General features: G+C 37.4%; 5 protein-coding genes and 1 pseudogene across 5 annotated transcripts; all 6 read left to right on the plus strand.

Annotated features, from left to right (window-relative positions):
• Nucleotides 1-19,381: 19,381 nt before the first annotated feature.
• LOC141813678 (protein DETOXIFICATION 10-like) lies at nt 19,382-21,809 on the plus strand. Its single transcript, XM_074701648.1, is given in 8 exon segments — nt 19,382-19,518; nt 20,178-20,722; nt 20,790-20,839; nt 20,842-20,875; nt 20,960-21,016; nt 21,086-21,324; nt 21,423-21,628; nt 21,729-21,809. Coding segments are annotated over 8 exon segments (1,329 nt in total). The 5' UTR covers nt 19,382-19,383; the 3' UTR covers nt 21,792-21,809.
• Nucleotides 21,810-25,967: 4,158 nt separating this feature from the next.
• On the plus strand, nt 25,968-26,851 carry LOC141812981 (uncharacterized). The gene is made up of 2 exons (XM_074700908.1): nt 25,968-26,727; nt 26,841-26,851. The coding sequence occupies exons 1-2, from the start codon at nt 25,968-25,970 to the stop codon at nt 26,849-26,851; spliced, it is 771 nt and encodes a 256-aa protein (XP_074557009.1).
• A 3,693-nt stretch (nt 26,852-30,544) lies between these two features.
• Nucleotides 30,545-31,781, plus strand: LOC141813915 (WAT1-related protein At5g64700-like). The gene is made up of 4 exons (XM_074701922.1): nt 30,545-30,796; nt 30,879-31,037; nt 31,138-31,286; nt 31,378-31,781. The coding sequence occupies exons 1-4, from the start codon at nt 30,545-30,547 to the stop codon at nt 31,535-31,537; spliced, it is 720 nt and encodes a 239-aa protein (XP_074558023.1). The 3' UTR covers nt 31,538-31,781.
• Nucleotides 31,782-42,027: 10,246 nt separating this feature from the next.
• On the plus strand, nt 42,028-50,932 carry LOC141813764 (uncharacterized). The gene is made up of 3 exons (XM_074701747.1): nt 42,028-42,391; nt 42,486-42,612; nt 50,212-50,932. Exons 1-3 carry the CDS (start codon nt 42,032-42,034, stop codon nt 50,601-50,603), a joined length of 879 nt encoding a protein of 292 aa, XP_074557848.1. The 5' UTR covers nt 42,028-42,031; the 3' UTR covers nt 50,604-50,932.
• Nucleotides 50,933-65,781: 14,849 nt separating this feature from the next.
• Nucleotides 65,782-66,858, plus strand: LOC141812982 (uncharacterized). The gene is made up of 5 exons (XM_074700909.1): nt 65,782-66,219; nt 66,295-66,408; nt 66,474-66,539; nt 66,610-66,675; nt 66,757-66,858. Exons 1-5 carry the CDS (start codon nt 65,782-65,784, stop codon nt 66,856-66,858), a joined length of 786 nt encoding a protein of 261 aa, XP_074557010.1.
• Nucleotides 66,859-67,107: 249 nt separating this feature from the next.
• Nucleotides 67,108-72,089, plus strand: part of LOC141812983 (beta-glucosidase 26-like) — a 16,663-nt pseudogene continuing 11,681 nt past the window's right edge.

The raw sequence follows: 72,089 nt of genomic DNA on the forward strand, positions 1-72,089 counted from the left end.
GGCATAAATGTACAACTAAAACCTTAAATTTCATTACTAATGATGTCAATTTAACCATCAATTATGTTAATCATCACTGGGTCAGGCGGCAAGGGCTTGCAGACGGGATGAATCTGCAGGAGGAAGGTGAAATGGAGATTAAGGAAGTGACGCGGCGACGGAGGAAGCGACGCGGCGGAGATGTGCAAGGAAGTCTGTGGAGTTGAGGGGGGAAGGCATAGGTGGCGGTGCCGTTGAAGACGCGGCGGTGGAGCAAAGCCCGTCTAGGGTTTACAAGGGCAAGCGTGCAGTGGTTAAGTTGGTCGGGTGTAAGGAATTGGAAGCACGGGTTTAGGGGTTTTAGAAGCGCGTAGTGGAAGAAATATTTAGAGGGAGAGAGGGAAAGAACAAACGAAAATATACAACGGTTTTAAATTGTTGTTATAGCTTCCAAAATCGTTGTTGAAAGCGCAAATAGACAACGATTTTAAATTGTTGTTATAGCTTCCAAAACCGTTGTTGAAAGCGCAAGCGCACATAGACAACGGTTTTCAAACCGTTGTCGTAGTCTTCAAAAATCGTTGTTGAAAGCGCACATAGACAACGGTTTTAAAACCGTTGTTGTATCCTCCAAAAACTGTTGTCGTAGTCTCCAATCAACCTCTCAAAGACATCGATTTTTGTTAAAACCGTTGTAAAAAAGTAAAAACCATCGGTTTTGCCATAAAACCGATGTCTTTTGAGTGTTGTTAAAGACCGATTTTCTTGTAGTGACTACTCTCAATAGGGGTTATCATTGTTGATTATGTGAAGTTAAAGAATGATATAATGGATCCATTAACCAAAGGATTAAACAGAGAATTAGTTGTAAGCTCATCGCGAGAGATGAGCTTGATTGCAATGAAAAATATTGATGCAAAGGAAACTCAACTTATCCTAATTGGCGATCCCAAGAACTAGTTCAATGAGATAACCTAACTATATCGACTAAGTAGGAGAACTACCTAATGAAAGGATGGATGCTAAGCATACAACTTTTAGGGTGCGTTTGGTTCAAGTTATTATATATAACCTTGATTATGTAATTACCTGGTAATCACATAACCAAGGTTATGGGGCATAAAACATAACCTAATGTTGTTTGGTTTACTTTATTTATTTGGAGGGAATAAAACATAACCAGTTTTATATTTACTATATTATCCTTCATTCAATTATATTTTAATATAATTCATTAAATTAATAAATATAATTTGATAATTTTATTTTAATAAAATAATTCATAAAAATAATTATTTTAATAAAAAAATATTAAAATAATAAATATAATTTGTTAATTTTATTTTTAAAATTTAAAATAAATTTATATATTTTAATAAAATAATTTATTAAAATAATTATTTTAATAAAATAATCCATTAAATTAATAAATATAATTCCTTAATTTTATATTTTTAAATTTAAAATAAATTTATATTTATTTTAATAAAATAATTTATTAAAATAATTATTTTAATAAAATAATTCGTTAAATTAATAAATATAATATGATAATTTTATTTTAATAAAATAATTTTTTAAATTAATAAATATAATTTGTTAATTTTATATTTTTAAATTTTAAAATATATATATATATATATTTAATAAAATAATTCATTAAAATAATATTTTAATAAAATAATTTATTAAATTAATAAATATAATTCATTAATTTTATTTTTTTAAAATTTTAAAATAAATTATTTTTTAATTTATAAATATTTAAATTAAAATTTATTGAATTAATTAATTCAATTTTAATTAGATTTCATAGTACATTTTAATTAATTTAATTTTAAAATCGGAGGGTAATCATGGAAAAAATTTTGTTAACCTCTGGAATCGTAGAATATCTTAGGCTGCCAAGGTAATCACATTACCGGGTATAACCAATTTGCTGATGTGGCGGTAATGTTATATTACTTGGGAATCGATTATAACTTGAACCAAACAAGGTTATCAACGATAACCTTGGACAGATAACCAAGGTAATCATAGATTACCCCCAACCAAACACCCCCTTAATGATTTAGTAGAGTAATGTGGACTACTCTTGCGAGATTATCTATGTGAAAAAGAAGTGGGGCCACTTCGAAGAAAATTACAGGTACAATTCTTAAAACTTCTCACAGAATCAGACTTATTCATGGACAAGAACAAATACACTCATGAGAATTGAATTGTGTCAAAGAGAGTTTTAGGTGAGATATGTCAATGCTTACACAGATGATAGAACAATTCAAGGACATCATGTCTACTGTCAATAGTAAACAAACATGTCTTCACAAGGGAAGGTTTAAAGGGTAAAACCTACCTATCTTATATAGAACTCAACTACTTTATCACATATTCTGTTTCCATTCATATGGGGGATTGTTAGAAATGTGAATGGATAAAGAGGTGGATTGGATAAAGGAGGCTTCATTGTGAATAAGACTTTAATCCCACATTGGAAGTTTCAAGGCTTTGATTTATATTATTACACAAGCATGTATATTGTGAACAATTATATGGCGGGAGACTCTCTCTCATGTGTGGGTGCTTAGGGGGAAGGGTGCAAATCTAGGACTTAAATTGTACTAAACCAAGTTAACTCGTGTGCGAGTATGACTTGCACATGTCGAATGTCGAGCCGATCAAGATAAAATTTGCCCAAGTGATTAATCAATATTTTATCAATTAAATTTTCTTTTTGTTACTTGCTCAAGAGGGTAACATAAGAATTAATCAGGTGATTAATTGTGAATTCGTAATTGCCTGGGTGAAACAGCCGACTATTGATGGTGGGGGTAACATTTCGATCCAGACAGTAAATGACATTTACTCGGTCATTTATGCAGCCAAAGGGTAGGCACTCCTATAAATGGAGGCGTGATGTTATGTGTTTTGGGGGTTTTATTTTATTTTTTTCTCTTATTTGGTTTATTTATTTTGTCACTCACACTCATCAAAATTAAATATATATTTATTTATTTACCAAACCTCTAACTATCACTTTAAGTAATATAGAGAGGTCCGGATTGTCTCTTATAGACTCAATGACAAGAATTTCTATCCTAGACTCATAGTGCGGGGGTTTATTTGTGTTTTATTCATTCCTAACTATCTACAACTCCATTTATTCATAATTGAATCTTACAATTAACAAAAGAATGTTAAATGCAATTAATTACACGATACAATTTTACCTACATCACAAACACACTTAATACACACAACATAGAGTACAACGTAACAACAACTTATTATATGAATTCTATTTATTAATACAAATTCACTATACATTATTCAACATATAATCTATATACACAATATGTAATCTCACATCCTGTATCATACAACATTCACATACATCATACTAAGATACACAAAGTATATACTACAAAATAATTTATTCTTGAACATGAATCAACTTTACAAAATTCATCTACATGTGATCATAAATATTCTACAAGTCATGTACCCGGTTTACAACTCACTTCCAAGTTCAAAACAATTGCCACATTAAATATGTTCCATTACATCATTTGCAACTAAATATTTAATTTCATGGTTCAGCATACAACACTATTTACAATCAATCCCTAACAGAAACAAACATTAGATTTAACACACTCCTATACAAACACCAACTTCATATCGTTTAACACAAACTTCAACACTTGATACAACTTAGCATTCACTTCAACCCTTCTTAACAACAGAACCAATACAGAGAATAGGGTTTCATTTATTCCATCTGCTAATAGCAAGTTAACATTAAAACAACCGAATAAGCACAACATTTTATCAACCGAACCAATTTCACCTTCAAAGAATCAAGTTCCACAACCGAATCAACTCAAAGGGGTTTTAGATTGAAGCAAACAGCTAACAACAAGAAACAATAAATCAATTAACATCAGAGCTAAGTTAGGAATTAATTAGGGGTTAAGAATCATAGTTAGGATTAAGACCAAAATTAGGAATTAGTGTTAACAGTTAGGGTTAGAATTAGGGTTAGGTATTTACAATCAGTGTTAAGGTTAGAACACAATTAGGGTTAGAATTTGAAACATATTTATAGTGTAATCACAGAGGGGGGTTTTGATTAACATAAACAAAAATAGCTAAAGACGAAGCTAACAACAAATGGAAACTAAATTGGAAATTCAAGCTAGGGTTAGGAGATTGATTCCTTGATTCATCACCAAGTGAAGCTAGCAACCGGAGGTGGATTTTCGCCTATGGAGATGGAACTCGCCGGGGTGGTTATCGGGAGAGGCAGTCGGAGAAGACGAGATCAAAATCCTCACCCGAAGATCTTTTCCATGCTACAACCGCAGACAAGGATCAGAAAACAACGAATGAAGGAAACCTTACTTGCCCCTTCCGGTGACGGCGAAGAATGAAGCGGTCGACCAAGGTGCTCTACTGCAAACCACAGACAGAGACCGGTGTGGAATCCCAGCTGCAAATAACAGACCAAGTCTGGTTACCTTCGGAGCTTCTGTGGACGCGGAGGAGAGGGATGTCGCCGTTGCCCGCAGACTAGAACAACCGCTACACAACAGCGGAGAACGAACGACAGGGAAGGGGCGGATGGTCGGCGACGAAGAAACCTTCAAACTCTCGGCTCTGATCAGGAAATCGGGGGAAGGGGCGGACGGAGTGGAGTGGAGGAGGCTTGGCGACAACGGAATAGAGGAAGAACAGGGGAAAAAATCGCGATGAGGAAGCTACAGGACCCTAGCTCGCGAGCCTCCATTTGCGTGTGAGCCGGCGTTTGCCTTTTAACGCGTTGTTGAACTGGCGCCGCTTGAACTGGGCTAATTAAGCTGAATCAATTGGAATTGAACCGGGCTGCTTGAACCGAATCGGGTTTATTGAATAGGCCAGCTGCAGTGGGCCGAAATCAAATGGAATTTGCTGGGCTGAACTTGGAATTGGGCTTGAATTTGAAAGTGAATTGGGTTGGAGCTGATTGAAATCAATTTTGACCCTGTTCAACCCTAATTTTAAACCTGTTAACTTGAAGCAGCCTGAATCAAACTCGAGTTGAACCTAGTTGAACCCCTGATTGAGCCAAATTAAATCCCTTTTGAATCGGACTCGACCCCAGAGTTGATTTTCCTCTGAATTGTGATTTTTCTGAATCATTTCTCTGACCCAATTTTAATTAATTGCAATTGGTTTCATCCTAATTTTCTGAAAAATTAAATACACAAATTAATATCCATAAATTCTCATAAATTAATGAAAAATTATAATAAAGACCATAAATTCATCCAAGATAAAGAATTAGCCCAAAAATTCACTTTATAATATGAAATATAATAAAAAAAATAGACCAATATGATCCTAATTAATCCGGTAAAAATGCTAGTTATCAAGGCGACTTCTTGAGCAGAAACAAATAAACAAAAATTATAGCAAAAGAAGAAGAGAATCTCCATCCACATGTATTTCCTCTTGCTCTCATCCTCTCTGTCGTGCATCTCATGCCCGACAAAATATCTATGATAATAATTGGGTACTTCTCAATTCGTCGTGACTATTAGTGTTTGGTGGTTGATACGGCAAGACGATTACACTTCATCAAGGTATCCCGATAACAACTTAGCACAATCCAGTCAGTGAGACTACGACTCCTTCGACTAGACTAATTAAGGATGTTTGTGATACAGTGGGGTGATGACACCTCATCGAGGATAAAGTCATAAAATCGATTCATCTTTAAGATTAGAAAATCCTAAAATCGTTTCACCCAAAGAATAAGGAAAATGTCTCAAAATATTTCTTAAACAAATATTTCAGAATCTTCCTAAAAAACTAAAACGGATATCTTAAAATATTTTCTAAATGGATGTTAATATTTCGATGATCAACTACTATAAAAAGGTAACTAATACCCATGGGTACAGATACGCATACATCTGTCATAATTTTTTCAAGTCATTAAACTCCTTCCTCACGCCGAACCCTAACTTGAGCGTTAGAGTGACTTATTGGGATCCACCCTAGCGCCATTCTAACTCTCTTTTTGAGTGTTTTTCAGATCCTCATCTCTCCGGTGCGATTTTCTTTGAGGAGCGTGTACGTCAGCAGTTCTGAACCGGTGTTTGAACTATCCATGGTGTATTAGCCGGAATAGTGGTGATCATAATTTATCGTTGTATCCTGAGAAACAAATGACCCACGACAATCTCGAAGCACCGCCGGAGGTTGGGAGAATCTGTTTTAAGAGAATTGCGTCAAATGCAGACCTCGTCTTCTGGTTCTCCGATTCGGCGCTCGAGTGGCGACCCACTGGAACTTGGGAATACTTCTCGAGTATTTGGTTGATTCATCCTTGACTCGGCTTCTCTATTCACGAGTACTCTAGCGATATTCGATAGTCGAGCGATTTCTATCCCGACTCAACTTTCAACGATCCACTCGGTAGTCAAGCAACACTTTGACTGGGCCAACTCGACACTCACTTCCACTCGAATTCGAGAAACAACGATGTAGCAGACCTCACGGTACTCAAGAGAACTCAAGTGCGACCAGAAAAGTCCCCACTCGTACACAGACAACCCAGCAACTCAACCTAACTTTCAAAGTCAACAACTTAAGATTATCAACTCAGGCTACTCAATTGATAAGTTGAAGTTGAATTTGTAATTTCAATTTAACAAATTCACTTCTATCTCTGGCGATAAGTTGTAACATGTTGATGCTTCCTTTGATAATGTAGACCTATTTGTTCCTCGTTAGACACTTGTATTGATGCTTCCTTGTGTTATAAAAGGTTAAGATGCTCATTACGGGTGCCTTGTCCTTTCAATGCCAATCCCATAATGATTTGAAAAGAATAAATCATGATGATCGAGCAGCAGCCTTTTCAGATGGAAGAAATTTTATTCCTCAAATAATTATTCCCCTAGGATTTGACCCTTGTTGTTCTCACGTGGCAACCTATCCCTTGTGATATCTCATCAGGGGTTGATGATTCCTTGGGTTGTACAAGGTGATTGTTTTCTGTGGTCTGCAGATGGGGGCATGCTAGTGATTGTCTCGGCCTGCCTAGACCATACTCTACTACAACACCTCCTTGCAAACGATCTATTCAATTATGGACTCTATCTTGATTCCACCTTGTTGCATTTATTCTGTGTGCTCTATTAGCACTCTAGACGGGTCAGGGGTCAGGATCAGGGGGCCAGTCGCGGTCTATCATTATCAGAACCATGCCAGATAGCCAGTGCATGTGGCCTGAGATGCTTAGAGGGACCTGTGGCTCTGGGATGGTCAAGGTCGTATATATGGAGCCCAAGATGATGAGAGGTGGTGCTTGAGTTATCGAGCACTTGAAAGATTGAGCGCGAGGTCTCGGGCTATCGAGCACGTTGAAGATTGAGGTGGGTGCTCGGGTTGCCGATCGAGTAATTTGAAGATTGGAGCGAGTGCTTGAGTCGCCGAACATGTCATAGACTAAGATAAGTGATCGGGCTGTCAAGCCTTCTAGAGATTACCATGTGCAACTGACATGAAGTTCAACCATGTGAATTGAATTTGCTGAACTGCATGGAGAAATCATTACCAAGCAACTCAACGTCTCAACCTCAAGTAAAAAGATATTAATTAAGCAAGCAAAGCAAGATGAACCACATATATCTATAGATGATTAACAGACCGAGCGAATTGACTGAACCAAGTATTATTTCTTACAAGGATTTTTTTTTTAATAATGTCATAGAATTCCTGAACATAATTGTGTGTTCTCTAGAAAATAAAAGAAAAAGAAAAAGACCAAGCAGGTACAGATGATGCAATCATCGAGTATTATCCTTGCAAACAACGCAAAATTTTCTAAAGTTTCTTGGTATCAAACCTCAAAATTGGTGAATATTAAAAATGCCGAGTTGGGACTGAATTCCTGAGACCGAGAACTAGAAGAATAAGAAGAAGAAGAAGAAGAAGTTAATGGATGATTTATTTCTCCTTCGTATACATACACATATACATGTTCTAATTAATACAGCAACTATTAATTAAACAACGCAGATCAGCTGGGCGCGAACCGATCCATGAGCATGCACACGGTAGCTTCGGAAATGGTCGTGCTCCTCCTCCTCTCCTTCACAACAACACCCTCTTCTTCTTCTTCCTTGTTCTTCTTCTTCATCTTCATCTTCATCATCAGCTCCTCCTCTCTGTCTCCTTCCTGGGAGAAGCCGCAGCTCAGCCTGCTCCTGCTCTGCTTCTTCCTTCCCAGCCGCCCGATCCCACCTATCCAAGCTTCCACCAAGCTCGCCATTGATAAGGCACTCACAAGCCACAGATCGCTGGAGGTTTGAATGAGATGGAGCAGCAGCGAGCAAGTTAATGAAGGTTATAAAGAGAGAAAACAGGGGAAGGCAACGAAAGAAACAGGGGCTTGCCGCCACGCGGTTTTCTTCGCGAGCCTAATAATTCGCCAGAAGAGTCGTCCCGTCCCTTCTTATCGCCTTTGTCGCTATTCGTGGAAATTCATGCTGCATTATAATTAAGAAAATAAATAATATAATTATTAACCCCCCTCTAGCTATTCAACCGATCCTAACACAAAGTGGTGGAATGGATAAAGGAGACTTCATTGTGAATAAGACTTCAATCCCACATTGAAAGTTTCAAGGCTTAATGGTTGATTTATATTGTTGCACAAGCATGTATATTGTGAACAAATATATGGGGAGAGACTGTCTCTCATGTGTGGATGCTTAGGGGGAAGGATGCAAATCCAGGGCCTAAATTGTACTGAACTAAGTTGACTCGTGTGCGAGCATAACTTACACACGTCGAATGTCGGACTGATCAGGATAAAATTTGCCGAAGTGATCAACCAATGTTTTGTCAATTAAATCTTCTTTTTGCTACTTGCTCAAGAGGATAACAAAAGAATTAATCAAGTGATTAATTGTGAATCCGTAATCGCCCGAGTGAAACAACCGACTATTGATGGTCGACAGCAACATTTCGATCTAGCTAGTAAATGACATTTACTCGGTCATTTACGCAACCAAAGGGGAGGCACTCTTATAACTGGAGGCGAGATCTTGAGCAGAAACAAATAAATGAAAGATATAGCTAAAGAAGAAGATAATCTCCATCCACATATTTCCCCTTGCTCTCATCCTCTTTGTCGTGCATCTCATGCTCGACAAAATATCTGTGATAGTAATCGGATACTTCTCAATTCATCGTGACTATTAGTGCTTGGTTTGTCATTATATCCTAGGAAACAGATGACCCACGACAATCTCAAAGCATCGTCGGAGGTGGGGAGAATCTGTTTTAAGGGAACTGCGACCAATGTAGACCTCGCCTTCTGGTTCTCCAATTCAACGCTCAAGTAGTGACCCACTCAGACTTGGGAATACTTCCCGAGTATTTGGTGGTTTCATCCTTGACTTGACTTCTCTATTACCGAGTACTCTGGCAATACTCGAGCTCGATAGTCGGGCGATTTCTCTTTTGATTTAGTGTTCAACGATCCACTCGGTAGTCGGGTCAGCCGACTCGACACTCAGTCTACTGCATTCAGCTTCCACTCGTACTCGGGAAACAATGATATAGCAAACCTCATGGTACTTGAGAGAACTCAACTACGACCAAAAATGTCCCCACTCATATGCAGACAATCTAGCAACTTGACCTAACCTTCAAAGCCTACAACTTATGATTATCAGCTCAGGCTGCTCAATTGATAAGTTGAAGTTAAATTTTTGTAATTTCAATTCAACAAATTCACTTCTATCTCCAGCGATAAGATTGTAACATGTTGATGCTTCCTTTGATAATGTAGACCTATCTGGTTCCTCATTAGACACTTGTATTGATGCTTCATTGTGTGGTAAAAGGTGAAGATGCTCATTCTGGGCACCTTGCCCATTCAATATCGATCCCACAACGATTTAATGATGATCGAACGACTTCTTCAGATGGAAGAAATATTATTCCTCAAAGAATTTCTCTTAATTACGATTCAATCCTTATTGTTCTCACGTGGCAATCTATCTCTTGTGATATCTCATCAGGTGTTGATGCTTCCTTGGGTCGTACAGGTGATTTTTTCCTGTGGTCTGCAGATGGGGGCACGCTAGTGATTGTCTCTGTTGGGTTGCAAGGGTGCAAACATAGTCTCACATCTAAAGCACATGGAAAAGATCATGAGTTTAAAAGGATGAAAGATATCTCCATTGATATGAAGCCTTTTTGGTTGAGCCCGAGAACAAAGTCATGAGGGGTTAGGCCCAAAGTGGATAATATCATACCATTGTGGAGATATAGACATCCTTGGGGACCTACAAGTGGTATCAGAGCCAGGTTGCTCTTCACCGAACTAACCGCCGGAAGAGACATGATCCAGATCTAACCATGTGTCATGTGCGTTGAACCTTAAACAAAGGAAGTGGATGCTCCCGTATCCACTACAACAAAAACAGTCATAGACATCGGTGGAAAACCGATGTCTATGAGAAAATCGACTGATGTCTATGAAGGCGTTGTAAAAGGTCTGACATTTTAGACATCGGTTTGTAACCGATGTAATACAACTCAACGACATCGGTTTGTAACCGATGTAAAACCGATGTAATATCACTCAACGACATCGGTTTCGCAACGGTGTAAAACCGATGTAATATCTGTTTAACATCAATTTTAACAACGGTTTTCGACCGATGTAATATCACAACGACATCGGTTTTGCAACGGTGTAAAACCGATGTAATATATGTTTAACATCAATTTTAACAACGGTTTTCGACCGATGTAATATCACTCAACGACATCGATTTCGCAACGGTGTAAAACCGATGTAATATATGTTTAACATCAATTTTAACAACGGTTTTCGACCGATGTAATATCACTTAACGACAACGCTTCCAAACCGATGTCATTGAATTTAAAACTGTTGTAATAACACTTATTTTTTTTATGTTGTTTGTAAATTATGATCGAGCAAGATGACAAAATTATCATAATATTATAAATTCATCAAACAAATCACAAATACAAAAGCACCGATATATTTAATCACCTCAATATTTACAAATAATCAAAAGTAACTAACAAAAATTATTCTTCTTGCAACATATTACATTGTTTTCATCCTCAGAAGGAACTAATATAGAATCCTCAACGTTTACAAATAACCTTTTGACTGCTGTACTTCTACAGATACAAATCCAAAAGGGAAAAGTAAACAAAATCTCCATCTAGCATAGCAATGAATCATGAGCCACTCCATTCACTTACTTGGAACAGGCTTGGACCAGCAAGCTTTAAATTCTTGGATGCTCTCCGTAGACTCCATTCACTCCATTCTGTTCTTCCTTGGATGCTCTCCGTAGCATCAAATTGTATGACTGAGAATGAATTGTTGGCCTCGTCTAACTCTGCTCAATTTAAGCACCCAGCTTACAAAATTGAGAATGAATTCAAATCTTTGCAAAGTTCAAATTGAAAGGTTATAAATTGTAAGTAACTACATAATTTGCCTTGGCAATCATTATATTGACACAAAACTCGTTGCTGAGAAATGAGATAGATAGTCACGATCTCAACTAAATGAATATAATGAGCTATACTGCATATGTAACAACATTTTCTTTAGGGCATTTATTTATCGGACATTACTGAACATGGTTTTCATGGCAAAGAAGTTAGTTCAATACTCACATAGAGGGAATCAAGGATGCCTTGGTGAGGACATGTTTCGGCATCATCAGCAGTTGCTACAGTGGCAAAGCTGAATATACCTGAGATTCCTGCTCCAATGACCATCAATGCTCTTACAGACTTAATTTTTCCAAGTTTACTTGACTGATCTGCATTAGATGCAGCCGATGGCATCGAAAGTAGGGCCTGTGAATAGAAATATCTCATTCTAGAAACTTTCAACTGTAAGGTAACTTAAACAAGTGCCCAAGAACTAAAACCTCCTTCTGAACAAACATCTCAAGATGTTCTAAAGGTATAATATCAATTTCAGATAAAGGATTGCAGAAGTTGCTTACACATGGTTGAATCTGCCACCTTTTCCTTAGAAGCTGGCTGATAATTCTCCCAACCGCCATATCACTTGATCAGTAGCAGCGAAAAAAAAAACCTCCTTGCAGGAAAGGACAGAAATCGATCTGGAATTAGATTTAGAAGAAAATATAAAGAAGGTCTATCACTTTCCAAGTTCCAAATAATACATTTTCTCTAGAACAATGTGGACAATTTAGCTGGGACAGAAATGCAATTCATAGTCAACTAAATAGATAGCTAAAATCAAGAGGAAAAAAGACTGCAGCAATAATGAAACCAGTGATCTGCAAAGTTGGATAGTTTGTCAACTTCCAATGCAAAGTTGGATAGTTTGTCAACTTCCAATAAATGTTAGAGAAACTATGAAAAACTGTAATGAGAAAAAGTATTTCAGCCACAAAGAAGAAAAGTGCATGCATCAGTTTTAACAAGTTTGGACTATAATCAAGCATTGCAGGTGAAGAATCCACACTAATAGTCTCACTATACAAGTTAGGAATGATATGTAAACCCGATTGTGGATCCCAAGCGAGGGCAATGCATAAATGGAAGCATAGATGAGCTTGTAGAAACATACTTGAACTGTATTGTTAGCCAGATCCAGCATCCATAAACCAATCACAAAAACAGCAGCTGCTCTCCATCGTCCTAAATCACAATATAGTTAAATTTGATATATCAAGGCAGTGAATTAATTCATATAAAGAAACAGATAGTGTTCCCAATTTTACAGCAAAACAAATCATGAGGCAGCCAAGAAATTGAAGAACAGCTGATAGTGTAACAACATTTTCAACTGATGAATAAGAACATTCATCACTAATACAAATATCCAGCAATTGAAGATGATGCTATACCCAAGAAGAGTCTCTCTTTTTCCCACCTGCAATGAAAAACAGAGGAAAGCAAAGGCAAACACATATCTGTAATCCTGCTAGTGCTCCTGCTTTAGTGCAAAAATCTGTGTTTCTATCACAGAGACAACAATGAATTTACAGCAAGATAGAGTAACAATTATTGACACATCAGTTGAAAACTTTACATGGAAACAATGAATAACCAGAACTGCACTTTGGATAGAGTAATTAGAGATTACCAAATGCAAGAAACGTAACAGCAAGATTTCCAGCTGAACTAGAATGTTTCCTTGCATCACCGAAAAAATTAATAAAACTTGGAAGCAAGACAAAGGTGTCCAATACCGTCTCGAGGAATGTATAAAGCTGAGATAAAATGGTGGGGGAAAACTCAGAGCAAATCATAAATTTGGGAGTCTATTTGAAGCGCATGACACTGGAAATAATTTATAGCACAAGTAAAAATGAGTAAACATTAGCAACAGAGACAGATTTTGTCAAATTTACAGAATATTTATGGAGAACAATAAAAAAATGAGTAAAAATTTACAGAATACTATTTGCCCCTCTATCTGATTCAAAACTAAGCAAGCATCAATAGCTCCTACAGAAAATCAAAAGTGAAGTTAAAACCAGGTAAGGCTTGACTGATCCCAAATCAAATTTTCAAATTTGAGGAATCGAGGGTTAGATCGATCGCAAGATGAATGGATCGATCGCGCTCACCTGGGCGACGAGCGCCTTCTTATCGCGGCTGAGCGCGTCGTAGCCAGCGCGAAGGGCGACGTAGTCCCGCTCCAGCTGCTTGGTCTTCGACCGCGCGCGGCAGATCTGAAACCACACCGCCACCTGCCGCGGCTGGAGGCCGATCTCCTGGCCAGACTCAACTTCCGCTCCGACTCCAGATTATTCTCCACCTCGAAGGTCTTCTCCAGCGCCGGCACCTGCTCCACACTCAGCCGACGCTTCTTCTCCCCCAGCCCTACCTCCGCCGCAGTCGCTGTTGTCTCCACCGCCTCGGTGAGAACCCAAAAATAATAGCGAACGGACGAAGGGCTAGGTTTTATTTAGGATTTTAATGAATTTAAATAATATAAATTTATAATAATTTAATAAATTCCTTTTAAAATTTTATATTTTATAAATGGATTATTTTTTATTTAAAAATATTTTATATAGATTTATAGATAAAAATAATTTTATATTTACTAATCCAAAGTCACAATGCTAGGGTTTCTCCAACCTTCCTTATGGTCGGTGACAGTAGACGGTGGTGAAAGGCGAAGGGGTTGTGGTGTTGGCTTGCTCTGTCAGCTACGAAGGAAGAAGAAGATGAGGTAGGGCGGCGGCGGTAGACGGTGGAGAAGGAAGAAGCAGGGCTCGGGTTTGTGAGGAAGGGGCGTGATTCGGAATGCAGATGAAACCGAGGTTAAAAAGTTATTCGGCGCAATTAAACGGGGTTTACCACTAAAAACCTAAGATTTGGAAGCGTGTGATGGAAGAAATATTTGGAGGGAGAGAGGGAAAGAAAAAACGAAAATATACAACGGTTTTAAATTGTTGTTATAGCTTCCAAAACCGTTGTTGAAAGCGTAAATAGACATCGGTTTTAAATTGTTGTTATATCTTCCAAAATCGTTGTTGAAAGCGCAAATAGACCACGGTTTTCAAACTGTTGTCGTAGTCTTCAAAAACCGTTGTTGTAGGCGGACATAGACAACAGTTTTAAAACCGTTGTTGTATCCTCTAAAAACCGATGTCGTAGTCTCCCATCAACCTCTCAAAGACATCGGTTTTTATTAAAACCGTTGTAAAAAAGTAAAAGACATCGGTTTTATGGCAAAACCGATGTCTTTTGAGTGTTGTTAAAGATCGATTTTCTTGTAGTGTGGGTTTAAAAGAATGAAAGATATCTCCATTGGTATGAGGCATTTTGGGTTGAGTCCAAGAACAAAGCCATGAGTGGTTAGGCCTAAAGTGGACAATATCATACCATTATTGAGATATGAACATCCTTGGAGACCTACCGTCTTGGCCTGCCTAGGCCATACTCTACTACAACACCTTCTTACAGTCTCAGCCTGCCTAGGCCATACTCTACTACAACACCTTCTTGCAAAAGTTTGTTCAATTATGGACTCTATCTTGATTGCACCTAGTTGCAATTTATTTCCCCATTGTGATCTGTGTGCTCTAGTAGCACTCTAGACAGGTCAGGGGGTCAATCGCGGTCTATCATTATCAGAACCATGCCAGATAGCCAAGGCATGTGGCCTGAAATGCTTAGAGGGACCTGTGGCTCTGGGATGGTCAAAGTCGTACGTACATATGGAGCCCAAGATGATGAGAGGTGGCTTGAGTTATCTAGCACTTGAAAGATTGAGCGTGAGGTCTCAGGCTATCGAGCACGTTGAAGATTGAGGTGGTGCTCAGGTTGCTGAGTAATTTGAAGATTGGAGCGGGTGATTGAGTCGCCGAACACTTGCAGAGACTAAGATAAGTGATCGGTCTGTCAAGCCTTCTAGAGATTAGCATGGCCGGGCGCCATGTGTGGTAGGTCAACTGACATGAAGTTGAACCATGTGAATTGAGTTTGCTGAACTGCATGGAGAAATCATTACCTAGTATCAATTAACGTATAATATCATTTCACACACACACAAAAAAAAATCCATTCAAATATCCTCTTTTATTTTCCAAAAGTTTAATCATGCGACTAAGAGCATACGAGTTGAATCAAATGAGCCAAGTGTCTCACATAAAAAGGATGAAACTGACGAACCAAGCAAATCAACCTCAAGTAAAAAGATATTAATTAAGCAAGCAAGATGAACCACATATATAGATGAAACAGACCGAGCGAATTGACTGAACGTCTGAACCAAGAATTATTTCTTACAAGGATATTTTTTTTAATAATGTCATAGAATTCATGAACATAATTGTGTGTTCTCTAGACAATAAAAGAAAAATACCAAGCAGGTGCAGATGCAATCATCGAGTATTATCATTGCAAACATTGCAAAATTTTCTAAGCATCAAAGTTTCTTGGTGAAGAACTATATCAAACCTCAAAATTGGTGAATATTAAAAATGCCTAGATGGGACTGAATTCCTTAGACCGAGAACCAGAAGAAGAAGAAGAAGAAGATGGCTAGCATCAGTAGAATTAACGGATGATTTATTTCTCCTTCGTATACATACACATATACATGTTCTAATTAATACAGCAACTATTAATTAAACAACGCAGATCAGCTGGGCGCGAACCGATCCATGAGCATGCACACGGTAGCTTCGGAAATGGTCGTGCTCCTCCTCCTCTCCTTCACAACAACACCCTCTTCTTCTTCTTCCATGTTCTTCTTCTTCATCTTCATCTTCATCATCAGCTCCTCCTCTCTGTCTCCTTCCTGGGAGAAGCCGCAGCTCAGCCTGCTCCTGCTCTGCTGCTTCCTTCCCAGCCGCCCGATCCCACCTATCCAAGCTTCCACCAAGCTCGCCATTGATAAGGCACTCACAAGCCACAGATCGCTGGAGGTTTCAATGAGATGGAGCAGCAGCGAGCAAGTTAATGAAGGTTATAAAGAGAGAAAACAGGGGAAGGCAAGGAAAGAAACAGGGGCTTGCCGCCACGCGGTTTTCTTCGCGAGCTTAATAATTCGGCGGAAGAGTCGTCCCGTCCCTTCTTATCGCCTTTGTCGCTATTCGTGGAAATTCATGCTGCATTATAATTAAGAAAATAAATAATATAATTATTAAAATAATTTTAATACAAAATAGTCACGTTGTATTATCGAATATTCGATGGTGGGTGCCAAACTGCTGTCGAACAGCTAGACCGATGCCGTTCCGACACGTGGACGTGTTGTGTACGTGAAGTTTACTCGACTCGACGGCGCATTAATTAAACCCGGTTCGATCGGTTCGGCACGATCTTATCATCGTCATTATATTCCTTAATCGCTGTTAGAGAAGCCATTAAGGTCAATTTCGTTTGTTTATATGTCGTTGTAAATTATAGGCAAAGTTATTTGTCAAGATTTTGATATATTTGTATTTCTTCTAGAAGTGCAATTTTAATTTCCATGTGGCTGCTTTTGTTCTCTTCATCTCTTTCTGATATATTTTCTGCCAAGATTCTAATATCTATTCTTCTATAAATTTTTGAGATTTTTAAATAAAAAATTTTCAGATTTTTTGAGAAATATCGAAGATGTTGGGGAAAAAAATCTCGAGTGTTGATATTTCATGAGGTTGCTATCAGTTAAAACAAAAATCTTGGGGCAAATTGTGGTGATATCTTTCAGATAGATATTTTTTTAAAATCTTTTTTTATGCTTAATAGTTTTATGTTTTTGAAATAATTTGTATTACTAATAAAAATAAACTATAGTTTTAACTCCTTATGAACAATTAAGATTAAAACACCTTATGAGTGTATAAAATTAAGACTACATGAGATGATTTTAATCTCTTTTGACCGAAATATCTTTATAATTTTATAGGTGCAAAATCAAGATTACAAGGCTTTAATATATATATTCATGCTATTTGTATAGATTAAATATTTTCATTCTTATAAGTAACATCAATGATGAGATATTATAAGTTTGAATTTGTATCTTATTTTATATTAATAAGATGTTTTGATTAAAATAAAAAATATCTAATTTGGACATTTCTATCTATTGCCACAAATGACTATGACTTTAAAGCATTTTGACTTAGACATTTTAATGAAAAAAATCATTTAATTTTATCAAACCTAAGCCCCTCACTAAATCTTTCAATAAATTGAAACTTAAAATTTTTAAAAATTCATAAATTAAATACCCTTACCTTGAATATAGCAAATCACTACAAAATTAATCTCAATTAGCGACCGAAAAATCGGTCCCTAATCGGTCGCTAAATCCGTTTAACGACCGATTAGGGACCGATTACAAAAATCGCTAAATAATTCATCGTAATTCAAATTAGGGACCGATTTTAGATTCGGTCGCTAATTAGCGACCGAAATCTAGTTCGGTCCCTAATATTAGGGACCGCACAAAATTCGGTCTCTAATTTTAGGGACCGAATGAATATTTCGGTCCCTAAAATTAGGGACCGAATTTGTATTCGGTCGCTAATTTAGGGACCGGAATTTAAAATCGGTCCCTAATTTAGGGACCGAATGTTAAATATCGGTCGGTAAAATTATGATTTTTTAAAAAAATTTTATTTTCCCATGATTTACATACAATCAATATTTTTATTTTAGGGACTGGATGAATATTTCATTCCTAAAATTAGGGACCGAATTCAAGATCGGTCCCTAATTTAGGGACCGAATTCAAAATCAGTCCCTAATTTAGGGACCGAATTTTAAAAATCGGTCCCTAATTTAGCGACCGAAAGTTAAAAATCGGTCGGTAAAATTATGATTTTTTAAAAAAATTTATTTTCCCATGATTTACATACAACCAACATTAAAACTCTTTCTCATGCAATCTATAATTTCAAATTATAATTGAATAACATTTCACAAAATTATGAAAATGATAAAAGAAAAATAATTTATATTGAATTTTAAATTGTTCATACACGATGAAAAGACTTCTTGCCTTAAGGCGCTCAATAATTCATTCCTACACTCTCTATCAGCTCCGTTGGATTCAACCTTTTTAGCTCGCTCTAAAATTTCATCACTATCCATGGTTTAAAGTTGCTTCTTGCTCTTTGTATGGAACTGCACATCTTCATTTCTTCTATATTCTGATGAATGTCAATAAGAAAATAGTGGGAAGATTCATTTCCAATGATGCCCACGGATCAATGTTTCCCAGGTTCACACAGAAATTTTGAAAGCAACGTTCCACCAAAAGGATCTACACGACATATGTCTGACGAGCATGGTCCACCCTTTAGTCCAGTTCTCAGCACTAGTAAAGTCTTACTTTCATTATGATATAAAAGTTTCATTGGAGTGCCATGAATGGAAAACTTTTTGCACATTAAGTCTCTTGCAATGTATCATTTCAACCTGCATGATAAAGAACCAAGTACAGGAGCATCATGATAGTTTTCCTGTGAAACAAAAATATCTCCTACACAACTTCAAAAGCACATGAAAGAAACGATCAGGACAGTATGCCTAAGTGAAGTAAACTACATCAGAACCCCTTGTATTTTACAACAAGCAAAAGTATTCATTTACTATTAATGAAAAATAAATGCTGGAAAAAAATACAATCTACAGCAAAGAAAAGGCCATGACCAAGTTACAAAAATATCATTCTTTGCAAATCTATTACTAACAATATCAACCTCACAACAAAGAATATACCCAAACAACTAGACTTGCCAGCACCTCAGAAAACTTGCAATCAGGCAACCCAACAATGACACCACACTGCTACTCCCAATCCCCTCCCAAAAAAAAATCAAATTAAAAATCCCTCTCAGCATATCGGCGCCGATGGTGGCCGTGATGATGTCTCAGTTCCTGGTTCAGGTGTCCTCCATCATGGTGGTCGGCCACCTCGGCGAGCTCGACCTCGCCGCCGCCGCCATCGCCTTCTCCCTCGCCAACGTCTCCGGCTTCAGCGTCCTCGTAAGTCCGCTTCCTTCCGGTTCTGGTTGCGCAGGGTAAGTTCACCCCCTCGATGATGTGATCTCTTGGTTGGTCTCACCGGCCGTGTCAGTAAGTTCTCGCTCACTCTGTAAGAGAACACGTTTTTAGAAGGAAGAAGCATTCGATTTGGCTTTTCCTTCTACACACCTTCAATCAAACTTTGTGGCCATTGGATTCCATGCGATGGCCACTATGTAGTTGGTGCATATTCGTTTTGTTTGTTTTGGTTACAGGATTACACGATCAAATTCCAGCATGATTATAGTGGAAGGTTTCGATAGATGGAAGGGTAGAGGAAGAACCAAGAAAACTGTTAACAGATGTTGAAAATGATTCAACTGATTGAATCAGTGAGGAATAAAATTCATGTATCTAATCATAAATAGGTGAAACAAATGACTTGATGATGATGAGTGAATCATAAAAAGAGCTTGATGGTTAGTGGCCTTCTCTTACTATGCTTATGACTTTCAGAACATGGATGAAATTTTTTGTCTGCAGTTTGATTTCATCTCCAGAGATGGAAGCAAAACTTGCTTTACTTTGCTTGTTTGAAAACTTGTTTTGTTGATCTTTCAAGTACTAGATTGTTGTGGTTGCTACTTCTTCAGTGCTTCAATTTGTCGATTGACCAACAGGTTGGAATGGCGAGTGGCCTGGAAACTCTTTGTGGACAAGCCTATGGAGCAAAACAGTATCATTCATTAGGTGTCTATACCTACAGAGCCATATTTTCTCTTCTAATGGTATGCCTCCCTATATCCCTTGTTTGGGCCTCAATGGGCAAGCTTCTCCAATTAGTAGGACAAGACCCTGCCATATCTCAAGAAGCCGAGCGATATGCTACATGGATGATACCTGGCCTCTTCGCCTATGCCATCACTCAACCCCTAATGAAGTTCCTTCAATCTCAAAGCCTAATTTTTCCTATGCTCCTTAGCTCAGTTTCAACACTGTGCCTTCATGTTCTTCTTTGTTGGCTTTTGGTGTACAAGTCAAGCTTGTATAATGTTGGAGCTGCTGTTTCACTAAGCATATCGTATTGGTTGAATGTACTTATACTGATTCTGTACATAAGGTACTCAGATTCCTGCAGATTAACTCGTTCCCCAATCACAAAGGAGGCATTTAAAGGCATTAACGAGTTCTTACGAGTAGCGGTGCCATCAGCACTGATGATATGGTAATTGACATGTTTCAATTCTACTATTTTTCATTAGTTCTAACTTGTGGTTTCAACCTTACCACAGCCTTGAATGGTGGTCTTATGAACTGCTTATCTTGCTCTCTGGTCTCTTGCCTATCCAAAGCTCGAAACTTCTGTCCTCTCAATTTGGTAAGTAAAACCCATAAGTAAACAATGATTGTTGTGCATATATACATGATCGGGTAACTTGTTCAGTTTGGCATTCTTGAACAGCCTCAACAGTGTTGCACTACTATATTGCATACCATATGGGCTTGGTTGTGCAGCAAGGTATTTCTGAAACCATAATGCTTATTTGCTTGCACATAGATACACCTTAACATGTTCATTTTCAACTAGTACTCGAGTCTCGAATGAATTAGGAGCATCGAATCCTAAAGGTGCTAAGCTAGCTGTGCTTGTATCCATGATATTCGCTGTTTCAGAGGCTGCTCTTGTGGTTGCAACTCTCTTAGCCCTGCGCCGTGTGTTGGGTTATGCATATAGCAATGAGGAAGAGGTCGTAAACTATGTCTATGAGATGGTTCCCATGGTGTGTTTCACAGTAGTCACAGACAACATACAAGGGATTCTCTCAGGTTCTCTAATTGTTCTTCTAGTACTATGGATAATCATCCCATATGTTTATACTTTACTCGAGATATCGTATCGTAAATAAGCACCCAAACCATATCAGGGGTTGCTAGAGGGAGTGGATGGCAGCATTTGGGTGCTTATGTGAACCTTGGAGCATTCTATTTGGTCGGGATTCCGGTGGCTATTTTACTTGGTTTTCCATTGCATTTAAGAGGGAAAGGCCTTTGGATGGGCATTGTGTGTGGCTCCACAACACAGTCAATACTCCTTGTGGTGATAACAAGTTTCACAAATTGGGAACGCCAGGTAAGTTCTTTATTGTTCTATCTGAAACTCTTCAAATGATACATTGCGTCGTATTGTAAACTAAAGGATGCTATTGTCTTATCATGATCTTATTTTTCAGGCAAAGTTAGCAAGGGAGCGAGTATTCCATGAAAGATTACCTTTACATAATGAATTGAAATGAAGCAGCCATCAGTTTCCCTTGATAGAAGGGGAAATAAATAGCTTCCCAAATATATATAAAAAGAAAACAAAATTATCTACCTCTTGTCCTTTAAAGCAAAAAAAAAAAGAAATTATTTTTCTGATATTTCATAAGATAAAAGCATAAAACTAATGTTTGGTTGGATATGAATTCTCCAGAAATTAGTATTAGTTGCTTGCTATTCTGTGGCTCATTTTGATGCAACGAATAAATTAAGAGAATTTTCAATTTATCTAAAAGAGTTTATTTTAATCTTGATAGAAGGGGAAATAAATAGCTTCCCAAATACTCCATGCCAAAACTGTATCAACTAAACTAATCCACAATGCAAACAGTAACATCAACTAAACTAATCCACAATAATACAAACAGTAAAATATAGAGGTAAGGTAATTTATTATAGTAATACCACAACTAATCCTAGCTGGTTAATTAGAGCATGAATTAAAATTATAAGAATCCAGAATCTGCAAATTATATTGCTATCTTAATTAATTTTAAATGAGGTTGATTCTTAATTAAAAAATTAATTTTTAGTATTTCACAATTAAAAAGAATCATGTGCCACGTGCTTGAACTTGAAATGAGCTCGTAAGTTTGTGAGAATCTTAAGAAGTAGGCAACCTTGGCAAAAGACGAAGACAAGTTCAAAAAAGAAGACTCATCGACTTAAAAATTTGAAGATTCAGAGGTTAAGAGGTGCTTAACGAAATTAGAAGATATCCACTTCAAGGATTGAGAGGGAGAGACCATTAATACCAGAACAAGAAAAACCCTCAACTTCTGGAGCATACAAGGAAGAAGTTCATGTCATCTTAACAAGTCAAAAGAAGCCAAATCATAAAGGTATATTGACGCCGGATAGAATAGTGATTATTCTAGAGGTGGAAGATTAAAGGAGAATTGTAGAGAAAACAAGTAAGAGAAGTTGGAAAAATGAAGAGAAGCCGCGATGACATCGTCTCTATGGTTTTTGTCGAAAAAGAAAATTTTATTTCATAATCAAAAGTTAACCAAAAATAGCTAAACATGTATATAAATAAACCCTAAACCAAACTTTAGCTAAAAAGTCAAAATACCCTAAAATTTTAAAAATAAAAAATTACTATAAATAGTAAAAAAATATGTTCAAAGCCTCCAAAAAATGCATTAAACGATGTCTGATGGGTTCAAAAGTGGATTGGTACAGGTAAAATATTCTAAAAGAGCTTCGACTAGAAATCGATCACGCCTCATTCTAGTACCTGAATTAAAAGTTATGACCCGTTGAAGTTCGACACCTTGTGCGTCACCCCTATATCATATACCAAATTCAATTATAAAAAATAAAGATCATATAATATATTTTAAATATAGAAAGAAAGGGTACTACAAGTGTCTTAAATTAATGAAGAAAAAAGTTCAAGTTGCACCCAAGATGAAGGAGTAGTCAAGAAAAGTTAGCCCCATGATACAAAAAGACAAGGAGCACAATAGTATCACTGGGACAAAGAACCCCATGATATTTCTATTGGTAAATTTGTTGGAACTTGATAAACTAGAAAATTGATCCTTTCCATCTTGATAGAAAAAAATAAGAAAAAAAATACTCATGGTACTTAAAGGAGGTTGCATTCTTGAGCAGGCGCTCCAATTGTAGCAAAAATTGAAATTCACCATCCAACAGCTCTACACAGTCGACCTAATTACGACCATATATGATGAGGTAAATTGAGAAGTTGTAATTGACTAATAGGGGAGGATATTTTTCTCAATTTCGCTGAGATTCAATCCTTGTCCATTGTAATAAGATTATATTTATCTCGCAATAATCAATTCAACCGTGTCTCATGGGCTTAAACATGCGCTCCAAGTTCACATGGCAAGACGATTGACCACTTTCTGATGGATGAATAATGACAATTTTAACAGAGCGTGACAACTAAATTATTACAATAATGATCAATCGATGGGAATAGATTCTTCACCAGACAGACACGGTCTTCATTATATTGCCATTGTCATCACCATCACCATCACCATCACCATATTGTTATTGCCTGCAAAATAACAATCCTTCAAAAATTGTGGTGCATTGCATTGCCGTGACCTATACACACCTCAGAAAGCTGCCTGCATTATGAGTCCTTGAATAAAATTTGGTCTAAATATCAAAATAATGTTGTCGCCGTCTGATCATGCATGACCAGCAGATAAAGCATACGATCGATCGTAATTTCCATGACTCTAATTTCCAAATAAGAAAATGACAAATTAACGTATTGGCCACTTAATTACTGAGTCATATACAGAGCGTGACAACTAAATTATTACAATAATGATCAATCGATGGAACTCCTAGTCACTTCACCAGACAGACACGGTCTTCATTTGCCATTGTCATTGCCATTGCCATCGCCATTGTTATTGCCTGTAGAATAACAATCCTTCAAAAATTGTGGTGCATTGCATTGCATTGCCGTGACCTATACACACCTCAGATAGCTACCTGCATTATGAGTCCTTGACTTGGTCTGCTCATCAATGCAATGTTGTCGCCGTCTGATCATGACCAGCAGATAAAGCAACGATCGATCGTAATTTCCATGACTCTAATTTCCACGGAAGAAGATGACAAATTATTAACGTATTGACCACGTAATTACTGAGTCATATATAATTAGGATGAGGAAGAATAATAAGTGATGACTCATGTAAGTCAGTCATTAGGTATGTATGTACATATGTATATGGAAAAAATTAATGTGATCTTTGGGCAGTGCCGGTCTTGATTGGAGTTGAAGCTAGCTATCGTATGATAGAATAATTTTCAATATCGGATAGTGAGTGATTTGATATATGAGGAAGAAGAAGAATTTAATTTGAATCGTCTATGGACTATATCTGAAGCCATATTCCCTTAATTCATTGTCATATTTTCCTTAATTTGCCCTTGGCGGCCTCCACCAGCCATCCCCTTCCCTAATTAGCGAGCAATTAAATCTACCTAATTAATCAATCCAACAAGCTAAGTCTTGTTTCCACCATTAATTAATTAATTATAACTTGCCGATAGATAAACTGTTGAATTGATAATTAAGACATACCTAATATGGATGGTATTGCGGGTTACAACTTAATATTTTATTCACACTTGCATTTACAAATTAAAATAGAGTAGCAATTACATGCATGAAATTAGATTATATACTGCGGTATATTTGTCACTCTTTCCGCCGTCACCTCAGCTCCATTAATGTGGCGTCTCATCAACGGCAGGAAGAAGCAGATATCGGAATTTCCATCATCCTAATTTCCACAAAAGAAAACGATCGATCGATCTTTTTATTGACCACTCGCTAGCAGAGTTGCAGAAGATGAATGCCAATTTCCACAGTGAGCACGTCGACGACTGATTCTTGCAATAATGGCCGATCGAGGGAAATAGACTCTTCTTCATTCTTCAACATAAATAGCCCTTGCCATTCTCATTGGCCTACTGCAAAATAACAATCCACCAACCAAAGAGTATGGCAACGGCCTGGAGAAGCACACTCCGTTTCCGTGAGCCATGGCCACTGCACCACCCCCACCGCTGCTACCATCTTCCTCTTGTCAGGCTCTGCTGCCTCATCATCCTCGCCTTCCTTCTTGTAGAGGTAGAAGCGAGAGTGAGCAGCAAGGGGTGCTTGGAGAGGGAGAGGGATGCTCTCTTGCTTCTCAAAGCCGCCATCAAAGATCCTTCCGCACGCTTGTCTTCTTGGCGTGCCCAAGTAGATTGCTGCGCTTGGACTGGCGTGGTCTGCCACAACAGAACGGGCAGCGTACGAGTGGCCGAGCTCAACCTCTATAGAAAGTTGTATATAATTAGAAGTTGTATATTTAGAATATTCTAATTTAGGTAAGACTATAATATTATTTCTTGTAAAACAAGAAATCCCTTGTGTATATATATGCTCCCTTACGGGATGAATTGGAATACAATCGAATTATTATTTTTCCCATATTTCCACATATTTCCACATGGTATCAGAGCAAGGTTTAATCCTTTGAATTTGGTTTGGATTCTACTTGCTTCGTCTCTTTTTCCTGAAAGTTTCAGAAGACGCTGATAATCCCTGAATCCTTGAATCTCCACCTGGAAGGCTTCCTGCGAAGACATTGAAGACATCTACAATGGACGGATCTGTAATTGATGAAAATCAATCACAAGTCATTCATCACCACTATGACAACTCTGCGTTTCCTAAAACGATTGTGTTGAATGAATCCAACTACACCATATGGGCTCCCCTCATGCGGATGCGTATTGGAGCACGAGGAAAGATAGGTTATTTAACTGGTACAAAATCTAAACCCCTTATGAATACTCCAGAATATGAAGTTTGGGTCACAGATAATGAAAGGGTAAAAAGCTGGCTCATTGATTCCATGGAGACCTCTCTTATGAATCGATATATTCGTCTTTCTACTGCAAAAGATATTTGGGAAGCTGTGGAGAAAACTTTTTATGATGGCTCTGACGAAACTCGAATATTTGAATTGAACAAGAAGTGTTTTGAAGCAAAGCAGAATGGTCGACCTATTCCGACCTACTACAATGAATTGGTGGCCATGTTCCAAGAGATTGATCAAAGGATAACGTCTCAGAATAATGATGTTGCAACTGTTGTCCATGAAACTTCAATGATGTCTCGATTGCGTGTTCATATGTTTTTGAGTGGACTAGATTCAGAATATGATCAAGTGCGTGGAGAGATCCTACGCAAGGAACCTAAATTCTCCTTAGAGCAGAGTTATGCTTATATCCGCAAGGTGCAATCTGAGAAACAAGCTATGGGACATTATGTATCTCCTGAATCTTCTGTTTTGGCTGTTCAAAGTAGAAAAGTTACTCCTCCAAGCTTTTCTAGTCCTCCTTCTGGTCGTCCTGCAAGTAAATCAAATCCATATGCAAATAAGAAGTGTAATGTTTGTGGAGAACTAGGCCATAGCAAGGAGAGATGTTATGAAGTGATTGGTTATCCTGATTGGTGGGACTTCACCAAGAAGCCACGTAAGAATATAAGCAAGGCTGCCATTGCTACTGCTGAGAATGAGCATCATGATAGTGCTATGGCTACTGTAGCACGATCAGGTATGAATGATAAATTTAATTCGAATAATACATGGATAATTGATTCAGGTGCATCTGACCATATGACAAATGACCCTAACCGTGTGAAAAATCTTAGAGCTTCCCCACAAAATTTTGTCTCTACTGCTGATGGTACTCCAACTCTGGTTAGCGGAGAAGGTTCAATTGTGTTATCTGATACCTTAACCCTTGAATCCGTCTTAGTAGTTCCATCACTATCTTATAACCTATTGTCTGTCTATCAAATCATTCTAACACTTGCATGTACTGTGACATTCTATCCAACTTTTTGTGTGTTTCAGGACATTCTGACTCGGCGGATTCTTGGTTATGGTGTTAGAAGGGGGAAATTGTACTACTTAAATCTCACGGAAGAGAATTGCAAGCATCTTTTGGGACAAGCTAATCAGGTCATGAGGGCCAAGAATGCAAAGGAAGTGGTATGGTTATGGCATCGTCGTTTGGGACATCTGTCTTTTAGTTATCTTAAAATATTACAACCTCATTTGTTTTCAAGTGTTAATGCTTCAGAATTCCATTGTGACATTTGTGAACTGGCCAAAAGTCATCGTATTTCGTATGCACCAAGTATTAATAGATGTCCTACTCCTTTTATGAAAATTCACTCCGATGTTTGGGGTCCTGCAAAAATTCCTTCATTTTCTGGAGCTCGGTATTTCGTAACTTTTATTGATGATTGCACTCGCATGACCTGGGTGTCCTTACTGAAACGTAAGAGTGATGTATTTGGAATGTTTACTGATTTTTATAAAATGGTAGCGACACAGTACCAACAATCCATCAGAGTTTTCCAAACTGACAATGGTGGAGAGTTCGTAAATAGCCTTATGTCTGAGTTTTGTCGGTCAAATGGAATTCATCATCAAACCTCCAATTCTGATACTCCTCAACAGAATGGTTTAGCAGAACGAAAAAACAGACAATTGTTAGAAGTTGTTCGTGCTTCTTTGTTTGGTATGAATGTGCCTCGATTCTATTGGGGTGAAGCAGTGAAATCGGCGGCATATATTATTAACCGTACTCCCTCGCGAGTAATTGAGTTCAAGAATCCTCATCAGAAGCTTCATTCTTTTTTGTCCATCTCGTCTATGCCTAATTTGGAGCCTCGTGTGTTTGGGTGCACTGCTTATGTCCACATACCAGCACCTCAACGAAGCAAGCTTGATCCTCGTGCGAAGAAATGTATTTTTGTGGGTTATGCAGAATTTCAAAAAGGGTACAGATGTTATGATCCACTCACTAACAGAATGCATATTTCTCTTGATGTCTCATTCCATGAATCTGAACCGTACTACTCAGCGGGAGTTCCCCAATCTTCCCTTCAGGGGGAGAGTGATAGTGAAGGGAATCCTTGTCCTATTGATGTCTTTGAAGAATTGGAACACTTGGAGAAAAATTATGAAGTTCCTGCAATAGTTGAGACGATTCCTGTATCAGCAGAAAATGGGCAGACAATCGACCACTTGGTTCCTGATGATCAATTCTCTCGTGAGACAGAAACAAATAATCAAGATGACATTTCCCCCTCTACATCAATAACTGAAGATCTCGCTCAGAATGATCCACCTCAGGTACCTTTAACCTCTAATCATAAGTCTTCTAGGTTAGAAAGTGTTGAACCGAGGAAATCACAAAGGGTTACTAAGGGAGTTCCTAAAAAACAATATGAACCAGACATCAAAGCCCAAGCCAAATACCCTATAGCAAACTGTATATCTCACCATAGGCTTTCCAAGTCACATGCACTTGTTATTAATCAATTATCTACTGTATCTATTCCTAGTAATGTGCAGGACGCATTGAAGGATCCAAAATGGGCAACAGCAATAAATGAAGAATTGGAGGCTCTTCAGAAGAATGGTACATGGGAAGTAGTAGACAAGCCGATTGGAAAGAAGACTGTAGGATGTCGTTGGGTGTTTAATGTGAAGCTTAATGCGGATGGAACTATTGATAGATACAAGGCAAGAATGGTTGCCAAGGGATATACGCAACGCCATGGAATTGATTATGAGGAAACTTTCGCACCTGTAGCAAAGATCAATACTGTCCGAATTTTAATGTCACTTGCAGCAAATAAAGATTGGCCTTTACACCAGCTTGATGTGAAGAATGCATTTCTCAATGGAAACTTGGAGGAAGAGGTGTACATGGATATACCCCCCGGCATGAAGAATAATCCAAGAGACATTGGTAAGGTGTGTAAATTGAAGAAGTCTTTGTATGGCCTAAAACAATCTCCCAGAGCTTGGTTTGGAAGATTTTCGAAGTCCATGAGAGTTTTTGGATACAAACAAAGTAATTCGGACCATACCTTGTTTATTAAACATAAGGATGGTAAGGTTACAATTCTAATTGTGTATGTTGATGACATGATCGTTACAGGAGATGATCCAAAAGAAATAAATGATTTGCGAAAGTATCTGTCGAAGGAATTTGAAATGACAGATCTCGGACAATTGAAGTATTTTCTGGGCATTGAAGTGGCAAGGTCAAAAGAAGGGATTTCACTTTCCCAAAGGAAGTATGTTCTTGATTTGCTCGCTGAAACTGGGATGTTGGACTGCAAACCAATCGAGACGCCCATTGAGATGAATCATGGACTCGCTATTCTTCCTGATCAGGTCCCTACTGATAAAGGGAGGTATCAACGTCTTGTAGGAAGGTTAATTTATCTTTCTCATACTAGACCAGATATTGCCTACGCTGTAAGTGTTGTTAGTCAGTTTATGCATTGTCCTAGCAAAGAGCATATGGATGCAGTCTTTCGTATCTTGAAATATTTGAAGATGACACCTGGTAAAGGATTGTTATTTGGAAAAAAAGATACATTAGAAGTGGTCGGATACACAGATGCAGATTGGGCTGGTGATAAAACCGATAGACGCTCTACATCAGGGTACTTCACCTTTGTGGGTGGGAACCTTGTAACTTGGCGTAGTAAAAAACAAAAAGTTGTTGCCAGATCAAGTGCAGAAGCTGAATTTCGTGGTATGGCTCATGGAGTTTGTGAAATGTTGTGGATTCGTAATGTTCTAAAGGAATTAGGGTTCAAGCTTCAAAGGCCTATGGATTTACATTGTGATAATACAGCTGCTATTCAAATTGCACATAATCCAGTTCAGCATGATCGAACAAAGCATGTGGAGGTTGATCGACACTTTATTAAAGAAAAACTTGACAGGAAAATTATTCAGTTTCCATTCATAACTTCAAAGGAGCAATTAGCTGATGTCCTGACTAAAGGGGTATCTCGAAAAGTGTTCGATAGCTTAGTTGACAAGTTGGGCATGATAAACATCTATGCACCAACTTGAGGGGGAGTATAGAAAGTTGTATATAATTAGAAGTTGTATATTTAGAATATTCTAATTTAGGTAAGACTATAATATTATTTCTTGTAAAACAAGAAATCCCTTGTGTATATATATGCTCCCTTACGGGATGAATTGGAATACAATCGAATTATTATTTTTCCCATATTTCCACATATTTCCACATTGATGAACACATAAGTTCGATTCAAAATGGACGTCTTATGTTCGATGCAAAACAACAACTACTATGTCTCAATATGTGCATTTATGTGTTTAGGATGGAGAATCTCAAATTCAGAAGCCTTGCAGGAATAGCCAAGGTACTAGGAATTGCATTTTGCCTGGCTGGTGTCGTGACAATGGCGCTATATAGAGGCACTCACATCCGTCCTTTGAACCTTCATCATCACTCTGGCCAAAATACCAAGTACCAAAACAATGTGTTTACTCCTAAAAGAAGAAGCTGGATCGAAGGATCCATCTTCCTGATAGTTGGCAATATGAGTTGGTCCTTGTGGTTAGTTCTACAGGTATCTATCCATATTGTTGAAACTATCTAAATTAACGTAGTGGTGTGTGTGTATTAGCTATTGATCATGTCTCTTTTGACAGGGAATTATGTTAAAGGAATACCCCTCGAAGCTTATTTTCATCACCCTCCAATGTCTCTTCAGCACCTTTCAGTTGGTTTTCGTTGCACTGGTATTTGAGAGAGACAGTTCCAAGTGGACCTTGCATTTGGATTTGGGACTACTTACTATTGTCTACTGTGTACGATTACTGAGCACATCAATTCAATCTCTTGATTTCATAGTAAAAACCTTTTCTTCCAATCAGAAGTTGTATAAAAAACAGGAACTTTGTATGCCAGGGCTTTGTCGTAACAGCACTGAACATCTATTTACAAAGCTTTTGTATTGAGAAGAAGGGCCCTGTTTTTACAGCAATGTTCACACCTTTGGCTCTTGTTTTTACGCTGATATGTTCTGTTTTCTTAGGAGAAAGGATTTATCTAGGAAGGTAACCTATTCAGAACTGACTCCATTTGATTTGATTTGATTTTGTTTTGTTTCTTTTTCAAATAGAATTGTCATAACACTTGAAATTTCAGCCTTTTAGGGGGAATTCTAATGGTCGTAGGCCTCTATAGCGTTCTGTGGGGAAAAGCCAAAGAGACAGTGCCTTCTGAAGTCTCAATTGAAGACGGGAAAACTCACACAGAGGAGAAGGAAGCAACAGGAAATCACTCTGATGATGTTCCACTTCAATAAGTCTGTCTTGTAATAACTAATTCAGCCATATCCTGAGAACAGTAGATACCGTAATGTTCATAATAAGCACTAGTGTGTAATGATGATCTCATTCGTCAAAAATAAGGGACAGAAGAAAGAGAGATCAACAAAAAAGGATAAAAAATGATTGAAAATGTATTAGATACATTTACATGCTGCGGTGCAAATATAAGCTTCAAAAATATTGAGATAAACAAGTACATTCCTAATTCATTTAAATGGGACTTTGTCATCATTCATTAGTCAGCTCTAAATAAAGCTTAAAAGTGGAAATTTATTAGTGTTTAGTTCTTTCAATTAATTTTTCTGAGTGATTTACAATGAGGATTTCATTTGACTGCACTAATTTTAGGGTTTCAGGTGCGTTTTCAGCATCGTGATGCATGCATGAATCATGAGCTGCTCCAGTGGCTCGTTCACTCACTTTGTTCCGTTTCTCTTTCTTGGACTGTTGTTTTTGCGTCGAGCTTGCATTGCTTCGCGCGACCTCTTTCTTGGAGAATTCATTCAAATAAATTCCACAGACGACTTCGATTTGCCATCGATATGGCGACCTACTTCCGCTGAGCACCGGAGGTACAGGCCGTTGATAACTTGCTGACGCTCTACCTCATGAATTCCAGCGCCTTCAGCACTGGATACGCCGATGTAGCAGCGGCTCCGTCGAACATGCTCCTCCTCAACTCGGCGATGAGCAATTCATCGAATCCGATCGATCGCCAGCGCCAGCACTTGGTCTGCGCCGTCCCGCTCCAACCGGCCACGCACAATGGACGTTTTGTTAGCGCACTTTGTACTTCGCGTTATCGCGAGGAACATTGAGGAGCTTAAATTTATGCTCCAGAAGACCGTGACAGTGCCTACGTGGCACTCGGGTGACGTGTTAGGCTCACATGTGATGTGACAGTATCTGTGTGGCACCCACGTGGACAAAGAGAGATGACTGGACTGCTGACTGGGCGAATGGATGACAAGCATTGATCAAAGAATGCGATGGATCGCATGGGATGCGATCTGGAGCGTTAGATCGCGAAGAGTTACGATCTGACCGCTTGGGATGAGACTTGATCTGAAACGTCAAATGAAATGGATCATTGGATCCAGATCCGACGGCTGATGACCAGCGGGGAGATCTGAGGGTCACAACCCTTCAGATCTGATGGATGAGATTAAGAGGGCTATGTGAAGGGTTACAATCCTCCAGATCGGATGGTCCAGATCGATCCTACCCAAAGGACATAGCTACTCACCCAAAGGGTATTCAACCTCTTCATTTGATATAAATAGATCCCTCCAGATGCTGAAAATTTCATCGAATTCATCGATTTTCTCATTCTATTGAGCATTCATCTCATCTTGTGCATTCAAAATCCAAAAAGCCTATAAGAAGGTTCGTCGGTCTCGGAATTTGAAGTGCTACTATTCTGAGACGTTTGTTGTTGTATCTTGGGAATGAGTTGCTGCTATCTGTAAGTACCGTAGTGGAGGAATATCATTTACAGAAATAGTATTGAACACTAACTTTGACGATCCGTATCAATTTGCATCTTCCCAGAACTACCGAAAACAACAAATATTGTAACGTTAATTAAGTTATTCAAGAAGCACCCAGATATTCTCACTACAAAATTAATCTCAATTAGCGACCGAAAAATCGGTCCCTAATCGGTCGCTAAATCCGTTTAACGACCGATTAGGGACCGATTACAAAAATCGCTAAATAATTCGTCGTAATTCAAATTAGGGACCGATTTTAGATTCGGTCGCTAATTAGCGACCGAAATCTAGTTCGGTCCCTAATATTAGGGACCGCACAAAATTCGGTCTCTAATTTTAGGGACCGAATGAATATTTCGGTCCCTAAAATTAGGGACCGAATTTGTATTCGGTCGCTAATTTAGGGACCGAAATTTAAAAATCGGTCCCTAATTTAGGGACTGAATGTTAAAAATCGGTCGGTAAAATTATGATTTTTAAAAAAATTTTTATTTTCCCATGATTTACATACAACCAATATTTTTATTTTAGGGACCGGATGAATATTTCATTCCTAAAATTAGGGACCGAATTTAAAATCGGTCCCTAATTTAGGGACCGAATTTTAAAAATCGGTCCCTAATTTAGCGACCGAAAGTTAAAAATCGGTCGGTAAAATTATGATTTTTTAAAAAAAATTTATTTTCCCATGATTTACATACAACCAACATTAAAACTCTTTCTCATGCAATCTATAATTTCAAATTATAATTGAATAACATTTCACAAAATTATGAAAATGATAAAAGAAAAATAATTTATATTGAATTTTAAATTGTTCATACACGATGAAAAGACTTCTTGCCTTAAGGCGCTCAATAATTCATTCCTACACTCTCTATCAGCTCCGTTGGATTCAACCTTTTTAGCTCGCTCTAAAATTTCATCACTATCCATGGTTTGAAGTTGCTTCTTGCTCTTTGTATGGAACTGCACATCTTCATTTCTTCTATATTCTGATGAATGCCAATAAGAAAATAGTGGGAAGATTCATTTCCAATGATGCCCACGGATCAATGTTTCCCAGGTTCACACAGAAATTTTGAAAGCAACGTTCCACCAAAAGGATCTACACGACATATGTCTGATGAGCATGGTCCACCCTTTAGTCCAGTTCTCAGCACTAGTAAAGTCTTACTTTCATTATGATATAAAAGTTTCATTGGAGTGCCATGAATGGAAAACTTTTTGCACATTAAGTCTCTTGCAATGTATCATTTCAACCTGCATGACAAAGAACCAAGTACAGGAGCATCATGATAGTTTTCCTGTGAAACAAAAATATCTCCTACACAAATTACAAACTATTGTTTTTTTTTATCTTTTGATTAGATAAAAACCTACTAGTGTTGTTATCGAGTCCAGAAGGCTAAAACTGATAGGTACTTGTATCTGGTATCAAGGCATATGCCAGAGATAGAAAAGAAATTTTGAACAAAGAGTGGTTTAAATTTTAAGACTAAATTATGATACCCCTGATGTACCTTGTTATACAACAAAATAAGCAAATTGAGTACTTTTCAAATAACAACATCAAATACTATTAGAGCAAAGACAAAATAAATGCTGGAAAATATTCCATGACTTACTTGCTACAGCATAAGAGGCATCAAGGGCCATGAGGTAGCATCTGTGATAGCTTGCCATCAACAACCTAGATAAATGCAATTAATATGAGAACCTTGCAATTAATATGCGATTAACAACTGAAAGAGATGCTCAAGAAAATATTTAAAACTGGACATAATAAAGGGGTTGGGAACATAAAAACACCACTGATTCATCAAGGACAGAGGTACCCAACAGAATAGTTGTCTATTTCTTGAAGGACTTCCTCTCCTGATTTGATTACAGGTGGTTGTTTTCTGACCACAACATTCTTTATGAACTCTTTCTTATTTCGCCTGAAAGGGTGTTCTTGTGGTAAAAATTTGCGATGATTATCAAACCAAGATATTTTACCACTACAAGGTAATGAAAATGCCTCTGACTCTGTCATGCAATGTGGACATGCCAACTTACCAGCCGTGCTCCAACCAGACAACATTGAGTATGCTGGAAAATCACTAATCGTCCATAATAAAGCAGCTTTCAAGGTAAAATTACTTTTACTTGCAATATCATAAGTCGGAGACCCTATGTTCCATAATTCATTCAACTCCGCAATAAGAGGTTGCAAAAATATATCTATCTTCTCTTTTGGATTCTTTGGACCTGGAATAAGCACGGTAAGGAACATGAATTCATCTTTCATGCACATCCATGGCGGTAAATTGTATGGTGTTATTATGACTGGCCAAGATGAATATTGCTGTCCAGATTGACCAAATGGTTGAAATCCATCTGCTGAAAGCCCTAATCTTACATTACGTGGTTCCATTGAAAACAAAGGAAACATTGTATCAAGATGTTTCCATGCAGGAGAGTCAACAGGATGACACATTATATCTCCTTCGTGTGCATGCTCATGATGCCATCTCATATGGTTTGCTGTTGCAACAGATGCATACAAACGTTGAAGTCTAGCCGTCAATGGAAAATAATACATAACTTTGTAAGGTATATTCTTGTTCTTTTTCCCGGATATGCGACTGCGCTGTTTATACCGAGAATGATTACACAATCTGCATTCAGTCAGTTCACTATCTTCATTCCAAAAGATCATGCAATTATTTATACAACAATCAATCTTTTCTACAGGCAAACCTAAACCCCTCATCAATTTTTTGGTACTATAAAAACTATCAGTCATTATATTATCAGGAGGGAGCAACTCTGACATCAATTGGCATATATCATCGTAACATCGTTCAGAGAAATGATGTTCTGCTTTGATGTTCAGTAGTCTCGCTGTAGCTGATAATTGGGAATGACCAGAAGGAATGCCTTCCCATACTTCTCTTTCACTAGCATTTAACATGTCATATAATTTTTGAATTTCAGGTGTTGGTATGTCATCAACATTTTGATGATCAAATGCATTCATCGTATCATAAACCATAGACTGCATTGTGTTGTCATTAAATGATGAATCATCTTGGGCAAATGATGATTCATGCTGAGTTATATAATTAGATGACGACGCACCAGAATGGCCAATTGGCTCAAACACATAAGGTTCTCCATGACAATACCAGTTGTAATAATTTGGAACAAATCCATTTTTACATAGATGCACTTTCACAGTATCCTCGTGCCGAAAAGTTGTATTTCTACATTTGCAATGATTACACGGACACCGTAAATGATCACCATTCATACACTCTGGATGACGCTTAGCAAATTCAACAAAATTTTCAACTCCATCAAAGTATTCATCAGTAATAAATCCATTCTCTAGTCTATTATACATCCAAGCTTTATTCATATACATTTTAACCTAATGAGAAAACAATTATGATATTAATAAATGTATAAATTAAAGCCAAACATGCAAATTTCATAACATAAACCTAATTAAACCATAATACCACGTAAACTAAAAATTAAAGCTGTTATTTATTGAACTTAATCAACAACAATGAGGAGATTGCATGCAAAGACATTATGAAGTAGCTAAAGCCCTAATTAAGAAACATAGGGTCAAATTTTTACCTTATGCAGATGTGAGAAGGTACACTTGAACAAACAGCCAATTCACTTCTTGGAACAGATCAACGTGAATCTCTGTCACACAGATGCAAAACAATGCTTAGAAACTGTAGAATTTTAACAATATTAAGTGCAAACTAAATGGATAAAGAAAATGCAGGTAAATGTAACAAAATCCAACAAAACTGCAAGTGTATTTAAAGGAAAGCATTTTTATCCAACAGATACTAAAAGCACTTTCATGTATCTGCAAATGAAAATTTGAAAGAACTTCCAGAGTCAAATATTGAACAGAGTCAAATTTGAAAGGACCGACAAAATAAAGCAGGAGACACTGAAAAAAATTAGGCGGTCGGCTGCAGGACCGACAGCTCACTCGTTGGACCGCAACCGCGCCGGAGGAGATCACGCCGGAGGAGATTGGAGGATAAATGACTTACCCTGAGACGTTGGAGACGCAGGAGGAGAAGATCCCGTGCGCTGGAGGAGAAGATCCCGTGCGAGAGGGAGGTCGCGAAGAGGAGTTCGGAGACGCGCCGGAGACGCCGGAGGAGAAGATCTCGTGCGCTAGAGGAGAAGGAGAAGATCCGTGAGGGAGGACGCAGAGAGGAGATCGGAGAGGCTAGGGCTCGGTATCGGGAGAGGAGAAAAGTAAGGGCTCGGTATCGGGAGAAGAGAAAAGTAAGTTCGGGTGGGAGGAAATAATCGGGAGAGAGGGGAATTAATCGATATTTAGGGACTGATTTGTAATTCGGTCCCTAATTTAGGGACCGAATTATATATCGGTCCCTAATTTAGGAGGGAAACAAAATCAATCATAAAGAAAAATAATTAATCGGTATTTAGGGACTGATTTATAATTCGGTCCCTAAATTAGGGACCGAATTACAAATCAGTCCCTAATTTAGGGGAGGGAAAATCGAGCGTGCGAAAAAACGCGAGAAAAAAATTAATCGGTATTTAGGGACCGAATTACAAATCGGTCCCTAATTAGGGACTGAATTAAATTCGGTCCCTAAAGTAGCGACCGAATTACAATTCGGTCCCTAATTAGCGACCGATTTGTAATTCGGTCCCTAATTTAGGGACCGATTTACAAATCAGTCCCTAATTCGGTCCATATTTTAGGAGGGTGGGGGGAAATCGACCATGAGGAAACCGAGGAAAAAAAAAAGCAATCGGAATTTAGGGACCGATTTTTAATTCGGCCCCTAATTTAGGGACCGAATTACGAATCGGTCCCTAATATTAGGGACCGAATATGAATTCGGTTGCTAAGATCGCTAAAAAAATTCAATCCTCTATTTAATATTAATTTTACCGACCGAAAATTAGAATCGGTCCCTATTTTAGGGACCGAAAATTAAAATCGGTCCCTAATTAGGGACCGAAATGAAATCGGTCCCTAATTAACGACCGATTTTACTTCGGTCCCTAAATAGGGACCGATTCATCAGTTCGGTCGCTATTTTAGGGACCGATTTTAATTCGGTCCCTAATTCCGTCGTTATTTAGGGTTATTTTTGTAGTGATCAATCTTTTATAAATTGATTTTTATAATATATTGTATGTTTCACAATTCCTTTTCAATTATATATTTTTATCAGCGTATCTATTATTCATATCAGAAGTAAATTTATGAATAGATCATAAATATTATTTTATATAACACGTGTTTGAATTATAAATAAATGACAAATGAATTATAGAAAAGATTAGTCCCCTTTCATTCTTGTCATGTTAATGTCAATCCCTAGGAGTGACCGATTCGGTTCCACGAAAATTTTCCATCGACCACCAAGGTAAATAATGCGCGGCCAACCCAAATGCCAGCATCCTTTAATTACGTTCTCCATTTGAAGAAAAATTCCTATAAATACGCTGTAGCTGGGAATAAACCACAGGTTCCTGAATTGGATGTCCCACCATTGCACCATTGCCATGAGACACAAACAAATTTAGATTAAAAACTATCTAATTAGGTAGCTATACCTCATTATATCTTTATATATTCCAATATCCTTTAGCTGTGGAATATTTTGGTCATTAATCATATTAAATTGGCTTTTGAGGAAAGAATTGGTGCCTTGAGGGGTAAGGACAAGAACATATTAATCTATCAAAAGTATTTATTATTTTATATTTATTGTTCATTTATCCTATTATTATAAGATATTATTTATCTTATACTTAGATGATTTAAATAAAAAAATAGTAGTAGATAAAAATATAATAAGTTGATGTGGTGGTCAGAGCCTTAAGCTATTTTAAGAGTGTTAATTTGTAAATACTAATACTAAATCTAGTAGAATGTGTATTCCAATTTGCTAAATAAATTTTACATTTATTGATAAAAAATGATATGGTTTGAATTTGTTCTAATTTTTGTAAATTTATTTTGGATGTGAATCTTTTGATTGAAGGGTACGTTTAATTAATTGGACATAAAATTCATTCATGTGAGATACCATATAAGATCTACGTAAGTTTGATTCAGTTGATCATGCTTAAAAACACTATTTTACAAAAAGAATTTAAATATGTTTTAAAATCATACTAAATTAGATAAAACTGTTGAAGGCATTTTAAAAAAGAAACAACAAATGATTAGACCACAAGTAAATGATCACTTTTTAATTTTATACAATTACTCAAAATATTTCTGAAACACTTTCAGACATTTGGAGGAATATGAAATATTGAAGGTCTCTTGTCATACCGGTTTGGATTCCCGTTTCGCTCTCTATAATATCGTCGTTATATTTACTTATCTCCTCCGTCGCCAGTCCTCTGTGGCTTCGCGCCGCCTCTATGTGATCGCAAAGTTGATAAGCCGAGCGCAATCATCGTATCGAAGTGGACCGGAGATGGTCCCGGAGGCTGTGGCGGACGTGTGCTTGGATCTGAAGCACCGATGATGAAGTGAAGAGGCTAGGGGCGATTCAATAGAGGTCCTAGACAAATTTTTTTAAAATAATTATTATTATTTTAAAAAAAAATCTTTTTTATTCAGACTTGAGATCGACATTGGTGAGTTTAATTTTTTCTAAAATAAATTAAAATATTAAATTTAAAAATAAAATTTTTATATAAAATTAAATTTTCTAGCTTTTTGATATGCAAAATTATTAATTAAATTTTCATATTCAAGTTTTAATAATAATTTTTTTTCAATTGATAATATTGGACTTTATTAATTTTAATTTTAAAAAATTTCTTTCCGCTGAAGTTACACTAACAGTTATGGTAAGTAATATTCTATAAGTTATCCATACATTAGGAAAAGAATTTAATTTGACAAGAAAATGAGGAAGGTGATACCTTTAGGTCTTAAGATCACTAAAAAAATTTGTAACAAAGACTTTTTACTGATCCCTTTCCTTGCACCTCTTGTGATGATCTCAGAAATGTTTTGAGGAGAGAAAACAAGTTATCAAATAAGTAAAATGTTTGAAGTTGAGCAAAATAGGTTGTTAGGTTAATAAGGAAAAGGAAGGAGAGGAATATAAAAAATTTGTAATTAGAGTTTTAAAGATTAAATAATATTAAATATATTGGAATTATACCAAATCTTTATAAAATTCAATGATCATGCAAAATCTTTCCAAAATTCAATAAAAATATTTTAATAATTTTTTATTTATATATATATATATATATATATATATATATATATATATATATATATATATATATATATATATAGAATTGCTATTCTGGGCGACGGCACTGTGCGCGACCCCTAGCGCCCCCCGACCCCGCACGTTTTCGGCGGCTCATCGCCGTCCGGTCACCGCCGGCAGCCATCGCATTGGAAGCGCAACTCGACGGCGCACACACCGGCATCGGATTCCGGCCGGATTGGGCCGGATCCGGCCGAAACAAGGCAACAGTGCCTGGCGCCACTGTCGGCCGGAATTCGGCCGGATTCGAATCGGGGCCGGAGTCCGGCCGCGGACGCGCCCGACGCCGGCGCGTCGACCGGCGGCCGATTCCGGCCGAATCGGGGCCGGACTCCGGCCACCTCCGGACCGCCTGCGAGTTGCGGTTCCAACGGGCCCGTCCGGCGGCCGACGGTGGCGGACGTGTGCTTGGATCTGAAGCACCGATGATGAAGTGAAGAGCCTTCTGCGAATAGCAAATCTGTATATATATATATATATATATATATATATATGAATATTTGAACTGCATATGCCTTCTAGGCTTTTCTTCCCTGGCCTCTGTGTTCTTCATCACTTGGTTAAATTAAATGTTCTTGCTCCATAATTTCAGAAGTATGGGATGCACTCTCGTAGGGTTACTAATGCCTCAGCTACCCCAAATCAATCATCTTCTGGTCTTTCACGAGGGCTAGATCCCTCAGGAGCAACACACTAGTTCGTGACAGTGTTTCACAGTTTATCATTCTACTTTCCAACTAATAAAATTTTGCTTCCATGCAACTGCATAATCTTATCATTCTAAATCCGTCACTGTTCCAGGCATATTTTGATTAGTTTGGGATCGTTCTTAGCTTTCAGTCTACAGACATAAAAAAGCTCAACACTGCAGTTAGTTTTCAAAAAAAAATCAATGTAGTTTCAGTTTAAACATTACACTGGTTGATCTATCTCATGCTTATGATTTAAGATTTAAGACTTAGAATATAATATTTAGGTTAAACAAAATGACAATAGAAAAAGAATGTTTCGATATATTGTATACCTCGTGAGCATCATGTGTATATATATTTTTTTAGAGTTTAAGATTTAAGTTAAAGAAAATTACAGAAAAAAAATATACATGATGATCACAGGGTGTGCAATATAAGATATTCAACATATCATTCCTTGACATAGGTTTTGATATGTTGTATACTTTATGCTGCACATCCCGTGAGTACCATGTATATTTTTTCTTTCTTTTTTTTAGAGTGTAGGATTTTAGATTTAGAGTTTAAGATTTAGGATTTAATATTTAAATTAATTAAAGGAAATGATAAAATTATTTTTTTAATATGTTACGTATTTTATATTGCATACTCGGTGAGCATTATGTGATGTGATTAAAAGAATTTAAGATTTAAAATTTAGGATAGATAAAAAGAAAAAAAATATTCTAAAATGTGTAGTATATTATTCCTCCCCATATATAAAATGTGTCATTTGGTAGCGCCAAATTTACGAGAGGATAAATCAACAAAACTTTTGCTTGTTCACAATATTTAGGCCCATTTAGCCCACAACAAGTTTAGGTGGGCTCAACGTTGCCCTAAATTAAGCCCATGTATTTATTTGTAATATGTTCGGGCCACTGATAAAATGCCTCGACTCACCTCTCACTTCGCGAAGTGGAGCCGCACGAATGATGGCGCGGTGGTGGAGAGGCGGCGCAGGGTTTATCCGGGCGGTGTCACCGCCGCTCTGGCAGCGGACTGCAGCCTCCGAATACCACCGGACTATCCAGACGGTGCCGAGGGAGCATACTGGGGGACGTTACAACGCCATGCAGCTCGCTGCAGGCCGGATCCCCGCGACGATCATCACCCGCCGCGAAGGCGGACGCGAAATCACAAACTTGCAGCGCCTGACAGCAGACGCAAAGCAAATCCGTGAGTTCCTCAAGCAGTCACCGTACTTTTGCTCCACTCCCGTCAAGCTCCAAATCCGCGCTGGGCCCAGCTCTGTTGCTGTCCTTCAATCCGGCACTGCTTTACCCCTCCAGGCACGGACTCGAAAATGCTAAAATCTTATTTATGGCCTCTTTTTTCTTAGCTTTTCATTTTTAGATTGAGATCCTGATGGGCGTTTAATTGTAGGTCAAGAAAAAGAAGACGGGGCAAATAATAGGCTTGGTGTTGCAATGGGCAGAGAAAGGCTCGGTGTTGAACGTTGACGTGCCTGTGATCTTCAAGGGAGAGGATGTCTGCCCTGGATTGAAAAAAGGTTTGAGCTTTGTCTAGTAAATTTCGGATTTTTCAAGTCAATTTTATGCTCTTAGCTGTTCTTTATTTGATATTTCTTGATGGAGAGACAACGGAGGGGTTTTCAACTCCTTGACAATACTTACTCTTCTTTATGCCACAAACCTCCGTTGTCTCTCCCAGAATTGGCAGATTCTTCGCAAGTCCAATAATCATCCCACATCATGGAATCTTCTTTGGCTTCAAATTCTCATTTTTCTTTATTCTCTTACTATCTATTATTTTAGGCTGTTGCTTCCACAGACAAGTTCTGCCTTCTTTTTCTTCCTTCTTCTTTGCCATTTTCAAATTTGTTATCCTAGATTTATAGTTCTTGATTAAATTTGGCTTTGATCTAGATTTGTACCATCCCCTTTGATTCTTGTGTCATCTTCCTATCCCTTAGTCCTAAGATCTTGTTGACAGCACCTGACCCTTTTCTTCTATTTCCCATGTGTTGTTGTAAGCACCGCCTCAGGGAGAGGCCCACTTGAGAGATATATTGCCAAGGGTCTCATCTCAATTCTGGTCTTTTTGTGTGTTGCATTTGCACCGCTTGTGCTAGTGAGACTTGAATAAAGAAAATATCTTGTTCTCAATTTGTTGCTTCCAACAAAGGATCGAGCTATGATATCTATCTCCAGTGGACTTGAATACATAAAATATGATCTTCTCAATTTGTTACTCACAGAAAAGGATTGAGTTTGCTATCCATCTCTATGAAAACTGAACAAAGAAAATTTTCCAGTCTCAGTTTGCTATTTCTAGCAAGCTGGTTAGTTATGTTATCCATCTTTCCTAATTCCTAGATCCCTTGCATGCTTTCCTTTTCCTCAATTATTACATTTTTCTAAATGCACCAAAGCCTCCTTTTGAGAGATTTATGCATGAGATCTCTCTTTATCCATGTTTCACTTCGTTCTTTTCCTTTTTTCGCTGTTTCTCTTTGTCTTTGTGCTTATTATGGTCAAAAACATTCATGTTGTGTGCTGATCTGAGGTCAAAGGGATAGTTTGCTTTATACTCCATTAACTCCCTAAAGTTTTTGGTTTGCGTAAGTGATTAATTTGTTTTCATTTTGTATCTTAGTCTACATTTTTTATTTTTAAATTGACCATGGAGAATATATATGTTGAGAGTTGTTAGAGGTTAGGGGTGGATCAAAATAGCAACATATCCAAACTAAACTGAAAACTAAACCAAATTTAACTCAAAAAATTGGTTTTTCTTTGGTTTCAGGTCAGCTTTCAGGGATTTAATATTTTTCATTTTGCATTTGGATTGTGTTTTTTGATTTTATATAACCTGAAAATATCCAACCCTTAATGTTAGTGGAGGTGAGTAGCTATGACTTGTGTCTATTCCTTTTCAATGCACAATTGGTAGTTCTACTATTGTGCTTATATATAGTTCTTATGAATTATGGAGCTTGCATTCAATTGCATAATAGTTCTTATCATTATAATTTTCTTATATAACTTAATATACTTCTGTTGCTAGATTCTTTTTTTGTACGATTTATTCTTTTAAGCATCACACTGCATATATATTTTCTTAAGTTTTGGTGGAATTAGTATAAAACATTCAAAAATCCTCAAAGTCTCAAAAATTAAAAATTCCCAAATCCAAACTGAGTTTAACTAAAAATTTGGTTTTAGATTCTTAATTTCTTTTTGTATGGATCTGGGTGAAGGGGAGTCTTGACACAATGGTAAAGTTATTACTGTGTACGAGTTTGAGTCGCAGAAACAACTTTTTGCAATACAAAATAAGATTGCTTACAATAGACCCTTCCTTGGGACCCCGTATTGACGGGAGTTTTGTGTACCAGACTACCCTTTAGGGATGGATCTGGGTATAATTTTTTTTTATAATTGAATCAAACTGGGCTTGGTCGGATTTTTATAAAAAAACTGCCCCCATCCATGCCTACCTGTATTACAGGTATTATATTGATAGGGTTATTAGTGAATTTAATCTCACAATAATATTTGATGCTTAGGCTTACTATGAGTCCTTTGTAATGTATTTATCCCTTTACAATGCAATCGTAGTCGACTGAATTGGCATCAATATCAGTATCAGCTTTGGTTGGTTAGAAATCCTAAGTATCGACTATATCAGTTAGTGTTTGATCAGTGTGTATGAGATCAAAATTGATAATAATAACTGTCCATTTAATAAATATTACAAATGTTATATCATTTGATCAAACAAACCTCAATTTACTTTCCTTTTTATATTAAAATAAAAAATGATAATTTTTTACACCATTTTTATGTTAATTTTCAATGTAATTCATAAATCAGAAAATCTATTATCTCATGCAAAGAATTTGAATGTTTTTTCCCAGCAATTTTAAACAATGATGAATACCTAGTCTGCTTGAAACTTGATGTTATATCTTTGTATGGCACTGTTCAAGGATGACAACTGCAAAAATCTGTCCTCCAAGCTGTGTTGATATATGTGCATTGTATACTGTTACCAGATGCTAAGCATGCTTCGACTGTTTTAGTGATGGCTGCAGCAGGTCAACCCCTTCATTCATAAGGTTGTCCTTACTGAGGTTCTATCTAGGAACACCTGGGACAATGAAGTTCATTGGGTTAGAATGGGGGATAGAAGCATAGGATCATTAGATCTTATAATTTTACATTTTTAAAATATATATGTATATGTGTGTATGTGTGTGTGTGTATTTGAATTTTAGATTTCACCGTATCTATATATTTATCTATGTACATATATTAACTTTTTTAATATATATATTATATATATATATATATATATTATATATATATATATATAATATATATATTAAAAAAGTTAATATATGTACATAGATAAATATATAGATACGGTGAAATCTAAAATTCAAATACACACACACACATACACACATATATAATATTAACTTTCAATACACATATATTAACTTTTAATATACATAATAATATATTAACTTTCAATATATATTGTTATTATGAATATTTTAAAAGTGTATTATTTTAATATCATAAAGCTTATTAATTATATTTGAAAATAAATGAATGATGTAGTATGATTATAAGGGGTTCTAAATCTAAATAAAAAAATTATTGCAGCATTATAAATATTTTTTTATTTGTCTTTTATAAGATAAATGATAATGGCATAGATTTTTTTTCCTAGTTGGAAGTTTAAAAGGCTACTTATAGGACTTAAATTTTTTAAAAATAATATGGTATGAAAAAGATGTATATATTTTCCATTAAAGGTCAAATATTCTTCTTGAAAGTAAGTTTATTTTATTAAGTCATAATTATGCAAATCAATATTCTACCTAGGAGCAGTGAGGAATCACAGGATCGAATCGTAGGATTATGAGATCATAGCTTAATCAAGATTTTACTTCAAATTAGGATCATATGTGCTAATTTGAATTGTAGGATTGTAAAATCCTAACATCTAATTGCAAACTTGACAATGGAAGCATAAATTTCAGAGTTTAACAACACAATTTACTCATCCTTTTTTGTTGAAATTTTAACCTAAGTCTTGTTACGCCCCGGGAGACGGCTTTCCGAGAAATTTCGACAGCATCTCCCCTGTAACAATTGACTTTCCCTGAATACATACACATATATAAGGCCCACACGGCCAATCCATAACAGGCTATGGATTTATACAAGTAAAATAGAAATAAATGTGACCCACACGGCCACTCAACACATCCTAAAACTATAGTATCACAACCACGCATGTATATCAAATCCGTCCAGAAATTCGATAAACAACTCGAAATGGAAAACAAAAATATCGGATCAGCGGAAAACCAAGTACTCAAAAGGAAAAACACATCCAAAAGTCTAACATGTCCAAATACACGTAAACTGTAAAGTAAATAAACCAAAACATGGTTCGGGACTAGCAGTGCAGCTCTCCAGACGGCATCAACCTGAAATAGCATACAGGTAAACGGGATGAGTTCCAAAAGAAACTCAGCGGGTATCTAGCAGATATGTGTATAAAAGCTATCAACAGTAATAACATGCTGTACAGTCTACTGGAAGGTAAATAAGGTAGAAAACTGAATAACAGTAGATCTGTACATACCAGAGTCCGATAAACAATAGTAAGGTGAAAGGAAATCCCCAAACCAACACATAGGTATCCTGTGCATGCATGTCATCCAAGTGCATCAAACAAGTGCAGCAATCACAAACAAATGCAATAGTGCAGTATGCACATGGTGCAATGCATGTCCTGGTCACCCCTGACGCCAGTCGGATCAGTCACCCCTCTAGTGGCGAGGTCGCGTGGGAGCCAAAACCCGTCAGAGTACTCATCCACAGTGGTGAAGTCGTCGAGTGGGTAGGGCTGTGACCTCTGTGCACTCTGCCGTCACTGCTCCTGCGTGACCGAGTGGACAGGATGTCCTCGAGGTGTACACCTATCCTGGTACCCAAATCATAAGTGGGCGAGCAAGCTCTCATCTCCTGGTCACAATGACAGAGGAGGGATCCCTGTATGCTACCACGCTACGAAACCACTATCCTGGGTGGCCTAGCGGAGCTCCTGTCAGGGCAAGTATGCACCAACCTAAAGGTTCCACTAACCCATGAGTGGAGTGTGTGTGTAAATCATATACGAGTGACGGGCTCACACTGTGCTACAACTATAATAGGAGCGACTCGACTAAAATAGGAACAGGAGCAGATGATCACAAGGCATGCAATTACACACACCCTTTGGTTGGTAGCCCGCATGTAACTGACGCCGGACTCAACAACAATGGAATCCCGCACGTCAGTTATGCAATATATGCAAGCATGATGTATGACACTAGTCCATGCAGCATATATCCAAATGCATATCCATCAGTATGATCCATGCACCACCTATCCATCTACAAGTCCATGTCATATGCTCCCATAATCAGAATGATATAAGGTATCATGTCTAGTATAAACACCGATACAGAGCAAGATAAATCCAACTAAAGCATATGAACAGGTATCAGGTGGTATCAAAATCAACAGGTATCAGATAACAAACATGGCAAAGGTATCAGATGATATCAAGATAATGACTACTGATATCCACAATATGAATAAGTATCTGATACTATCGAATAGCAATAAAGACTGATAAAAGCAGATCAACATAGCATGTGAAATAAATAGAACAATAAGCATAAATTACTGATAGCTAGCAAATTACACATATCGTAAAGACCTATCTATAAAGGATAAGTCAAGGTACCCGCCTGCCAAGATAGTGTGCGTCTAACCGTAGGGAAATCCGCTATCCTACAACCAATCTAATAATCGAATCAATGTCCTGAATCAATGGACTGTACATAAATAATTAGCCATATATATACTAATCAACTCAAAAGGAAACCCTAACTAAGTCTACCCACCTAATCTATACTAATAACAACCTAAATCATAATACATGAATGCATCGCGTAACAGATCTGATCTAAGCCATGCATAAACCACAATTCATCCCAAAATAACAGCTAAGGTTGAGTTTACCTGCTGTTGCCTCTATTCCTCCTTCTCTAGCTTTAATCCAAGAATTAAATTCCAACCTGTCAGTAATCCCTCAATTTAGCAATATAATTAACCAATCCCACTAAATCACTAATACCTCTTACACAACCAAAGCCTGTCCTCTGCCTTGACCTCCCTTCCTTCTTAGACGGTTGAAACCCCAAACTGTTAATACTACCGATGCCCCAATCCCAGCAGCAAAGCAACGGCGGCGTCAGCAGGGTACACATCCGGCGACAGCAGTGAAGGAAGCCAACCGACGTCCTAGATCAAGCTAGAAGGAACACCTCCGACGGCTCCGGCTACCAACGAACAGAACCAACAGAAAAGCATCAACAGCCGGCGGTATTGTAAGGGCAGCGTCGGCTCGAAATCGGCAAAACCAGGAAACTAGGTCTCAGGTGGAAGACTCTCACCGGCGGCGGCAGCATAAGGAGCTCGCGATCGGAGCAATCCCGCAGCGTCGGGTCGGCGGCAGCAGCAGCTCGCGGAGGACGGCGCTGTGGTTCCGGCGATGAACGAAAACCGAGACACTCGAGCAAGACAGCCGCCGGCGACGACCTGCGAGGAGCTCTGTCGGTGTCCTGGATCGGGTACGGAAGCTCGGCGAAGAAGATCGCAGAAGAAGCTCGGCTGCGTGAAGGAGGAGAGGCGTCTGCGGCGTCGCGCGTGAGGAAGACTTTAAGGGGTTACTGTTTAACCTAACCCATCCTAATCGATCGAGCCAACCCAATCCAGTCGAACTCAACCCGAACTCAAGTTAAACCGTCCGATCCTGACTGAACCCAAACCACAATCGGACCGGACACAAGGTGAACCGGTTTATCTTTGGTTCACCCGGTTCGGTGACCAAACGACCTCCGATTTGGTCCAAACAAGTTTCGTTTGGTTCGTCTTCGTGAGACGAATCTGTTCGTATTTATTTTGAAATTTTTCGGTATCTTACACAATCAAACTGTACTCGTCATATCATGCAAGCTAGATAAGTTGAACAAATATTTTATGTAGGGTATATAATCATTGTGAAACTATTCATCATCTATTCCTTGCAATATTCTTACAAATCAAACATAAGAATTAATATTTATTTTATTCGTGAACTAAATAAAGCATACTTATTCCTATTGTTTCCTTGTTTATTTGATTTTTTAGAAATAGCTATTCCATCCCATGAACCAAAACACAGGATTTTAATGCTCGTTGTCAAGTTCTAATGACATACTTCAACAATTTCCATCAGGCCTGCATTGGTGGTCTTAGTTGAACATGTATGGTTTGACTATTCCATTCCTTGTCTAGTCCTTTCCATGAAGCAAATGCACCATTAAATTGCTAGTTGTCAAAGTTGAGTGAAACTCTGACCCTTTTTTTTTATCTGGCATGTGCTGGAAGTTTTATTGGGACACATATGGCAGCATGTCAAAATTTAAGATGATTAGCCATAGTCTGTTCTATAATTTTATTGGCATGGAATTAATTAGGCTTATATTAAATCTATTGTCATACCTGTAATTCCTTGTTTTTCTTGGGAAACAATAGGATATGACAATGGACCTTTAATATTGCATATGTAGTTATATCCTATTTTTCTAAAGAAACGGTAGGCAGGATTGGACCCCACATTAAAACCAAAACAATTTAATTCGTGGAATCAAGGATCTCATCTAACATTCCAGGAACTCAAAGTGTTTGGAAGAGAATGCAATGATAGTATTTCTTACTATTGTTCCCAAGGCACATGTCAAAAAAAATGACAACATTACCCCTTGAACAGACCATCAAATTTATCCTTTTGGTCTTGTTTTGAACTTTTAAATGTGTAGCTGAAGAACTTGGGTGTTTCTCAGCTGTTTTCAGCTTCTAACATAGAGTGACAGTAAACATACTATTGGACCACAAGATTTAACCGGAATGATGTCTAGTGATCTTTCAAAATATATTTATATTGGTAAAGTCTGAACTGTTTTGTGTAGTGCTTTTTCATTATGCTACTCAGCTGCCAATTTCTAATATTACAGTCATTAATTTTGCATAAACAGGTGGTTATCTTCTCAAGAAGAGAACCAGTCTTGAATACCTCTGTCCTTCAGAACACATCCCTCAAAAAATTGAGGTGGACCTATCAAAACTGGATATTGGAGACAAAGTTCTAGCGCGTCATGTTGTACCCCACCCTTCGCTGAAGTTGCGGAGGAAAGTTGACTACCACAAGCCAATCTGTAAGATTTTAGCAGTGGAGCCAAATGACCCAAAAACTAGGCTTGGAAGGAAGGAGACCAAAACAAATGACCCAAAAACCAAGCTTGGAAGAAAGGAGACCAAACAAATGACCCAAAAGCCAAACTTGGAAGAAAGGACACCAAAACTAATGACCGAAAAGCCAAACTTGGAAAAAAGGAGACTAAAACGGCAGGAGGTGAAGCCGAATTAATATGCTCAGATCCTTAGATCTTGTGGGAAATCGTACTTGTTTATGATATAAGCACTGTGTCTACAGATCTCGGATCTATTCATTTAATTTGTAGTATGAAAACTTGTTTTCTACTACGGAATGTTCCCTCGGGTTGATATGATTCAAGACTAACATTAGTGAGCTTGAATTTCTTGTGATGGAAGAAATGAAATCTTCCTTTTGCTGAGTTTTACAAATTTTTTTATCGGTAAGAACTCAATCTTTGTTGTTGCTTGTTGAATCTTCTGTTTTTAATCCAAATTTGGTAGATTTATTCTAATAAATGTAGAATATAGTTGTTATATCTACCTGTTCATCACTGTTGTTAGCTGGAGTGATAATTTCAAATCAGTTTCTTGTAGATCAATCACGGTTTAAAATCGATGGTTTGATATTCTTAAAATGTGGATCCTTACTCTTAATTGTCTAAGATAAATAGACTGTAAAAATAAGTTTAATAGAAAAGTAGAATAATCTTTTTAAAAAATTAAGATAAATATATTAAAAAATTAATTTTATTATAGAATAATTTATATGATAATTTAAAATAAATAGATTTAAAAATTAATTTTAATAGAAAAATAAAATAATTAATTAATATTGAATTAGATGATAAATATTGTTAAAATATTATAAATATTATTAAATAAAAATTATAATAAAAAATTAAAATAAAATTTAAAATTTTTAATGAACTGCCATTTGAATCATTGATTCAAATCAATAGCTGAATTGGAGGTTGAACCACCAGTTCGTTGGTTTATTAGGGCCTAACCCATAACTAGCCCGTCTAAGGGTTGGGCACGTTGAACCAGATCAATGAGTAATCGGCCTGTTGACTCAATTAGGAGTTCCAGTTGGATCCAGGTCAGAGTTGGATCTAATTTCATGCTTAATAATCATTTTTATATAAAAAGACGGATGGAAAAATCAAAAAAAATTGATAATCCCAGTAGCCATATCTCTGGGGGTGGTCTTCACGGTCCCACGGAAGTTTCCCACCGACCACCAGGGTAAATCGGGAAGCGCATACGGCTGCCAATCCAGATGCCCAGCATTCTTTGATTGCGTTACTTACCTGTCGAGATGTCCCGCAAAGCATAGCATCCAATCACTTTTGATTTGTCGGAACTTCATCATTGTCTGACATCATATCAATCTTGACCTATCAGGACTCACGGCTCATGCCAACACCCTGTTGGACTTCTGTGTAGGATCGAGTTACAATATTAGAGCGGGGAGGGGTGAATACTGCTTCGTCACTTTTTCACTTGTACGAAAACTTACATAAATCAAAGTACGAAAATAATAAGTGCAGTGGAAATAAGAGAAAGAAATACTTTTATTTACTTGGTTCATAGTCACAGACGGCTACTCCAAGGCCCATGATCCTTGATCATTTTCAATGGGCAATCCATTATTAAACTCCCCTCTTACGAGAAGGAGTTTTCGCTTTACAAAATAGGTTAGGAACGGTAAACCTTTACCGTCCTAATGATTTAAGTACAAAAGTGAAATAACAATGTTACCGACTAGGAAAATAGAAGTGAGGCGTAGAAGTCGATGCAACTCCTTAGCATTACGACGACGTACTAGATGAGTTGTTCGCGTGCAGAAAGTTATCGTAGTAGTGTATGAATTGTGTATTAGGGTTGTTGTAATACAATCAAAGTCTCACATTGAAAATACATGGAAAAGATCATGAGTTTATAAGATGAAAAATATCTCCATTGGTATGAGACCTTTTGGGTTGAGCCCAAAAATAAAATTATGAGGACTTAGGCCCAAAGTGGACAATATCATACCATTATAGAGATATTTTAATTCCATCAGTACTATCGATTGGTATCAGAGCCATGGTCTATGTAGAACCATGTGGAGACCCTAGGAAAAACGAAGGAGATAGGGGAGGCCTAAATCATATAAGTCCTAGTAGGTCAGTTGGACTAGATATACTAGGTAGTCTTGACGGATCAAGAGAACAGACATCGAGGCATGGAGGCTTGGTGGGTCAAGAGATCAAACCTTAAGTTGGTAATCTCTCAAGACAAGTAAGTCCTAGTAGGTCAGTTGGACCAGATACTAGACAGTCTTGATGGATCAAGAAGATCAGACATCGAGGCAAGGAGGCCTGGTGGGTCAAGAGATCAGACGTCAAGTTGGCCTCGATTGGTTGGTGTATGGTGATTCTTTATTTGAGGGGAGGATTGTTGTGATATAATCAAAGTCCCACATTAGAAATACATGAAAAAGATCATGAGTTTATAAGATGAAAAATATCTTCATTGGTATGAGGCCTTTTGGGTAAGCCCAAAAATAAAACCATACGGGCTTAGTCCCAAAGTGAACAATATCATACCATTGTGGAAATATTTTGATTCCATCGGTACTATCAAGGGTTTCTTCTCGCAGCTGCATATAAAGGTCAATCCGGACGCTTGGAAGTCCTTTCAGGCGCCTCTACGTCATCCCATCGATCCACTTTCGACACTACTCAGTATCTTTCGGGCGCCTATATCTAGAGTTGTCAAATGGGTCAACCCACTAAAAATTCATCATAATACGGGGTGGGGCGAGCTGACCAATGAGTGAGGGTTTTATGGTATTTTGTTGATTCATTTTAGGTTTTTGTGTAAACAATTAAATGCTTAATCGATATAATTGGATTGCATTTGTGGCATAATATATTTTGGATGATTGATCTAATTTCTGTGATTTGATGATTAATTTGGTATTAATTGAGCTTGATTCTTTGTAGGGTCCAAATTGAACCACGATTGAGCCAAATTGAGATCGAGTCAAGTCAAAATTGATCAATTCGATAGACCCAAAATTTCATGATCAAGATTAGGGTTTGATTGGAGCTGAAATCATGCTAATTGGAGCTAAATTGGTTGAGTTGGGTCACACTCGGGCTGACTCAGGTCAAACCAGCTAATCAAGCCGACTGTGAACAGTGTAGTTTCAAATCCACATTATAACGAGAATGCTACAGTACATTTGTCGCGACCACTGTAGATCTTCGTCCCGCGACATTCTTTTCTTCATGTTTTTCTTTGATTTTGAGCAAAATCGTCGGATCTTTTCCTTCCAAATCAATTCCCAACTTCCAGAGACGATTACGATCTCAACTTGGTACTGAATGGGGATCGATTTCTTCTGTTGAGGGTTTCATCAGAGCTTCGTTGCCGCCGCAGATTCCAACTGATTTCTTTGGATCCAAGATGATCGGAGCTGTCCAGAGCATTCCAAGGGGTTCTTAGAAGGTTCTTGAAGGTTTTCAAGCACTGAATTGCAATCGGTTCGAAGGATTTTAGCTGGATTTTCAGATCCTGATTCAGCTCTGTTCGGTGATTTTGGAGGGTTTCTGATACGCATCCAGCCGAGTTGATTCGGATCCATTCAAATTGAGATTGATATTGATTCTTCTGGATTTCTGATCATAGACCAGATCTAGTGTGACAGCTAGATTGGATTTGATTCGGAAGGGAAGTTCTGAAGTAATTTTGAATTCTATTCTGATATTTAGTTTCTGATTCGTGTTTCAACAGATCTATGTCAAAATACCTGAATTCATGTTGTTTTGTTCTTTTCCATCATCTGATTTCATTTGTTTGAGTTTGTATCAGTTATCCTATTGTTTCAATTTCCCTTAATCTTTCCTTGGTTTCATTCAGATGATTATTGATAAGTATCAGCATCTATTGTTCCGTATCAGACCTAATTAATTAGTTTTTTTTGTATCAGATAGGTGAGTTGATCAATCTTGTGTTTTGGCCGTAGTTAAGTGCACTTATATTAGATAGATTGCATTGATGTTTTGCCAGTAAGATTGTGTCTTGCATTTTTGGAATTCAAGTGTTGTTGCTTAAGAACAATTTCAAGTTGCTGATTTAAGTGATGTTTTGAACTGTTGAGTTTTGCATTTCGGAATCTTCTAGTCTTTGCTGTGATTTCCTACAATCTGAGGACTTTAACTCTTGCATTTCATAACTAGGGATGAAAAGTTTCAATGTTAGCTAGTTTAGATTTTATTGCTTGATTTCAAATTGATTTGCATATTTAGGTTAGATTGGTACTTAGGTTTTATTGCTTGGTTTCATGCATTGTTCATTAATACATTGAATTCTCATTACGTTTTATTTGAAAAACAACAAAACCCCCATTCACATAGAAAAACTTAAAAATAACGACATCTTAGCTTGATTTAGACAAACTCTCTACTAGTCCTTGGAAAAATATGACTCGTGGCTCCTATACTTCATTTGTTTGTGAGCTAAGAGTTTTCGATTATAAATTCTAATTTGAGGTTCACTCGTGACACTAGCTGTGGGCACTACCATCGACCCACCAACTTGGTGGGTCAGAAAATCTCCAACCCAAGGCGAGTTGCAGGTTAGGCAAGCCAACCCACATGCCTATTAAAAATATTAAAAATACTAAAATTTTTAAGTTTGATTACAATTTAAATTAGTCAAATTGAACTTTTTAAGCTTGAATTGTGATTTAGACGGATCAAGCCCACTAATTTATTGAATTTTCTATTTTAATTTTAAATTTTGAAATAAATAAATAAACTTTTTCAACCTGCGGGTCAACTTAAGCCCGCCGTGGGCCAATCCATGCAGGTCGCAGGCCTAGATGGGTCAACACATCTGAACCCATCTTAAAATGGATTGATACAATTTCAACCCAACCTGCCTAAATTGCTTGGCAGGGCAGGCTAACCCGACAGGCTCAACCCAAATTGACGACTATACTTGTATCCCTTTCGGGTGCCTAGATGCTGACGTGGAGGTTACTGGATCAACTTTGATTCCGCAATGCCTGATCCTGATCTGGGCGCTTGGAGTCTTTCTAGGTGCTTGGAGGCTGAGTGTCCCGACCAATGGGACTTCCCCACCTTATCCGCCTCGCTAGCCCTATCGGTTGACGTTAGAGCACCTGGATCTCTTCTAGGTGGCTGGATCTCTTCCAATCGCCTAGACCATCCAATCGCTTGGATCCAGATAAGAGCGCTCAGAACTCAAAGTTTTAGTCCTTCCTTTCTTGCATCACAAGCTAGTCCAGAACAAAATATAAACAGGAAAGTAACAGTTTTGACAAATGATTTGGTCTTGACTTTTAGATTTCCAGTGAAACCCTAGGTCAGACCGACGCCTATTGTTACCCTTCCTGGGAACATGTCCTCACCACTCCACTCAGGAGAATTTATTTTTTTCCAACCTGATCCTTCAAACCTGTTGGACTTTTGCTCAATCTTAATCCTCGACCCCCAAGACTTCCATTGTTAGATGTCCAGTCCTTCAAACCCACCTAAACTTTCTCGCCTGATGCTCTGATATGCCAAATCTTCCTGCCTAGTCTTCTTGACCAAGACTTCCTTGCTCAGTCCTCTAAATCAGATCTTCCTTGTCAGTCCTCTTGATGAGGACTTCCTTACCCAGTCCTTCAAATCAGGTATTCCTTTGTCTAGCTGCAACTAGGACTTCGTTGTGCTACCTGCACACTTAGTTTAGCTCATTAGTCCACTTTATAGATTTAACTTGAACCCTTTATCATTATCAAAACTCAGATTTGATCATATGGTGCCCCCTGCACCAATATTCTGATCACCAAGTGTACGGTTAACCGTACCCCACTTGAACTTTTCTTCTCATATCAATTTTCTATTGGACTTTCAATCACCAAGTGTCCAATCAATCACAACTCAATTGGACTTTCCGTCTTATGTTAAGTGTTTAGTCCTTCATGACTCACCTGGATTTCCTTTTGTATGTCAAGTGTCCAATCAAACTTAACCCATTTAGACTTTCCTTCTCGTGCCAAGTGTCTAGTTCTTCATAACCCACCTGAACTTTTAAAATTGAGATTGAACCAATTAAATAGAAATAATCGATTTTAGCTTACCTTTTGCCCAACTCTACTCACAGCTGATCAAAAATCATAAAAATAAAAAGATATCTTATTGGGTCTTCTAAAACTTTCCAGATGCTTTTATCATAAGGATATACACTACAAAAATAATATCGATTAGCGATCGAATTTTTGATCGCTAATCGGTCGTTAAATTTGATTAATGATCGATTAGCGACCGATAAAAAAATTACAAAAAAATCTATCGTAATTCAATTTAGCGATCGAATTGAAAATCGATTGCTAATTAGTGATCGAATTAAAAATCGATCACTAATTAGTGATCGAATTCCAATTCGATCGCTAAATTTAGCGATCAAATTCTAATTCAGTCGTTAATTTTATCGATCGATTTTCAATTCGATCGCTAGAATTAGTAACCGATTTAGAATTCGATTGCTAAATTTAGCGATCAAATTCAAATTCGGTTGTTAAATTTAGCGATCGAATTCAAATTCGATCGCTAAATCTAGTGATCGAATTGAAAATCGGTTGCTAATTTTAGAGTTTAGGGTTTAGTGTTGTATTGGATTTAGGGTAAATTTAATGACTGCCTTTAAAATCGGTCGCTAAAATAGCGACCGAAGTTGTATTCGATCGTTAATTTAATGATCGAATTGGAAAATCAGTCGCTAAATTAGAAGTTTCTTTATTTTTTGTCTCTGCAGTTATGTAGTTCTTACCTCAATTTCCTCTTTGTGAAGATTCAGTATGTCAATCATCTCCATCGCCAAAGATGCCATTTCTTGTTCTATCTTCATATCCTGAAAAAAAACATAACAAGATTTAAATGAGCTTTCTGTAACATTATTCAAGAATTTGGTTACCTCCAACAGCTTGTTCTCCAGCGTATTTTTCGCCTATAGAAACTTTAAGTTCTTCTTCCTGCAGTCCGAGATCCGGTTGAGGAGTTCTTTCCTCTTGTTCTCCTCCTGTATGGACCGCCTCAGCTGCGCGTCCATCGTTTCCTCGCTTTGCGGATCAATCGATTGAATTGAGTAGTTGGTGAGAATAGAGAGGGATAAAATAATTTGTAGGAGGACAATGGTGAACCTTCTTCGCCGGGAAGGGAGTTCTCTGGCTGGAGGAGGCGTTAGTCAAGATATCGCACAGAGTATCAATCATCTTCTCACGCTCGCTGCAACATTTGAGGAATTGGTCGATCAGCATGTTTTCTAACTGCGTTAGTGGAGCATTGGTGGTAGGGGATAAAGACGTCGATGAGATGTTGCTTGCGATCCTGACCTGCTTGACTTTCGTGAGGGTTTCTTTTTGGCTATTCTTCCTCTTGGAGGGGCTCATCGTTGATCTGAATCATTGGAGGAGAGGTGTGGGGTGAGTATTTGATTAAAATCAAATTGAATTAATCGAAATCGAACTGAATCAAATTTTTTTAAACTAATCGAACCAACCGAATTTTCAAATAAAAATCGAACAAATTGAACCGATAAAAGGCTTATTAATTCAGTTTTCGATCGAATTAACCGAAATAACTGAATTATTTAAATATTATAAAAATTTATCAATTAGTTAAGGATTTATACATTTACTTATTTAGAAATTTATAAATTATTTTTTTATTTTGGTTAATTCGGTTTAACCGAATAAAAAATTTTAAAACTGACACCGAATCGAATTAATCGATTTTTTAAAAAAAAATAATTAAAATTTTGAAATAACTGAATTGAATTTTTTAATTCGATCAGTTCGATCGATTTATTCAGTTTAATCAAATTTTTGTTCACCCCCTAATGCTCCTCTATTTATCATGAAGATTTTTCTAACTTCAACAACTTTTCCTTATTCGTCCGGAAATTTTTCATATTTTTCAAAATGCATTCATTAATTAGACGTTGTCATTAATTCAAGACGTTGTCATTCATTCAAGACATTATAAATATTTCAATTATAACAGAAGAAAAAAAATAGAGAAAAAAAGGGACAAAATGAAAATTGCCCTTTTAAAATATTGCATGAATGCTCTGCTTTCACTGCGAGCGCCTCACCTCACCGACTCCAATCCAACGGATCCCCACCGTCCATCACCGCCTCTGTCTGCTGGTCTCCATGCAGGTATATAAAGATCAAGAAAGAGAGGAGACGGAAGGGATAGAGATAGCGAGCAAAAAGATCCGGGAGGACGAAATTCCAAGCGCCTCACGGAGCACCTCAAGCGCCTCGTAGGCATGGATCGCAAGATTCGCTCGGCCCAAGTTGCCCTACTTTTTTTCTCGCTAGATCACTCGTTCGACCTCGCTGTTTGGACGCCATTTGCGTTCTATGATCCCGATTATAAATTAGTGATCGATTATAATTCAGTCGTTAAATAACAATCGAAGTTAAAAATCAGTCGCTAAATTAGCGATCGAATTGGAATCGATAATTAAATCTGTCGTTATTTATGGTTATTTTTATAGTGTTAGTCAAGGTATCACACAAAGTATCAATCATCTTCAGACGCTTGTAGCGGCATTCAAGGAACTGGTTGATCAGTTTGTTTTCCTCCTCATCATCTCTCCACTCCCTCTCTCTAATTCGAAATTCACCTCTTCATCATCTCCTTAATTCTCATGACGACCCTGCTGCTTGTATCCGACATCAAAACACCCGGTGGATCGCATGAAAATAGAGGAATCAGTTGACGCAAGCGCATCACCGATGAGTCTAGTGCCGTAGACAACGCTACCAAAAAGCAACGAGTAGACTTACCTATTTCTACGCCTAAATTAGCGTTAGTTTTAGATTTGGATCTCACTCTTCTAGACTCCATCCAGGTAATCCATCTTGCATTGTATTTATTTTGTTTGTCGATTTTGTTAAATAATTAAATGTTTTAACGATTTTGCATCAATTTAATCGAGCGGATCCCGCCGATAAATGAGTTTTGAGGAAAAAACTGAGTATGCAGTAGGACAAGGCAGAGTGTGATCTTTTCTGCGTCAAGAGTCTTAGAGTTTGGACGAAACTTAGATCCGGAATCAGAAAATTCCTTTACTAGGTAATGACTACGTACAGTTTGGTATTGCACATGTTATTTTATATTCTGTATTTTGTTTATCAATTTAGGATTTAAGATTTAGCGATTTATATTTTGTTGGTAGGGTTTATATTTTTAATTCGGTAGCGACCGAACCTGATTCGGTCGCTATTTTAGCGATCGAACCGAAGTTCATCACTATTTTAGCGACCGAACCGGAATTCGATCGTTATTTTTAGCGATCGAATTGCGATTCAGTCGCTAAATTTCGCTAAAATTCTGCACATGCCGTTCAACTCTTAAATTAGCAATCCAATATAAATTCGGTCGCTGTTTTAGCGATCGATATCTGATTTACATCGCTAATTAGCGATCGATTTTTAACTTCGATCGCTTTTTAGCGACCGATTATAAATTAGCGATCGATTATAATTCGGTCGTTAAATTAGCGATCTATTACAATTCGATCACTAAATAGCAATCGAAGTTAAAAATCAGTCGCTAAATTAGCGATTGAATTGGAATCGATCGTTAAATCCGTCGCTATTTATGATTATTTTTTAGTGATAGTTGACTAGTTGAATTCCAAGCAATAAGCTAAGAGGTCCTTTTCTTCTGTAAAAGGTAAAATCCGTCAATCTAGCAATCTCATATGAACGGTCCCACGATCATCTATAAGGAGGTAAATCAAAAAATTACAATTGACCACGATATAAGCTAAGAGGTCCTTGCGAAGCGTAGCTATGCATTTCCTAAAAATTTTTGACATAGCATACGAAGCAAGCTATAAAATAGCAACAGTTCGAATGATCACTCTAAGCATTAACTTTGCCCGATACAAGAGAAACAACAACAAAACAAATGCAAATAAATATGTTTAGTTTAATCAAATTTAGACTTTTAAAATCGAGATCTAATTACCGATTAAATTAAATTAATCAATATTTTTTTAAAAAATTGAACTTCTAAATTAATTAAATTAAACTTTTGAATTTGATCAATTAATTCTGTTTAACTGACCTGTTAAATTGCTCATCCCTATTCTTGTCTCTTTAATTGTATGAATCTCTTTAAATTTAATATTGGTTTGTATTATTGAACACACTCTACTATCTCTTGCCATCCTAAAAAATTAGCCAATTATTTTTAATTCAAATAAATAAATAATAAAAACAATTTCAGTCAATAGGTTTTTAACGTGTTTTGTCTTATCTCAGAATAATCCGAACTTGTTCCAAAATCCAAATTATCATGGGTTGACGTATTTAATTAGCATAATAATGATTTTGTGACTATTCTTATATATTAACTTGAATTATAGAATCAAAAAAATCAGTCGCTAAATTGGAAGTTTCTTTGTTTTTTTGTCTCTGCAGTTATGTAGTTTTTACCTTAGTTTCCTCTTTGTGAAGATTCAGCATGTGTTTCTTCTTTGTGAAGATTCAGCATGTCAATCATCTCCATCGCCAAAGATATCATTTCTTGTTCTATCTTCTGAAAAAACATAACAAGATTTAAATGAACTTTCTGCAACATTATTCAAGAATTTGGTTATCTCCAACAGCTTGTTCTCCAGCATATCTTTCGCCTTTAGAAACTTTAAGTTCTTCTTCCTACAGTCCAAGATTCGGTCGAGGAGTTCTTTCCTTTTGTTCTCCTCCTGTATGGACCGCCTCAGTTGTGCGACCATCGTTTCCTCGCTTTGCGGATCAATCGATCGAATTAAGTAATTGGTGAGAACAAAGAGGGATAAAATAATTTGTAGGAGGACGATGGCGAACCTTCTTCGTCGGGAAGGGAGTTCTCCTGCTGGAGGAGGTGTTAGTCAAAGTATCGCATAGAATATCAATCATCTTCTCACGCTTGCTGCAACATTTGAGGAACTCGTCGATCAGCATGTTCTCTAACTGCGTCAGTCGAGCATTGGTGGCAGGGGATAAAGATGTCGATGAGATGTCGCCGAGCAGGTCAGGTCGGCGATCCTGACTTGCTCAACTTCCATGAGGACTTCTTTTTGGCTATTCTTCCTCTTGAAGGGGTTCATCGTTGATCTGAACAGTTGGAGGAGAGGTGTGGGATGAGTATTCGGTTAAAATCGAACCGAATTAATCGAAATTGAAATCGAACCAAATCGAATTTTTTTAAACTAACCAAACCGATCAAATTTTCAAATAAAAATCGAACCAATAAAAGGCTTATAAATTTGGATTTCGACCGAATTAACCGAAATAACTAAATTATTTAAATATTATAAAAATTTATCAATTAGTTAAGGATTTATACATTTACTTATTTAGAAATTTAGAAATTATTTTTTTTATTTTGGTTAATTCGGTTTAATCGAATAAAAAATTTTAAAATCGACATCGAACTGAATTAATTGATTTTTTTTAAAATAATTAAAATTTTAAAATAACCGAACTAAAATTTTTAATTTGATCAGTTCGATCAATTTATTCAGTTTAATCAAATTTTTACTCATCTCTATGCCCCTCTATTTATTGTGAAGATTTTTCTAAGTTCGGCAACTTTTCCTTATTTGTCTAGAAATTTTTTATATTTTTCAAAATGCATTCTAACGTTGTCATTAATTCAAGACGCACGTTGTCATTCATTCAAGACATTATAAATATTTCAATTATAACAGAAAAAAATAGAGAAAAAAAGGCAAAATGAAAATTGCCTTTTTAAAAATGGAAAATAATATTTAGCATGAAAAATTCCAACATGAATAGAGCATGACACTCACATTGACAGTGGGTCCGACTGTCATGCAGTGGGACCTACTGCATGCAGTTGTGAGGGTCATGCTCCATTCATGTTGGATTTTGCTAAGTATCATTTCCCTTTTAAAATATTGCGTGAATGGTCTGCTTTCAATGCGAGCACCTCACCTCACCGATTTCAATCCAACGGATCCCCACCGTCCATCACCGCCTCTGTCTGCTGGTCTCCACGCGGGTATATAAAGTGATCAAGAAAGAGAGGAGACAGAAGGGATGGAGATAGCAAGCAAGAAGATCCAGGAGGACGATTCCAAGCGCCTACTCACGGAGCACATCAAGCGCCTCGCAGGCATGGATCGCAAGATCTGCTCGACCAAAGTTGCCCTACTTTCTTTCTCGCTAGATCACTTGTTCAATCTCTCTGTTTGGACGCCATTTGCATTCTATGATCCCGATTATAAATTAGTAACCGATTATAATTCGATCACTAAATTAGCGATCGATTATAATTCGGTCGTTAAATAACAATTGAAATTAAAAATCAGTCGTTAAATTAGCGACCGAATTAGAATCGATCGTTAAATCTATCACTATTTATGAATATTTTTATAGTATTAGTCAAGATATCACACAAATTATCAATCATCTTCAGACGCTTGCAGCGGCATTCAAGGAACTGGTTGATCAGCTTGTTTTCCTCTTCATCATCTCTCCACTCCCTCTCTCTAATTCGAAATTCACCTCTTCATCATTTCCTTGATTCTCATGACGACCCTGCTGCTTGTATCCGACATCAAAACACCCGGTGGATCGCATGAAAATAGAGAAATCAGTCGACGCAAGCGCATCACCGATGAGTCTAGTGCCGTAGACAACGCTACCAAAAAGCAATGAGTAGACTTACCTATTTCTACGCCTAAATTGGCGTTAGTTTTAGATTTGGATCTCACTCTTCCAGACTGTATCCAGGTAATCCATCTTGCATTTTGTTTTTCAATTTAGGATTTAGAATTTAGCGATTTATATTTTGTTGATAGGGTTTATATTTTTAATTCAGTAGCGACCAAACCTAATTCGGTCGCTATTTTAGCGACCGAACCTAATTCGGTCGCTATTTTAGCGACCGAACGAAGTTCATCGATATTTTAGTGATTGAATCAGAATTCGGTCGCTATTTTTAGCGATCGAATTGCGGTTCAGTCACTAAGTTTTGCTAAAATTCTGCACATGCTGTCCAACTCTTAAATTAGCAAAACAGCGATCGATATCTGATTTACATCGCTAATTAGCAACCGATTTTTAACTTCGATCACTATTTAACGACCGATTATAAATTAGCGATCGATTATAATTTGGTCGCTAAATAGCAATCGAAGTTAAAAATTAGTCGCTAAATTAGCGACCGAATTGGAATCGATCGTTAAATCCGTCGCTATTTATGGTTATTTTTGTAATGATAGTTGGCTAGTTGAATCCCAAGCAATAAGCTAAGAGGTCCTTTTCTTCTGTAAAAGGTAAAATCTATCAATTCAATAGTTTCACACGGTCGGTCCTATCACTATCTATGAGAAGATAAATTAAAAAATTACAATTGACTACGATATAAGCTAAGAGGTCTTTGCGAAGCGTAGCTATGCAATTTCCTAAAAATTTTTGACATAACATAGGAAGCAAGCCATAAAATAGCAACAGTTCCAATGATCACTCTAAGCATTAACTTTGCCCGATACAAGAGAAACAACAACAAAACAAATGCAAATAAATATGTTTAGTTTAATCAAATTTAGACTTTCAAAATCGAGATCTAATTACCGATTAAAATAAATTAATCAATATTTTTTAAAAAAAATTGAACTTCTAAATTAATTAAATTAAACTTTTAAATTTGATCAATTAATTCAGTTTAACTGACCTGTTAAATTGCTCATCCCTATTCTTGTCTCTTTAATTGTATGAATCTCTTTAAATTTAATATTGGTTTGTATTATTGAACACACTCTTCTATCTCTTGCCATCCCAAATAATTAGCCAATTATTTTAATTCAAATAAATAAATAATAAAAATAATTTCAGTCAATGGGTTTTTAATGTGTTGTGTCCTATCTCACACTAATCCAATCGAACTTGTTCCAAAATCCAAATTATCATGGGTTGACGTATTTAATTAGCCTAATAATGATTTTGTGACTATTCTTTTTTTTTTTTGAATTATAGAATCAAAAAATTTACTAGCTCATTTTCAAAATAATCAAACAATGAGTTGAAATTAAAGTTGAATCAACTTAAAAAATGGGCTAGAATTTTATAGATTAAAATTTGAATTTATTTCCTTTGACCAAAATATAATTAAAATAAGTTTTTTGATTTAATTATCTGAATACATTTGTCAAGCTAAATGTAATTTTTTAATAGATAATTTTTTTTCTAGGATCAATTTTATTTCAAAATCTTATATAAGTAAAATTGAAATATTATTTTCTCTTCTGTTCTCCTTTAGGTTGAAAATGAAAATGTAAATAGAAATAGTACCCTTTTTTTTTCTCCTCTCTCGTCTCCTCTTCCATAAACATAATATTCTCATCTTCAATAAACATAACCACCTCAATAAAATATTGGTGCAACAACCTTGATTTGATTGTAATTACTTTCATATTATTTAGTTTGAGCTTGTATAAACTTGTAGTTCCATGAATCGACACGATGAAATTTTTTATGATTTTGAAGGTTTATGATATAATATATATTGCTAAAAGAATTAAAACAATTATTTATACTATTATTATTAATTTTAAATTATCAAAATAGTACCCACGCTATACTTAAAATATATATGTGGATCCATTTAAAGCAACTTTGAATAAAATTATATCATTTTGGAATAAGTTTATTTAAATCGTACCATTTTAGAACAGTTTGAACTAAAACTGTACTGCATCATCTGGATCAAGGCTGCTTAAGATAAAGATATATTATTTTAAAGGCATATTTTAGAGTAGTTTTAGTTGGTACAATTACTTGTGATAAAATTACTTGTGATTTTTAAAAGGAAAAACTAGTAATTTGCAAACAAATTACTGAGAATGATCCCAACTCTCTATGCAAAATAAAAAAAAAGGTAAAAACAATTATCTAGTTGTTGATTATCTTGACAATGACTTCACGCGTTCCAGTTCTTGAAAAACAAATTCTCTAAGATCATGCTCACCTCTTTCTCCTTAACTGTCTTTATTTTAATCAAAGCCAAGCACCTACCTCACTCTCCCATAAATTCCATGCAAATCTCCTCATTATCGACTTTTTAATACTAATCATAACAATTTTTGCACCTCCTCTTAACCATTCTCAGCAAATCAAATTCTCTAACCAGGTGATCAGCAAAAGTCAACGAATGTGATTGGTCAACCAGGGGCAATTAAGAGTGCTTAATTTGGTCAACCCATCTCAGTTGCAGCAAGCTCTTCCCCTGCCTGTATAAAATTCCCTGCAACAACATTAATTGCGACACACTCCAATCTCTCCATTTGAGCAAATCCAAGGAATGGAGTGCTCATTGGAAGACGACTCTGAAATGCTGGCACACTTGATGGAGCAAGATTTCACTGATCCAAGCTTTAAACTCCCACTTTGTTCTTCTTCTGCCATTGTTGATTCCTCCTCTCCTTATTGCTACTATTACTCGTCTGAAATAGGAAACATCGGTTCTTATGGGGGATACTGTGCTCCACATTTTGGATATATTGGTGATGGCTTTTGTCTGAATGAACCAGATGCAGCTCCAGGAGTTCCAGGGCCAGCAGTTTGTGCCTCTTCCATTGGAGATTTAGCTCATTTCAGTGAAGGTGCAAGCAGCAGTGAGATTGGGCAGCCTGTTTCAGCTCCTCCTCAGGATCAAATGCTGCAGGCTAAGCGAAAGCATAGAGCTTCGGACGATGGTGTCTCCTCTGAAACCTCGAGGAAGAATCAGGTTTCATCGAATGTAAGTACAAAATGCTTGAGCTGTTAGGAAAGAGCTCGATTTATACTTTGTTTAAATGTGTTAGACTAAATTCAGGTCGAAAAGAGTGTGCCGTCGAAGAGGATTCGGAGCCAAACATGGCAAGATGTCAATGGAAGGCAGATAGGAGATCAAGAGCCATCAACTAATCCACAAAGTCAATATGCAAGGGTAAATTTTCCGGCATCTCAAACTGTAGGAGAACAATATTGTTAACTGTTGTTTCATGACTGCAGAAAAGGAGGGAAAGAATCAACGCAAGACTGAGAATTTTGCAGAATCTGATTCCTAATGGAACTAAAGTGAGTTTTAGATGTCTGCTTTGAGACTAGATGAGAAAGAATTGCCAAACTGATTAGTGAAATCGAACAGGTTGACATAAGCACAATGTTGGAGGAAGCTGTCCAATATGTCAAGTTCTTGCAGCTACAAATCAAGGCAAGTAGAACAAACACTTTTGGTCTAAAGATTAAGTTTGTCAAGGTGATCAGACTAAGCTTGTTCTTTCCGCGAACGCAGCTCCTGAGCTCGGATGAACTGTGGATGTATGCTCCAATAGCTTACAATGGAGTCAACGTAGGACTTGACCTGAAGGTTTCTGCAACACAGGAACAAAAGTAGGAAGGTAGAAGAATGCTCTGAGCTCATATAAGCTAACACTTGTATTACACTGGTTCTTTTCCTGAGTAGTAAATACTAATGATGCTAACTTTTTAGTACGAGAAGGAATTAAATTTCAAATGCATAAAGAGTGAAGAATGTAAATGTTTGTGTTCTTAGATTGGTTGAATAATATTTCAATTTTTGGTGTGTTGCTGAGAAACTGTGGAGTTAGACCAACAGCTGATGGATCCAATGCATAAATCAGCAATGACAAACCTTGTTAGCCAAGGTTACAGAACAAAAATGGAAGAACAACTCATTGAAGTCTTCTTCAGTACTTAAACTTAAAGAATCAATTCCACCTTGTCTTTTCCATTACAAATGCTCTATGACTTGCCTTCATCTTTTGAGCTTGTAGAACTATCTTGAAGAACCCAAATTTATGCAATTAACTAATGAATAACCATGTATCTGTATCTTCAGTTTAAATGCTATTATCATGCACTTAATTGAATTGTTGTTTAAGATACAATCTTTAAGTGCACTTGTATCTTTTCATACGTAATCAAAGTCTACAAATTATAATTTTTGTTAGAACAGATATAAAAATTTCCAAGATTCTGAACTGTTGATATATATACAGGAGGGATTGTATATCTCCCTGCAGGACTTCATTCATTTTGTTCATGTTTAATTGGGCTTGATTGAAATGGGCTGGGCCGGGCCGGGCCAGTGTTTGATTCATAATGATTCATACTGCAACTTTAAGTTTGATACTTAAGTTCAAATAAACATAATTTTGATATTCTCATCGTTGATATTTGGAGACAATTACAATTCAAATATATTTTTTTGAAGTGTTTGTTAAAATTTGAGTTTCTCAATTTCTTGATGCTTATAGATTCTTAATTTCTTGGACTAGAATTTTCCTAAGTAATGAAAGCTATAATTCTAAATTGTAAAGGTGTTGATTATTATGATAGTAATTGACCAATTAATACTCAAAGGTAATTTATTTTTTAACTAATAAACAAATAATTTTGACATATTTTTTAACCTCCATCTTCACATTAGGTATTACTCCATATGTCAATCTCTATAACTACGATCTTCCATTGACATTCCAAAATATGTACTTGGGTTGGTTGAGTCCAAAGATAATGTAAGTCGTAAAGTAGAATAATTACTCATATTGTTGAAATTAATTATGCTTATTCTATATCTAAGAATTTCTAATCTAACCTATTGAAAGATGTTATGAATATTTGATTTAGTTTATAATCATTTTATTTAGGGATGCATTTGCGGATTATGTTGACTTTTGCTTTGAGAGATATGGTGATAGAGTGAAATTTTGGTTCACATTCAATGAGCCAATTGGGTGGTGGCAGCCCTAGGTTATAATATTGGTTTTCATGCTCTTGGAAGAGCTATTGGTAGTAAATTTGGAGGGCACTCAACTACGGAGCCTTACATTGTGGCTCATAATCTCATCTTATTTCATGCTGCAATAGTGAATAGATATCGTGAGAAGTACCAAGTAATATGTCCTTAACAAAGTTTAGTTTGCTAGTACCGATGGAATCAAAATATCTCCACAATGGTATGATATTGTCCACTTTGGGCCTAAGCCCTCATGGTTTTGTTCTTGGGCTCTACCCAAAAGGTCTCATACCAATGGAGATACTTTCCATCCTTTAAATCCATGATCTTTTCCATGTGTTTTAGATGTAGGACTATATTTGCACCCTTGCAACCCAACAATCCCCCCTCAAACAAAGGACAGGCCCCCCTCAAACGTCATTTTTGATGTCTGAATCCTGTAGGATCGATACACGCGCTAGAGGGGGGTGAATAGCGCGTGTCGCTTTTTCCCTTTCGTTCGTTTTACTAACAAAAAACTAAGCAGCGGATTAGACAATAATAAAGGGGACACGCGGGATTTTTACTTGGTTCCTAACTCCCCAGGGTTAGTACGTCCAAGGCCTAATTCGGGAGGCGCCCGTCCACTAGTGGTCTCCTTTCCGAACGTCGTTCGGAGGCGGAGTAACCTGTCTTACAGTCCAAAGATAATAAAATAACAGGAAAGTAAAACAGAAAAACAACAGCAAACTCTTGGTAGCCGATCTGGAAGTCCTGAGCGCCGCGCACCCCTTCTGGATCTTCCCCGGTTGCAAGAAGTTGGCCTCGGTTGCGTTCAGTAGTGGCTCTTGTCGGAAAGAAGGCGTATCAATGTCGTCATCTGGCTGCTGCTCGCGACCTCCTTTTATAGCCCTCCTGAGTCGACTCAGATGCCCATCTGGGTCGACTCCAGCCTGCGTGGCAGATCAACTTTTATCCCGCTCGCCGATTTCCTCTCTGAGTCGACTCATCTTGACTCTGGGTCGACTCCAGCCTGTGTGGCGTCAGCGGCGATAGACTTTGACTCTGCGTCAGCCTGGGTCGACTCAAAACCTGATCTGGGTCGACTCCAGTACCGAGTCCGATAAGTCTTGACTCTGCGTCAGCCTGGGTCGACTCAAAACCCGATCTGGGTCGACTCCAGTGCCGAGTCGACTCAAAATCCGATCTGAGCCGACTCAACCCAGGTTTGACCAGAGTTGACTTTGAGCTTGACTTTAGGTTGACTTTGCTTGCTTCACTTCTGCTTTTCCCTCTTGTTTCCAGCTCCTGGTTCCTGCAAGACAAGCATACAAGCAAGCAAATACAATAACCTAAAGTCTTACCTAGTGGGTCGTCTAACTTCAGATTTCTACCGAAATCTTGGGTTAGCCTAACCCACTCCATTCTGGAGAATTCATGCCAACCAAGTCCTCCAGACTTGTTGGACTTGTGCTCGGCTCTGTCGTTGCCCCCCAGGACTTGAACACAACTGATCCTCCTGACCAGTCCATTCTTCTGCTGCAACTTGCCTCCTGACCAAGTCCAGCCTTTCTGCAACTTGGTCCTCTTGACCAAGTCCAGACTTCTGCCTGGTGCTCGTTGACTCTGCCAAGACTTCCGCCTGATCCTCCAAATCAGGACTTCCCTTTGCCTAGCCTACAACTAGGACTTTTCCTTGCCCAGCTTCACTCACCAGGACTTCCCTTGCCTGATCGTCCAGATCAGGACTTTCCACTACCTAGTCTAACCGACTAGGTCTTCTTGCTCACTTCCATACATCCAAACATCAAGTCCTGTTTGGATCAACCCTTGGTCAAACTGACCAGACTTAGGTGAATTGTCAAACATCGAAACACTAGGTAAGATCTTAGTGCATCTTGCACCAACAAATCCTTGACCCACCAGGACTTTCTGCCCCTCGGTCCACCCGACCTACTAGGACTTCCTGCCTAGCCGCAACTAGGACTTCCTGCCCCTCGGTCCACCCGACCTACTAGGACTTCCTGCCCCTCGGTCCACCCGACCTACTAAGACTTTCTGCTTGGTATCTGGTCCTCTTGATTCAAACACGGAAGCACTCACTTCCTTTGTTTAAAGTTCAACCTACATGGTTAGATCCGGATCATGGCTCATCCGACGGTTAGTCCGATGAAGAGCGGCCTCGCTCTGATACCACTTGCTAGTACCGATGGAATTAAAATATCTCCACAATGGTATGATATTGTCCACTTTGGGCCTAAGCCCTCATGGTTTTGTTCTTAGGCTCTACCCAAAAGGTCTCATACCAATGGAGATACTTTCCATCCTTTAAATTCATGATCTTTTCCATGTGTTTTAGATGTGGAACTATGTTTGCACCCTTGCAACCCAACATAGTTGGTGTATTAGTAGTAAATTCATTCTTAGCTAATTCATAAAATATCTTGTTCAGAAAGAGCAACAAGAAAAAATTGAAATTCTTTTAGATTTTGTTTGGAACAAACCTCACACTTACTCTAACAATGATAAAGCTGCTGCTCAAAGAGCTATAGATTTTCACATCGGATGGTAAGTAATCAGACATCCTTGGTTTCAACACTTAACTATGGTTATCTTTGCGTAACCTAATTTTGTTTAATTTTCTTAGGTTTCTTCACCCTCTAACATATGGATATACTTGTTGTTGCAATCATGCACATAAGTCATATTTTGATGTTTGACACAAATTAACGTTAGAGCACAAGATGAGATATCTAACTTGTGTGTTAAGTGTGCAAGAAAGTCCTTACGAGGTAAGGCAAGTGCAAGAAAGTCCTTACGAGGTAAGGCAAGTGGAGGAAAGTCCTTACGGGTGAGAAGACTGGATGTCCAAGGGGGGCGAGAAGCGAACTCTTGGCATGAGGAAGTCCTTACGGGATAAGACAAAGCATGGAAAGTCATTGCGGGTGAGAAGACCGGAGGCAAGACAAAAGAAAAGTCCAAGAGGATCGAGGAGCGAGCTCTTGGCATGGGAAAGCCCTTACGAGGTAAGGCAAATGAAGATCAAGAAGGTCGATGACCAGAGTCTTGATCAAGCGAGGAAAGAACTCGGTAAGAATTCATTTCAGCTACTTTTCACTAGTTTCAGTCGACTGAAGTGGTAAGGTCAGTCGACTGGCACTAAGTTACTACGCCTGATACGCCTCATCAGTCGATTGGATTTAACGCCAGTCAAGTCGTTTTGGATATCAGTCGACTGACTTTGAAGGCCAATCGACTGATGTTGCTTGGAGAGCAATCAGAAGGTATAACGACTCAACTGGAGCTTCACGTTAATCGACTGAAATTGATGGACTCGACTGGATGTGTTCATCAGTCGACTACCAACAACTCAGATGTGAACAGAAGATAAAATGACTCAACTGGATCTTTACATCAGTCGATTGAAATTTGAATTTCGATAAAAACCAGGCGTGACTTCAGCAGTTCTGTGACCGTTTTCTGGGTTTGACTAAGTCAGTTGACTGGCATGGTAAAACCAATCGACTGATGCCATAAGAACTGAACCTGTTTAAATGGTGAAGAGCTACTCGTAGAGGGGATGATCTATGTTGTATTTGCTCCATGTGCTTATGCTCTAGTGATCAAGAAACCTGCTGGTGTTCATCTACAAAGCTTGGAGCAACCTCTTGAAGAAGAAGAAACATTCTCATCACTTTTGTGTAACATCTTTACTCTTCTTCTTCCTTATATTGCTTGGTTGTATGTATACAACTTGTAATCTGTTATAAGAAGGTTTCTCCGCCTTCGGGGTTTGTCCGAGAAGGAGAAGATATAGTGGAAGAGTGAGCTGAATGAAAATCCTTGGATTAGTTGCCTCAAGGAAGCGGATACCAAGTAAATCCTTC

Source organism: Curcuma longa, chromosome 20, assembly GCF_044706935.1.
Source record: "Curcuma longa cultivar G26 ecotype Majalengka, Jawa Barat chromosome 20, ITB_CL_G26_1.1, whole genome shotgun sequence".
Classification (NCBI taxonomy): domain Eukaryota; kingdom Viridiplantae; phylum Streptophyta; class Magnoliopsida; order Zingiberales; family Zingiberaceae; genus Curcuma; species Curcuma longa.

Coding starts and splice junctions, on each gene's coding strand:
- LOC141813764 (XM_074701747.1), top strand. CDS start 42,032: ATGATGGCGCGGTGGTGGAGAGGCGGCGCAGGGTTTATCCGGGCGGTG. Junction 42,392..42,485: donor GCACTGCTTTACCCCTCCAG/GCACGGACTCGA, acceptor GTTTAATTGTAG/GTCAAGAAAAAGAAGACGGG. Junction 42,613..50,211: donor CTGCCCTGGATTGAAAAAAG/GTTTGAGCTTTG, acceptor TTGCATAAACAG/GTGGTTATCTTCTCAAGAAG.
- LOC141812982 (XM_074700909.1), top strand. CDS start 65,782: ATGGAGTGCTCATTGGAAGACGACTCTGAAATGCTGGCACACTTGATG. Junction 66,540..66,609: donor TGATTCCTAATGGAACTAAA/GTGAGTTTTAGA, acceptor GAAATCGAACAG/GTTGACATAAGCACAATGTT. Junction 66,676..66,756: donor TCTTGCAGCTACAAATCAAG/GCAAGTAGAACA, acceptor CCGCGAACGCAG/CTCCTGAGCTCGGATGAACT.
- LOC141813915 (XM_074701922.1), top strand. CDS start 30,545: ATGGAGAATCTCAAATTCAGAAGCCTTGCAGGAATAGCCAAGGTACTA. Junction 31,038..31,137: donor TACTTACTATTGTCTACTGT/GTACGATTACTG, acceptor TTTGTATGCCAG/GGCTTTGTCGTAACAGCACT. Junction 31,287..31,377: donor GAAAGGATTTATCTAGGAAG/GTAACCTATTCA, acceptor TTGAAATTTCAG/CCTTTTAGGGGGAATTCTAA.
- LOC141812981 (XM_074700908.1), top strand. CDS start 25,968: ATGGACGGATCTGTAATTGATGAAAATCAATCACAAGTCATTCATCAC.